The following is a 72,089-nucleotide window of genomic DNA, read 5'->3' on the forward strand; positions in this document are numbered from 1 at the left end:
CCATGTTTTAGGCGGCTGAATCGACTAGGAACGAATTTAGAATATGCAGTGTTTACAAATGAGTTTCAACATCGAATTACGATTCATTTGTATTAAAGCATAATCAAGGACTTTATCTATGCTGCTTGCATGGGTATACAGATAAAGTATTACGAAATCATTAAAAGTTAAATTATATTAAAATAAAGATTGTTTATTTCACTTGAGTCAATAAACTCCCCAGCCAACCGTTGGCTTACAGGGCATCTACTCTAACAATCTCCCACTTGCCCTAGAGCCAACTACCCATAAACTTTAATCCCATTGCTTCGCGATGCTACTCAAACAATGGTCCTGGCAAGGGCTATGTAAGTGGATCAGCAACATTATCTGCAGAGTGGACTCTTTCGAATGATGTCTACTCTTCCCACAATCTCCCGTATGATATGGAACTTCTTCAGTTCATGTTTGGATCGCTGATGAGACCTTGGTTCCTTAGCTTGCGCAATGGCACCAGTGTTGTCGCAGTACTACGGGACTGGATCAACTCCATTAGGAATAACGCCCAACACTTGGACAAAATTCCTCATCCAAACTGCCTCTTTGGCTGCATCAGATGCAACAATGTATTCAGCTTCAGTGGTGGAATCCGCAACAGTGTCTTGCTTGGAACCTTTCCAAGAGACAGCTGCACCATATCGCATGAATACAAAGCCAAAGGTCGATTTCGAATCATCTACGTCACATAGGAAGCTAGAATCAGTGTAGTCTTCCAATTTCAATTCTCCACCCCCATAAACCATGAACAAATTCTTAGTCTTTCTCAAGTACTTAAGAATATCTTTCGCGGCCTTCCAATGCATTGGACCAGGGTTCGCCTAATATCTGCTTGTAACACTCAGAGCGTAAGCAACATCAGGACGTGTCGATATCATACCATATATGATACTACCAATGGCAGATGCATATGGAATACGTGTCATCATCTCTATCTCTTCATCAGTATTGGGACACATAGCTTTAGATAGAGTAATACCATGACACATTGGTAAGTATTCTCTCTTGGACTCTTCCATAGAGAATCGTTTTATAATGGTATCGATATATGTGGCTTGGGTGAGCCCCAACATCCTTTTGATCTATCTCTATAGATTTGTATTCCTAATACATAGGATGCTTCACCCATGTCCTTCATTGAGAATCTACTGGCTAACCATACTTTAGTTGATTGCAATAATCCTACATCATTCCTAATGAGCAGGATATCATCAACATAAAGTACTAGGTATGTCACTGAACTCCCACTAATTTTCTTGTACACATATGGTTCCTCAAGATTCTTAGCAAAACCAAACTCTTTGATAGTGCTATCAAATCTGAGGTTCCAACTCCTTGATACCTGCTTGAGACCATATATTGATCTCTGAAGTTTGCATACATTATGCTCACTTCCTACTGATGTGTATCCCTCGGGTTGAGACATATAATTTTTTTTTTGATGTCTCCATTGAGGAATGCAGTCTTCACATCTATTTGCCATATCTCATAGTCATACCATGATACTATGGCTAGTAGTATTCTAATGGACTTAAACATTGCAACTGGTGAAGAAGTTTCCTCATAGTCAACTCCTTGTCTTTGAGTATAACCTTTTGCAACCAGCCTTGCTTTGAAGGTCGCTACCATCCCATTCGCCCCAAGCTTTCTTTTTTAGATCCATTTGCACCCTATAGGAACGATTCCCTCAGGTTGATCCACCAATGTCCAGACTTGGTTTGAATATATAGAGTCCATTTCTGACTGCATGGCTTCAAGCCATTTGGTTGAATCTGTGGGGACCCGGACGCTAATCAAGTTCTTAATCATAATTGGGACAAATTAATCAACTAAAACAGGGTCTAAATTTTTTTTTTTTTAAATGCGGAACGTAGTGAAATCAAACTCATATACATATCAGTATAAAATACAATACAAGTCCTGTACTGCATGCATTCAAATTAAACTAAGGTTTAACAACTAATGTCAAGTGTTCAACCCTATCTCTAATCCAAGTCCGGAGCCTCCACTCTAATCACGATCTCTCCTCATCTCCTAGACCCTGATCCTGTCCCACCTGTTGTCATGTACACATACAGACAAGACAACAGCCGGATAATTCCGGTGAGAATATAATCCCAGTATAAATCAATGAAACATGCAATCATATAAAACAATATAAAGCATGTAATCAGGTAACAGATATATGTATCAAAATCTGAAACATAATCAATATCAATCTGTCGACATGATTCGATAATTCAGACTAGACTCAATCCTAGTCTAGGGATCCCGGTTTCCAGATGTGGTGTTCCTATATCGAATTCCGTAATAGAAGGAACCGTATTCCTATTACTCGATATAACCAATATCCTGGTATTCCTATATCGAATTCCGTAATAGACGAATTCCCATTTCCTATTACTCGATATAACCAAACATCCGGTGTCCTGACCTATCCGTCATGGACTGCAGTTCTATCTTTAATATCCTATCTTGAGACATCGTGCAATGTGCCCGTGGCGATTCCACCACTATCAGGCACTTCTGTCACAAAATACATCGTCTAATACATGTCATCTAAAATCAAGAGAACAAGTATATTATTCAATCCATGCAAATATCAATGCAATAAAGTAAAGTATGTGATTAAGGGAAACTCAAGTCTAATCCGACTCAAGTCGATCTCCCAATACCACATTGACTTATACCTTTCTTTCGTCGGTTTCTGGCTCAGTCGATGTCCTGAACTCACAGCCTGTCTGGCAATGACAATATCAATAATCTCATGTCAATATACCGTTCAACTCAATAACAATCTGATGAATCTGGATTTAATTCAAATCAACGGTATAACGGTACAATTTCAATATCCCCGTCAATACCGATTCAACAGATAATAGTTACAATCCATAACCCATATCTGATACAATCTGTAATCCAATCACAATTCAAATCTGTCTGGTATAAATCAATATACCCTAAAAATTCATAACAATTCCATAATCAGTCCGTTTCTTAGTCTGACTTCGATTCTATAATGTCTCATATGTCAAGAACAACATATATGAGTTCCATTCAGTTCTGACAATATCATAATTCTAAAACATGTCAAAACGTAGTAAAACTTACGTCCAGTTGTAGCCTACGTTGCCAGGAACTCAATACCGAAGTCGGATTCAAAATCAGACGGACGGATTTCTCGCAAAAGGCGTAAGGATTTTCTCCTTTCTTCTTCAGACCTTTTCTCGATTTATGTTCTGATTTTCGAAGAACAATGCTATATATATATACATATATATATATATATATATATATATATATATATATATATATATATATATATAGACAACTCGCGCATGCATCACAGCAAGTGGCTCATTTTCCGCAAGACACGCAACACCGCGGGTGCGGTCGTTGCTGCACCGCGGGTGCGGTCCTGCACCGCGGGTGCGGTCCTGTTAGCACCGCGGGTGCGGTCACCCTACGATCTCGATGCACAATAGTTCCCGAAGCACAACCGCGGGTGCGGTGCTTCCTAGGCCGCGGGTGCGGTGTCCCCTCGGCCTCACCTTCACCATTTCATTTCTAATTCTTTTCTCAATGTCCCGATTAATCCTTTTGTAATCCTATCAATTATAAATCAAGTATTACAGATTACTGGGATTAAATTTCCGGGCATTACATTCCTCCCCCCCTAAGATACGATTTCGTCCTCGAAATCACAGGCAATCTATCATATCAGTAAGGAGTATATACAGAAATGTAATAGAACTTTACATCAGTGGAACAATGCTGGGAATTCCTGTCTCATATCTGATTCAGTCTCCTAAGTGGCTTCTTCAATGCCATGACGAGTCCATTGAACTTTCACAAGAGGAATCGTCTTTGTTCTGAGCTGTTTTTCTTTACGATCAATAATCCTGATCGGTTTCTCGACATAACTCAATGTCTCATCCAACTCAGTCTCGTCTGGCTGAATCACGTGAGAATCATCAGGGAGATATTTCCGCAGCATCGATACATGAAAAACATCATGTATCCCAGATAATGAAGGCGGTAATGCCAGTCGATAGGCACGATCTCCTACTTTTTCGAGAATCTCATATGGACCAACATATCTTGGAGACAATTTCCCTTTCTTGCCAAATCTGACAACTCCTCTGAAAGGTGAAATCTTCAGGAATACTCGGTCTCCAGCCTCAAATACCAACGGTCGTCGTCTGAGGTTGGCATATTTGGCTTGTCGGTCTTGAGCTGCCTTCATTTTCTTCTGGATCAACTTTATTTTCTCTGTCATATCTCTGATCATGTCAGGTCCAGTCTCAGGAACTTCAGAGATATCATCCCAATAAAGAGGAGATCTGCATTTCTTTCCGTACAACGCTTCAAAAGGTGCCATCTCAATACTCGTCTGATAGCTATTGTTGTACGAAAACTCACACAGTGGCAGTGCATCTTGCCAGCTAGTACTAAAATCGAGCACTACGGCTCTCAGCATATCCTCCAGTGTCTGGATAGTCCGCTCTGGCTGTCCATCGGTCTGTGGATGATATGCGGTACTCAGATGTAACTTCGTACCTAGGGCATGCTGTAAACTCTGCCAGAAGTGCGAAGTGAATCGAGGATCACGATCTGAAACAATCGACTTCGGCACTCCGTGCAATCTAATCACTTCTCGGACATAAACATCGGCCATCTGGTCATACCTGTAGGTCATTTTGTATGGAATAAAACAAGCAGATTTGGTCAATCGATCAATCACGACCCAAATCGCATCACAACCTCGGGAGGATCTTGGTAACTGCGTCACAAAATCCATGGAAATGTGATCCCATTTCCATTCAGGAATGGACAAACTCTGTAACAATCCTCCTGGTTTCTTCCTCTCAGCTTTCACCTGTTGGCAATTCAGACACTTGGAAACAAATTCAGTCACATCAGATTTCATCTGTTTCCACCAATACTGTGTCTTTAAATCATTATACATTTTCCTGCCACCAGGATGAATGCTAAAACGACTGTTGTGCGCTTCTGACAGTATTCGCTGTCTCAAATCTGAAACATTCGGCACAACAATACGATTATTCACATACAAGACATTGTCACGAACCTGATATTCCGATTGATGTCCAGTTCTGACCATCGCAATCGAATTCTGTACATTCTGATCAACTTTCTGAACTGTTTTAATTTTCAAAAGTAGCTCTGGTTCAACTCTAACAGCACACAATCTCAGAGGCTGACGATATGTCTCAAATATTAATCCAGACAAACAGCAGTCTTTAATCAAATTCGATACACCAATCGTCGATAAGGATAGTGCACATACCTTTCGACTCAGTGCATCAGCTGCTGCATTGGACTTCCCTGGATAATACTTGATTTCACAATCAAAGTCTTTCAGTAAATCCAGCCATCTCCGCTGTCTCATATTCAGCTCTGATTGCGAAAACAGATATTTCAAGCTCTTGTGATCAGAATATATTTCAAATTTCTCACCGTAGAGGTAATGTCGCCATATCTTCAATGCAAAGACTATGGCTGCCAATTCAAGATCATGAATTGGATAACGAGTTTCATGGGGTTTCAGCTGTCTCGAGGCATAAGCAATCACATGCCCCCGCTGCATCAAAACACACCCCAATCCTCGGTGAGATGCATCACAGTAAACAACAAAGTCACCAGTACCTGAAGGAATCGTTAACACAGGCGCACTGGTTAATCTCTTTTTCAATTCCAGAAAACTGGATTCACAGTCTTCTGACCAAACAAACGGAGCATTCTTCTGGGTTAACTGCGTAATCGGTTTGGCAATACTCGAAAAATCTTTAATGAATCGACGATAATATCCTGCCAAACCCATAAAACTACGAATCTCCGGCACAGATGTAGGTCTCGGCCAACTAATCACGGCTTCAACCTTACTGGGATCAACTGATATACCGTCTCCCGATATAATGTGACCCAAAAACACAATCTGTTTCAGCCAAAACTCGCATTTTGACAATTTAGCATATAATTTCTCCGCCCTCAAAATTCTCAACACAGTCCTCAGATGATTAGCATGCTCAATCATATTCTTTGAATAAATCAATATATCATCAATGAATAAGATAACAAAATCATCCAAGTATTTCTGAAAGACACGGTTCATCAATCCCATAAATACCGCCGGTGCATTCGTCAAACCAAAAGGCATGACAATAAACTCATAGTGTCCATACCTGGTTCTGAATGCTGTCTTTGAGATATCAGAGTCCCTGACTCTCAATTGATGGTATCCAGATTTTAGATCGATCTTGGAATATACAGATGAACCTTGCAATTGATCAAATAAATCATCAATACGAGGCAATGGATATTTATTCTTTACCGTTGCCTTGTTCAGTTGCCGGTAGTCGATACAAAGTCTCATCGACCCGTCTTTCTTTCTCACGAACAGTACTGGAGCACCCCAAGGAGATACACTCGGTCTGATATATCCCTTGGCCAGTAAATCCTCCAACTGTCCTTTCAGTTCTTTCAATTCGATCGGTGTCATCCTGTATGGAGCTCTCGAAATCGGAACTGTTCCTGGCATTAACTCAATGCTGAAGTCTATCTCTCGCATCGGAGGCAATCCAGGAATCTCCTCTGGAAAGACATCAGCAAACTCACACACAACTGGCAAGTCCGCCAATGATGGGCTCGTTTTCAGTAAGTCAACTGAATATACCAGGAATCCCTCCGCTCCCTTCTGCAATACTCGAGTCATATTCATTGCAGATATCAAAGGAATTCTGGCACGAGAACCCTTACCATAAAATTTCCACTCCTCAGCCAACTCAGGTCTGAATCGAACTATCTTGTGGAAACAATCAACTGTAGCTCGGTACTTGTTCAACATATCGATACCGACAATACAATCAAAATCAGATAAACCCAGCACAATACAGTCTAGCTCAATCGTATGTCCATCGTACTACAGTATACAAGTGAAGAACCTAAAGGGGGGGTGAATAGGTTCTTTTAGGCCCTTTAGCGTTTTTAAAACGAGTTTGCAAAAATTGCAAGCGGAAGACTTGAGGGACAATCACAACTAAAAAATGAATGCGTAAAGTAAGTGCGTAAAATAAATGCGTAGTAAAGTAAATGCGTAAAGTAAAGAGGGATAGAGATGTTTATGGAAGTTCGACGAAGAATCGTCTACGTCTCCCCTTCTCGATGAGGATCGAGGTATCACTATATCGACTTGGCTTTAGGAGCTCCAAGCTAGCTTTTACAACCACGCCTCGATGCGTCTACTTGGCCTTGAGGGCTCCAAGGATAGCCACGAACTTTACAACCCACTCGAGAGTATTACTTTCACTCTTTTTCTACAACTCTTTTGATATTACAACTCTTTTAATCAACGCACACAAAAGATAGTAGAAAGCTTTGTAAGAGACAAGAGAGAGTGGAGTGGGATGATTGAGAATGCATCCTCAAAGGCCTATTTATACTAGTCTTGGACGCCAAGGTTCGGATCTTCTGTTTATGCTTCGGAACGTCCGATGTGATTGAAATCAATTTGCGTAATTCTGGAATGACTTCGGATCTTCCGATCTTGACTTCGTAGGGTCCGAACATATGCTTCGGAGGGACCGATCAAACTACGTTTCTTCCGAACAGTTCTTTCAGACAGTGTATGAACAGCTTCGAAAGGTCCGAACTCAAGTTCGTACCGTCCGAACATTCCCGCGTTTCCGGAGATTTGAAATCTTCAACACTTCGTAGCGTCCGATTATGTCCTTCGTAGCGTCCGAAATCTACTCAATCAACAGTCAGATCAATTTGTCTCCGCATTGAAGTGATTTGATTGCTTGTGTTCGGAACGTCCGATCACGTCTTCGGAACGTCCGAACTGGCTCCTCGCAGCTTCCGAACAGCTTCTACTTTGCTTCTGATCGGCACCTTTTCGGAACGTCCGAACCAACTTCGGATCTTCCGAACTTAACTTTGTTCTTAATTTCCTGCATGCCTCAATATAAAACATTAGTACATTTTTAAGCCAAGTTTTGGTATCATCAAAACAAAAACTTTGGAATATGTTACAGCATTAAAAACATTAATCTCATCCTCGAGATTTGTATGCGTTTAAGGCGTAACAATCTCCCCCTTTTTTATGATCACAAAACTTGGTTAAAAATTGAGAAACAATAATCAACATAATCTAAATGTTATTAAATAACTCCCCCTTAATCAAATAACAAGTCTAAGAGGTTGAATTAAGGCGAATTTATTTAATAACCATTTAATAGCAATTTAATAACCATTTAATAGCAATTTTAACCAAATAAATTCTCCCCCTTTTTGCGATAATCAAAAAGACATAAGCATAAAGAGAGACAAATAAACAGGTAAAATATCCACTAATAAATAAGTCTTTTATACAATGATACATCAAGATAAAATAAACAAAAATAACAAAAACAAGCTAAGAATCCGCATCCCGCGACTCTCTATGGCTCCTCATCTCAGCCTCGATGGAATCAAGACGCGAGGAAGTCTCAGTATGATGGCGCTCTAAGGTAGACTCTAAAAGAGAAAAACGAGTGTCGAAACGAGTCTCCAATCGCTCGAGATACTCGAAAATCCGATCGTAGGGTCCAGAGGGAGCCGGCGGAGTGAAGCCATGAGGAAGGTCATCCATGGTCATCAAAGGAGTGCTAATAGGGTCGGGAACACGCTGATGGGATGTAGAGGGAATATCAAACGAAGGGGTAGGAGTGGTACCCGTAGTAGGGGGACCAGCGGGAAATCCTCTCGTCTGAACGTGAGGAGGAAGGAGACCGAAGGGAACATGAAAGTGTTCGGTCGGACGATAGGACGCAAAGATGCGATCCTTGTCGATGACCCAAGAGGATAAGACGGGATTCCAAGAGAGTCCCATATTAACAACAGTATCATGGTCGATAGTCTCGCGGGGAGAAATAGACACGGATTCTTCATCTGTAAAGTCAATGCCCAGATGGGCTAGAATCCGGTTAATGAACCGGCCAAACGGAAAAGAGACGCGAGTAGAAGAAGCCGCGTACTCCATGGCGTACATAAGAAAACGGGGAAGGTTAAAAGGACGCTGGGAGACTAAATAATAGAGAATGTACAGATCGAGATACTTGCAAGTGGAGAGGTCTCCACTGCGAGGAACAATGGAAGAAGTGATGAGCTTCAGAACAAGCTGAAGCTGAGGAGGAAGGTCCTTCGCATGAGGACGGTCATCGGCAGGAGTAGGCGGACGACCGAAGATGGTGGTCAAGGCAGTGAATCGATCAAAAGTAGGGTCATTCTCAGTCCAAGACTGAGAAAAGAACTCACTCGGTCCGTCTCGAGGAAGATCGAACCAAGTGGAGAGGTCGGCGGTATGAACCGACCCTGAACAATGGTAACAACACGAGTGTCATCACCACCAAGAACTAGGGAAAAGTTCGCATAGAACTGATGTATGAGAGAGGGGTAGATGAGATCGGGTACGGAAGGTAGAAAGAAGTTTCCCCAACGTTGAGACTCAATAAGAGTAATCAACGTAAAGGAATTCGCACGGAGGTATTCGGTGTGAAGGGTACGACCAGGCAGAATGTTACGGGTTTCGAATTCAGGTGGGATAGGACGAGGGTTGGGTGGTTGGGTAAGATCATGGTGAAAGGCACCGTGACGAGGGCGAACATTTCGGCCAGCTGCGTTACGGCGCGGAGGCATAGTGAGTAGTGAGTGTTTTGTGTGGGGAAAGAAAGAAGGAGTGAATGAGCAAATAAATCAGAGGATCCGAACGCCTATTTATAGGCCATGTTCGGACGGTCCGAACATGAGTTCGGAAGGTCCGGAATTTGAACGGAACGGTTATCTGGCAGGAAGTTCGGACGATCCGATTCACAATCGGACATTCCGATCCAAGACCGGAGGCTACGATGAGTAAACGGAGGATCCGAAGTCCTACAGGCAGGCATTGGGAAGGCGCGAACATTTAATGACATCGGAAGGAGGTTCGGACGATCCGATGTGTGTTCGGATGGTCCGAAGAGTGAATCGGAGGTTCTGGAACCTATGGTCAGGTTCGGATGATCTGAACACGTTCGGTGGATCCGAAGTGAAACGAAGCATCCGAAAAGGAACGGTGATTCCGAAGTAGCCAAGATGAGGAACACCTAAAATTTAAAATATTTAGCACATAAATGAATGTTGAGCCATAATTATGGATAAATACAATTAATTTGTATTATCCGACATTATAATGCTCACATTAATAATACTCCCCCTCAATTTAACAAATATGTACGAGAATATTCGACTAGTGTTTACAACTCAATCATGCCAAGTTCACCACGCAAACGAGTAAAAGTAGATTCATCTAGTGGTTTTGTAAAAATATCAGCAATTTGATTCTTGGTGTCAACATAGTGAAGTTCAACATCATTTTGCTCAATGTGATCACGAATAAAATGATGTCGAATGTCAATATGTTTTGTACGAGAATGTTGAACTGGATTCTTTGTTAGACATATGGTGCTTGTATTATCACAAAAGATTGGAATTTTTGAAAAAGTAACACCATAGTCGAGTAATTGATACTTCATCCAAAGAATTTGTGCACAACAACTACCGGCAGCCATATACTCGGCCTCGGTCGTTGAAAGTGCAACACAGTTTTGCTTTTTAGAAAACCAAGACACCAAGCAATTTCCCAAAAAGAAGCAAGTACCACTAGTGCTCTTTCTATCCACCTTATATCCTCCAAAGTCGGCATCACAGTAAGCTTTTAAATCGAAAAATGAGTTCTTAGAATACCATAATCCGAGATTTGGAGTATTTGAAAGATATTTGAAAATGTGTTTTAAGGCGAATAAGTGTGATTCCTTTGGACATGATTGAAATCGTGCACACAAGCAAACACTAAACATAATGTCAGGTCTACTAGCAGTCGCATAGAGTAGGGAGCCAATCATGCTACGAAATAACTTTTGGTCAACAGGTTTACCTCCCTCATCTTTGTCGAGTCTGACTGTCGTGCTCATAGGTGTGGATGAGGCTTTGGAAGACTCCATCCCAAACTTTTTGAGCATCTCCTTGATGTACTTCCCTTGGTTGACAAAGAAACCATCCTTGCATTGCTTGATTTGGAGACCAAGAAAGTAGTTGAGCTCGCCCATCATGCTCATCTCAAAGTGATCCTGCATAAGCTTAGAAAAATCTCTACAAAAGTGTTCATTAGTAGCACAAAAAATAATATCATCTACATATATTTGTACTATCAGCAAATCATTGTCTTTAGTCAAGGTAAACAAGGTAATATCAACTTTACCTCTACAAAAACCATTAGACAGCAAAAAGGTGGATAATTTCTCATACCAAGCTCTAGGAGCTTGTTTCAAACCATACAAAGCCTTATCAAGTTTATACACATAATCAGATAAGTGCACATCTTCAAAACCAATAGGTTGCTCAACATACAATTCTTCTTTCAAATCACCATTAAGAAAAGCACTTTTAACATCCATTTGAAACAATTTAAAGTCTCTAGAGCAAGCAAAAGCAAGTAGCATGCGAATGGATTCTATTCTAGCGACAGGGGCATAAGTCTCATCATAATCAATTCTCTCTTCTTGACTATATCCTTTAGCTACTAGCCTAGCTTTATTTCTAGTGATTGTACCATGCTCATCTAACTTGTTCCTAAATACCCATTTAGTTCCTATGACAGGTCTATCAATGGGTCTAGGTACAAGATTCCAAACTTTATTCCTTCTAAATTCATTTAATTCATCTTGCATAGCAATAATCCAAGACTCATCAAGTAAAGCTTCTTCTATGTTCTTAGGCTCTATGTGAGAAAGAAAAGCAAGATAATTGCACATATTAGAAGAGCGAGTAGATACTCCCTTCGATGGGCTACCAATGATGAGGTCCATGGGATGATCCTTGTGCGTAGTCCACTCCTTCGGAAGAGGTGCGTCCTCTTGATCTTTAGGAACATCATCTAGGCTTGTGGACTCCAACTTTTCGCCAAGGATATCTATATCATCATCATCAGAAACAACAGGTCTAGGCAAGCAAGGGTTAGTTTCATCAAATATGACATGAATAGATTCTTCAACTAGTAAAGTGCGTTTATTAAAGACTCTATATGCTTTGCTAGAAGTAGAGTAACCAAGAAAGATACCTTTGTCCGATTTAGCATCGAACTTACCCAGGTTGTCCTTACCATTGTTGTGGATGAAGCATTTTGATCCAAAAGCGCGGAAGTAAGAAATGTTAGGCTTTCTCCCTCTCCATAGTTCGTATGGAGTTTTCTTGAGAATTGGCCTTATTGATACGCGATTGATGATGTAACAAGCAGAACTCATTGCTTCAGCCCAAAAATATTTTGGTAGAGAATGCTCACATAGCATGGTCCTTGCAATCTCTACTAGGGTCCTATTCTTCCTCTCAACGACACCGTTCTGTTGAGGAGTTCTAGGACAAGAAAAGTTGTGACCAATGCCTTTGCTTTGACAAAAAATTGAAAAATTTTCATTTTGAAATTCCGTTCCGTGGTCACTACGGATTTGTTTGATCAAAAGATTTTTCTCATTTTCAACCTTTTTGACAAAAAATTTGAAATGATCAAAGGCATCACTTTTATGGGCTAAAAACAATGTCCAAGTGAAACGTGAAAAATCATCCACAATGACAAAAGCATAGGATTTACCTCCTAGACTGGTTGTCCTCGAGGGACCACATAAATCTAGATGAAGTAACTCAAGGGGCATAGAAGTGGATACAAAATTTTTATTTTTGAAGGATTCCTTTGTGTGTTTACCAAGTTGACAAGCATCACAAAAAGAATCTAATTTTAAATTCAGCTTTGGCATTCCGGAAACTATGTCAAGTTTTAAAAGTTTTTCTATGGTGCTCATCCCAACATGACCAAGTCGTCTATGCCAAAGAATGTTGTCATCAACATTTAATGTTACAAGGCTTTTTATTTTTGAAAAAGATGAAATCTTTAAATCGACCTTGTAAACATTTTCACTTCTATAACCTTTGAAACTAATGGTTTTGTCAGTTGTGAGTGATACAGTGCAATCGTGTGGTGTGAATTTGACTTCATAACCCCTATCGCACAATTGACTAATGCTTAGGAGGTTATGTTTAAGTCCTTTCACAAGAAGTACATCATCAATGATAGTAGAGTTAGATATACCTATTGAGCCGATGCCTTCTATGATCCCTTTGCTGTTGTCTCCAAAGGTCACCGATCCCTTTTCTTTTGGTCGAATGGATTGTAGCAGCTTCTTTTCTCCCGTCATGTGTCGAGAGCATCCACTGTCAAGATACCAAGTGCTCGATGACTTGTCTCCCCTTTGACCCTATAAGATTGAGATACAATTTGATAGTTGGTACCCGTTTCTTTGGGTCCTTTGAGGTTAGTAGTAGTTGGGGATTTGGGGATCCATTTCCAATAGCTATTCTTATTGTGTTGGTGTCTAAGTTTCTTGCATTTAGGTCTTATGTGGCCTATCTTACAACAGTAAGTGCATGTTGGTGGTGTTCTTAGTTTTGCCTTTGCGATAAGACTAGCGAAGTTGACTGATTTCTTTTCATATCCTAGACCTCCTTTGTCGAAGTTACACCTTTGCATGCTCAAGAGGTTTTCTAGTTTACCGCTACTCACATTGAACTTGTTGAAGGCTTTCTCTAAGTCTCTTAGGTTTGTCTTGAGCTTAGTGTTGTCATGCATCCTAGCTTCTAGTTCAGTTTTAAGTTGCTTATTCTCATTTCTAAGTGACTTAGCCTTATTGTACATACTAGTGTAAGCGGAGAGTAATTCATCGTAAGAGGGTACCTCGTCGTCATCCGAGTCGGTCAGATGATCTTCCTTTGCCATGAAGCATAGGGTAGACTCTTCTTCGTTGTCGCTGTCGCTCCACGTGGCTAGAAGGGCCTTCTTCTTGTCTTTGCCGGCCTTCTTCTTGGAGGGACACTCGTTTGCATAGTGATCTTTTTGTTGACAGTTGTAGCAGGTCACTTCCTTCTCAATCTTTTTGTCCTTCTTGTTGAAGTTGGAACTCCGCATGAATCTTTTGAACTTTCTAGTGACGAGTGCCATTTCTTCATCGTCGATATCTTCAAGTTGACTGGTCAAGGCGATCCCTTTCGCCTTTACTTTGTCGTCATCTTTCTTTGTCTCCTTCCGGGTAGATACTTCAAGTTCATGGGTCTTTAGGGTCCCATGAAGTTGATCAAGGTCGTAGGATGCCGCATCTCCCTTGTTGGATTCAATGATAGCCGTGCGCTTTGCATCCCATTCCGCCGGTAGTGCTCGAAGGGCTCTCCTCCACACTTGTTTAGTTGGGTAGTTCTCACCAAGTTGGGCAAGCTCATTGATGATTTGGGTGAGCCGCCGAAACATGGTGTCGATATCCTCCTTGGGTTCCATCTCAAAGGTCTCGTACTTGAGTTGGAGAAGGTCTATCTTCGTTTCTTTGACTTGATTGGTTCCCTCGTGGCAAATCTCCAATTTGTCCCAAATCTCTTTGGCGGAGGTGCAAGCCGAGATTCGGTTGTATTCATTCATATCTAGGGAACAATGAAGAATATTCATAGCTTTAGCATTTTGAGAGATAAGTTTCATATCGTCCTTGGTGAAGTCATCCATTCCCTTAGGAATTTCCTTATCATCCACCGTTTTCATGGGGATATAGGGACCTTTCACCGTTATTTTCCAAAGGTCGTAATCGACGGATTGGATGTATAGAGATATTTTATTCTTCCAATATCCGTAATTAGTACCATTGAAAAGAGGGGGACGATTTGTGGATTGTCCTTGGGCATACTCGCTTGCTAGATTGGCCATTTAAAAGATTTTGAAAAATCTGGCTCTGATACCACTTGAAGAACCTAAAGGGGGGGTGAATAGGTTCTTTTAGGCCCTTTAGCGTTTTTAAAACGAGTTTGCAAAAATTGCAAGCGGAAGACTTGAGGGACAATCACAAATAAAAAATGAATGCGTAAAGTAAGTGCGTAAAATAAATGCGTAGTAAAGTAAATGCGTAAAGTAAAGAGGGATAGAGATGTTTATGGAAGTTCGACGAAGAATCGTCTACGTCTCCCCTTCTCGATGAGGATCGAGGTATCACTATATCGACTTGGCTTTAGGAGCTCCAAGCTAGCTTTTACAACCACGCCTCGATGCGTATACTTGGCCTTGAGGGCTCCAAGGATAGCCACGAACTTTACAACCCACTCGAGAGTATTACTTTCACTCTTTTTCTACAACTCTTTTGATATTACAACTCTTTTAATCAACGCACACAAAAGATAGTAGAAAGCTTTGTAAGAGACAAGAGAGAGTGGAGTGGGATGATTGAGAATGCATCCTCAAAGGCCTATTTATACTAGTCTTGGACGCCAAGGTTCGGATCTTCTGTTTATGCTTCGGAACGTCCGATGTGATTGAAATCAATTTGCGTAATTCTGGAATGACTTCGGATCTTCCGATCTTGACTTCGTAGGGTCCGAACATATGCTTCGGAGGGACCGATCAAACTACGTTTCTTCCGAACAGTTCTTTCAGACAGTGTATGAACAGCTTCGGAAGGTCCGAACTCAAGTTCGTACCGTCCGAACATTCCCGCGTTTCCGGAGATTTGAAATCTTCAACACTTCGTAGCGTCCGATTATGTCCTTCGTAGCGTCCGAAATCTACTCAATCAACAGTCAGATCGATTTGTCTCCGCATTGAAGTGATTTGATTGCTTGTGTTCGGAACGTCCGATCACGTCTTCGGAACGTCCGAACTGGCTCCTCGCAGCTTCCGAACAGCTTCTACTTTGCTTCTGATCGGCACCTTTTCGGAACGTCCGAACCAACTTCAGATCTTCCGAACTTAACTTTGTTCTTAATTTCCTGCATGCCTCAATATAAAACATTAGTACATTTTTAAGCCAAGTTTTGGTATCATCAAAACAAAAACTTTGGGATATGTTACAGCATTAAAAACATTAATCTCATCCTCGAGATTTGTATGCGTTTAAGGCGTAACAACAAGGTTTCACAGATTTTACTGATATCAAACCTGTTCCTAACGGGGAAGAAACTGACACTACCGCAGACAATGACTCAACTGGTAATGCACGACTCAATGCAAACCTCTCAGAAATAAAAGTATGCGATGCACCAGTATCAATCAATACATATGCAGGATAACCAGAAATAAAACAGTTACCTGCCACAACATCATCAGGTGCATCATGTGCCTGCTCCTCGGTCAAAGCAAACAATCGGGCCTGCTGTCTAGGAGGCTGGCTCGCGGTCTGGCCCCCTCCTGGCCTCTGCTGTGACTGAGTAGGCGGTGCTGACTGAAAAGTATGAACGGCAGATGGTCGTCTACCTGCCTGAGCCACTAATCCCGATGACTCAGCTGCTTGTGATCCCAGGGCACTCCTCTGGGGACACACTCGAGCAAAGTGTCCTTGCTGTCCACAAATACGACAGCTGCCAACCACTCCTCGGCACTGATCTGTGGAATGCCTCCCTCCACAAGTACCACAGTACGGTCCTGTATAGCTCTGGCCCTGACTAATCTGTCTAGAGCCACTCGAACTGGACGAAGTAGTACCAGATTTCTTGAATTGCTTCCCTCTAGCCTTCAAGAAATCTCTCTTCCTGCTACTGCTGCTACCACCTTCAAATCCAGGAGGTGCTTGTTGTCCCTATACTGGAAGCACAAACGAAGCCTCTTTCTGCCTCATCAGGCCTGCCTCGGCTCCCTTGGCTCTGTTCAGGGCATCGGTGAAATTACTGGGCCTCCCGGTGTTCACCAAAGTAAAAATTTCAGGATTTAGGCCATTTATAAACTGGTCTGCAACGGCCTCATCACTCCCAGCCACATGAGGAGCAAATCGGAGCAATGTCGAAAACTTAGCCACATAGTCCTCAATGTTTAACTGGCCTTGTTTCAAGTTTGCAAATTCTGCTCCTTTGTCCTTCCTATAAGAAACTGGAAAGAACCGTAGATAAAATTCAGTCTTAAACACATTCCAAGTAATGGCCGTACCTCGTTGTTCCAATGCCCTTCTAGTCGTGATCCACCAGTGTTTAGCAACATCATGCAACTGGTGTATTATCAGTTTCACCCTCTTTTCCTCAGTGTACTCCAAAGATTCAAACAACGATTCAATATCGTCCAACCAACTTTCACATTCCACGGAGTTCTCCGTACCTTTCAAAGTCGGTGGATGAAATGACTGAAATCTTTTCAGCAATTTCTCCATTGCTGTAGGTGTCACATCCATGGGAGGATTCGAGGTACTCCCCTGTTCTGGCATTCTTCTCGGAGGCATATCTGAAATCAAAAGGATTAGCAATCACAACCCAAAGTTCTATTTCAGTCCTCCTCCGATCATCTTACCGCTGATCCAGAATCGGCTCTGATTCGTTCTCAATAATACATGTTTTCAAATCAAGTCAGATAAACATGCATTATAAAGCAGTAAATCATGCTAGCAATCAAAAGCAGGAAAGAAAATACATTCTACCCCGCTCACTAGCTCCTATCTCAATCTCAAGGATCTATCGCTCTGATACCACCTGTTGTGGGGATCCGGACGCTAATCAAGTTCTTAATCATAATTGGGACAAATTAATCAATTAAAACAGGGTCTAAATTTTTTTTTTTTTTAAATGCGGAACGTAGTGAAATCAAACTCATATACATATCAGTATAAAATACAATACAAGTCCTGTACTGCATGCATTCAAAATAAACTAAGGTTTAACAACTAATGTCAAGTGTTCAACCCTATCTCTAATCCAAGTCCGGAGCCTCCACTCTAATCACGATCTCTCCTCATCTCCTGGACCCTGATCCTGTCCCACCTGTTGTCAAGTACACATACAGACAAGACAACAGCCGGATAATTCCGGTGAGAATATAATCCCAGTATAAATCAATGAAACATGCAATCATATAAACAATATAAAGCATGTAATCAGGTAACAGATATATGTATCAAAATCTGAAACATAATCAATAGCAATCTGTCGACATAATTCTACAGTTCAGACTAGACTCAATCCTAGTCTAGGGATCCCGGTTTCCAAATGTGGTATTCCTATATCGAATTCCGTAATAGAAGGAACCGTATTCCTATTACTCGATATAACCAATATCCTGGTATTCCTATATCGAATTCCGTAATAGACGAATTCCCATTTCCTATTACTCGATATAACCAAACATCCGGTGTCCTGACCTATCCGTCATGGACTGCAGTTCTATCTTTAATATCCTATCTTGAGACATCGTGCAATGTGCTCGTGGCGATTCCACCACTATCAGGCACTTCTTTCACAAGATACATCGTCTAATACCTGTCATCTAAAATCAAGAGAACAAGTATATTATTCAATCCATGCAAATATCAATGCAATAAAGTAAAGTATGTGATTTAGGGAAACTCAAGTCTAATCCGACTCAAGTCGATCTCCCAATACCACATTGACTTATACCTTTCTTTCGTCGGTTTCTGGCTCTGTCGATGTCCTGAACTCACAGCCTGTCTGGCAATGACAATATCAATAATCTCATGTCAATATACCGTTCAACTCAATAACAATCTGATGAATCTGGATTTAATTCAAATCAACGGTATAACGGTACAATTTCAATATCCCCGTCAATACCGATTCAACAGATAATAGTTACAATCCATAACCCATATCTGATACAATCTGTAATCCAATCACAATTCAAATCTGTCTGGTATAAATCAATATACCCTAAAAATTCATAACAATTCCATAATCAGTCCGTTTCTTAGTCTGACTTCGATTCTATAATGTCTCATATGTCAAGAACAACATATATGAGTTCCATTCAGTTCTGACAATATCATAATTCTAAAACATGTCAAAACGTAGTAAAACTTACGTCCAGTTGTAGCCTACGTTGTCAGGAACTCAATACCGAACTCGGATTCAAAATCAGACGGACGGATTTCTCGCAAAAGGCGTAAGGATTTTCTCCTTTCTTCTTCAGACCTTTTCTCGATTTATGTTCTGATTTTCGAAGAACAATGCTATATATATATATATATATATATAGACAACTCGCGCATGCATCACAGCAAGTGGCTCATTTTCCGCAAGACACGCAACACCGCGGGTGCGGTCGTGTTAGCACCGCGGGTGCGGTCACCCTACGATCTCGATGCACAATATTTCCCGAAGCACAACCGCGGGTGCGGTGCTTCCTAGGCCGCGGGTGCAGTGTCCCCTCGGCCTCACCTTCACCATTTCATTTCTAATTCTTTTCTCAATGTCCCGATTAATCCTTTTGTAATCCTATCAATTATAAATCAAGTATTACAGATTACTGGGATTAAATTTCCGGGCATTACAGAATCAGTGTCAGATATTGCCCTTTTGAAATTCATTGGATCACATCCAACACAAGACTCATCATGGCCTTGTTCATGAATAAGCATATATCTTGCAGGTGGTCTAATAACCCTATCAGACCTTCTAGGAGCTTGTACTTCAACTACTGGTTGTCAGGGATTAGGTTCAACTACTATAGTTGAGGGAGTATCTTGAATTTCTTCAAGTTCTATCATCTTGCCTTTTCTATCTAATAAAAACTCCTTTTCCAAAAGGGTGGCATTTCTTGAAACAAACATTTTGCTTCATTTGGATGATAGAAATAATATCCAACAGAATTCTTTGGATATCCTACAAAGTAGCACAAAGTGGATCTACTATCCAATTTGTCTCCCACTGTCTGCTTCACGTAAGCAGGACATCTCCATATTCTCATGTAAGAATATTTGGGTGTTTTTCCCATCCATATCTCATATGGTGTTTTATCCACTGCCTTAGTATAGACATTATTCAACAACATTGTCGCGGTTTCAAGCGCAAAGCCCCAAAACAATGTAGGCAATTCAGTGAATCTCATCATTGATCGAACCATGTCCAACAAGGTTCGCCTACAATGTTCAGAAACACCATTCAATTGTGGTGTTGCTGGTGGAGTCCACTGTAAGAGAATCACATTCTCTTTTAGATAATCCAAAAAATCAGCACTTAAGTATTCTCGACTTCGATCATATCGAAATTCATTAATACTTCTTTCTAGCTAGTTTTTTTACTTCAGATCTGAATTCTTTGAACCTTTCAAATGCTTCAGATTTGTGTTTTATAAACATAAACATATCCATACCTCGAATGGTCATCAGTAAGGATAACGAAGTAGGATTGCCCATATTTTGTGCTAACACTTAGCGGGCCACAAACGTCTATGTGTATCAAATCCAGTAGACCATGCACACGTTCCACCTTTCCATCGAATGGAGTCTTTGTCATTTTTCCTTTTAGACAAGATTTACAAGTAGGTAGAGAATTTATGTCTGACAAGTCAAACATGCCTTCTCCCACTAGTTCGTGCATCCTTCTTTGAGAAATGTGACATAATCTAACGTGCCATGCTTGTGTGGGATTTGGATCATCTAACTTTCTATTGTTGTTGAAATCATGTTTACTTGGACATTCACTTATCATTTCCAGAACATTTCTGGCGCATATAATTTCTTATGTCCGAATTTCTTGCAGTGAAATAAATATGTTCTGACTTATCGGGCTTTGTAGGCCCTTTAAGTGTCCTTCAGAGTTTGCCTTTTATTGAGTTTGTTTTTCTTGTGAGGGCAGAACATTTCTTTCCCTTATCTTGTAGACCATTTTTCGTCTGACGAGAGGCCCATTAGAAAAACAACAATTACTTGTTTTATGGTGATCTCATAAGTTATAAGCGTATTGACTAGCTCTTCAAGGCTATCATTTATCTTATTCAAATTAAAGTTCACCATAACCCCGTCAAATGAGGAATAGAAAGACAACAAATTGATGTTATCTAGTAACTCGTTAAGAATCACATATTCCAGGCGCACCACATTCTCAATAAGCCCAGTCATATGTACACCACGCTCATGGGCCAAAGCCCCATCTTGCATGCTTGTAATCATGAGCTTTTAAAAGTGGTGTGCATCATCGTACGAGTTTCATGCACCATGCAACTCTTGCACATGCATTCGAATGTCAGCAGCATTCAATATTTCCTCAAACTGTCCCTACAGTTCATTTGACATAAAAGCGAGCATGTTACACTTTAGCTTGCATACTATGGTCCTACCATCTTGCATGCTTTGTCAGTTCAACAAGACTGACATTAGTGTGTATGCTATTTTCTCTGAACTCAGAACAATTTCCCAACCAGTCTTGAAAATTAGATTCGATTAGCTTGTTAATAATAAAAATTGATTACGTGACGAAATCGAAAATATACTGATACGGAAACAGAATAATGGTTGCTGATTACTTTAAAATAATTTTAAGATATAAAATATGGATTTTTATTTTATAAATCTCCCTCCCACTATTTTGACATTTCCACCACCCTCTGATGAAAAAGAGAAATCGTATTTCTTTAGTGGGCACGTAGAGTCCAATTAGCCAATTATAATCCCTAATAATATCAGCCAATTATAATTTCTAAAAGGTAGAATCCAATTGCATCCCTATGCAACCTCCGCGTGTTTTGCCTCACGTTTAATAAGGACCCAATAATATGACGTCGTTTATTTTCGCGTGTCAAACCAACCCATCAATGTTGAATTGTAGTAGACGGTCGCCATGAGTTCCCCCAATAATATGAGCCGAAGTCATGGGAGTTCCACTCAATTCACATCATATGTCCGGTGGAAGTCACAGCTTTCCGGCGTACAGGCCTCCCCAATAATATGAGCCAGACACTGTCCGCGGGTAGCGATCAACATGCAACCACGGTTGATGGAAGGCAAGGAAAAATTAGACTCTTTTAATTTTTACTTATTCGGTTTGATATAAATTTTGAATCATATTCAAAATGAGGGATTTTAATTTTAAAATTGTCTCATCAATTTAATTAAAAATCACGTGCCACGAGTTTGTATGTTTGCCGGATTCATGCAACTATATTATCTAATAATATACATACATGCATACTACTATATATCGCATATATATCATAATATGACATTCAACAATAAATAAGGATGATCGATCGCCAACACTATTAGATCCATGTGAGCCATACATTGTTCCAGGTCCAACCTAGGTGAATGCAGGTGTAGTATCCCGATACCTAATTTGAGTTAATTATTGGATTAATTATATTTCGGTGGGATCGGAAGGAACGAACCGGGTTCGGACCGTCCGAAGAGGGTTCGGACCGTCCGAAGAGGGTTCGGATCGTCCGAGACAGGTGGTTGGACGCGTGGAAGCCATGCAGAGTTCGGATCGTCCGATCAGGGTTCGGATCGTCCGAGACAGGTGGCTGGGCACGTGGAAGACATGCAATGTTCGGATCGTCCGAAGTGGATCGGATCGTCCGAAGTGTACCGGATCGGAGCGTCCGAAGTGGATCGGATCGTCCGATCGTTGTCTATAAATAGAGGCGCGAGGCTTCATTTCTAACTCGCCAATTTCGAGTGTTCCAGAGCGTTTTAGTCGTTTCTGATAGGTTTCTAGTCTTTTCCCGAGGTTCAGGCACTAGCGGGGAGCTACTGGTTTTGTAGCGGAGCTGTGCTCTAGTTGGGGAGCTAGCGGCATCAGTGGGCTGACTACGGACGCAGACTTATTCTAGGACTGATTGCTAGGATCTACTGGTTTGAGGTACGAAAGTACTATCCGAGATAGCAGGATTGAGTATGCTTTACTATGTGTTGCATGTTTATATGTTGCATTATTATCTGTCATATGATGCATGGTTTATTATGCGGCATTTGCATAATCATGTTGAGCCTGATTATCTTTGAGATAGCATGTTGAGAGGGTGCTCAGCCCTCGTTTGTTGTGGATGGTTGGACCCCGTTGGCCGACGGTGGTCAGGTCACCGGTATATCCACAGGTTTATTTTGGTATGGGAGCCACCTCCTGGTGCGACGGCGCAGAGTGCTACATACCTTGACGTCATTTACCTGAGCAGTATTTTCGATATACCCAGATCCTGGTATCCAGTACATTTTGCATACATGCATGTCATAGTCTTGTATACTCATGCTTTTGGTGCTGAGCGTTTTATGCTCACGTCCTCGGTTTATCTCTGTTTTGGACACCCTATTCGATGGGGCAGGTCTCAGGTTGGACGGTCCAGGAGGGAGTGGACAGGGAGCTGGCAGAGGTTGACCTGTAGTTGTTGGTATTTGTTCTTGGTATTTAGTTCGATCTGGTTGTTTAAGTATTTTGTACTTACAGATTCGATTGGGTTGTATTACTGTTTTTCCGCTGTTTACCTGATTCAGTTTTAAATGTTAATTTTGCATGCTTAAGTTCTGATTAGTAGGTGATTCTGGAACGAGTCACTACATTTATGGTATCAGAGCATGCATTAAGATTTTGGGATTTAGAACTGTTCTTTTGGGTTTAATCTCTGGTAACTTTTGTAGCTAAGAGATGTCTGGTTTTGACGACGATGCTAGTAGTCATGGCAGCGTTGGACGCTGGGGAGACCGCGACGATCGGGAACGTCGTCGAGAGCATCGAGAACGTCGTCAACACCGTCGTGATGAGCCTCGGAGTTTTAGTATGCATCGGTTCTTGCAGATGGGGCCGAAACCTCTTTCAGGCGGTGAGACCCCGGATGTTGCGGAGAACTGGCTTGAGAGGATGGAGAGCTGCTTCAAGACTTTTCAGTGCTCGGCGGAGCAGCAGATTGATACCCTTGATTTCTTGCTGGAGGGTGGTGCGCGCAAGTGGTGGAGGTCTACCTCTGCACCGATAGTTCAGCGACAGGGTCGAGTTCTTTGGGCCGATTTCCGAGCCGCTTTCATGCTGCTTTACTTTCCGCCAGCTCTTCTGCAGACCAAGGCGATTGAGTTGATCAATCTGAAGCAGGGAAGTTTGTCTGTTGATGAGTATCAGCAGAAGTTCTTTGAGTTGCTTCCATATGTTCCGCATGTCAGTGACAATGCTAGTGCCAAGTATAACCATTTTCTTCAGGGCCTCAATCAGGAGATTTATGATCGGGTTGTTGTCTGCGATGATCCGACATCGTATGAGGGCCTTGTGAATCGTTGTCGCCAGGCTGAGGGCAGTTTGCTGAGAGGTCGAGCCATGCAGTCTGCTCGTCCTACTAGTTCTTTGGGTCCCCGCGCCCAAGCATTTAAGAAGGCGGGATCTACTTCTTCTTCCTCTGGATCTGGAGGAATTCACCATTTTGGGAAGAAGAAGGGCCCGTGTCAGCATTGCGGGAAGGATCATCCGACGGAGCGTTGTCGCAAGGTTGCGGGTGCTTGTTACAAGTGCGGTGAGTTGGGCCACATGAAGAGAGATTGTCCACAGACGGGCGGAGGATCAGGATCTGGTTCTCAGGCTTCAGTTCATCAGAGGCCACAGCAGGGACAGTCTACTCAGGGTTCTAACCTCCGACCGCGTACTCAAGGGCAGGTCTTTGCTCTTAACCAGGATCAGGCGGCTGAGGAGAACGAGAGAGTTATCGCAGGTGTGTTTTTATTATGTGGATTACCTGCTTACGTTCTCATTGACACTGGTGCATCTCATTCATTCATATCTGCGAGATTTGCTAAGCGTCATGCATTACCCTTCACTTCTTTGGGCGTTGTGGTATCTGTTTCCACACCGATGGGTCATTCGGTGTTAGCTAAACGTCTAGTTTTGGGTTGTCCTCTAGAGTTTGAGGGTAATGTTTTAACTGCTAATTTGATGGTTCTTGCGATGGAGGATTTTGATTGCATTCTGGGAATAGATGTGCTGACTGTGTTTAGAGCTACTGTGGACTGTTATCAGAAGTTTGTGCAGTTTCGTCCAGTTGAGGGCGACAGTTGGTTTTTCTATGGAGAGGGAGCGCGACCCCCGATGCCTGTGGTTTCTGCTCTGAAAGCCTGTCGTGCTTTAGAGTCGGGCGGGGAAGGCTACCTTATCTATGCTATTGATTCGTCCGCAGGTAGTATCGGTGTCGGTGACATTCCAGTGGTTTGCGATTTTTCGGATGTTTTTCCCGAGGAGATTCCTGGTTTTCCTCCTGTTCGGGAAGTAGATTTCGGCATTGATTTAGTGCCAGGCACGGCACCAATCTCTAGAGCTCCTTATCGATTAGCTCCATCGGAGATGCAAGAATTGAAACAGCAGTTGCAGGATCTTCTTGACAAGGGGTATATTCGACCCAGTGTGTCCCCGTGGGGAGCACCAGTTCTTTTTGTCAAAAAGAAGGATGGTTCTATGCGGCTCTGCATAGATTATCGGCAGTTGAATCGTGCGACGATAAAGAATAAGTATCCGTTGCCACGGATTGATGATTTATTTGATCAACTGCAAGGTACCTCTGTGTATTCCAAGATTGATTTAAGGTCTGGTTATCATCAGCTTCGAGTTCATCAGGGAGATATATCGAAGACTGCATTCAGGACCCGGTATGGGCATTATGAGTTTCTGGTTATGCCTTTTGGGGTGACGAATGCACCAGCAGTTTTTATGGATCTGATGAATCGGGTATTTCGGGATTTCTTGGATAAGTTTGTTGTGGTGTTCATAGATGATATCTTAATCTATTCGCATGATCAGCAAGAACACCTACAACACTTGAGGATTATTTTACAGACACTTCGCGAGAATCAGCTTTATGTGAAGCTAAGTAAATGTGAGTTTTGGATTGACAGGGTTGTATTCCTTGGTCATGTCATTTCTAGCGAGGGAGTTTCAGTTGACCCGAGCAAGGTGGAAGCGGTATTGAACTGGTCGCGTCCGACGACAGTAGCCGAGATCCGCAGTTTTCTGGGATTGGCTGGGTATTATCGCCGTTTCATTGCCAACTTCTCTCAGATTGCTAAGCCACTCACTCAGCTCACTCGGAAAGATGTTTCATTTGAGTGGACATCAGAGTGCGAAGAGAGTTTCTGGGAACTTCGCAGACGTTTGACATCTGCGCCTGTTTTGGCTTTACCGTCTGGATCTGGTGGTTTCAGTGTTTACACCGATGCCTCTTTGCAGGGACTAGGGTGTGTTCTGATGCAGAATGAGCATGTGATTGCTTATGCGTCGAGGCAGTTGAAGCCTCATGAGGAAAACTATCCTGTTCATGATCTGGAATTAGCAGCGATCGTTTTTGCTTTGAAAATCTGGCGCCATTATCTGTATGGTGAGCGATTTGAGATCTTCACTGATCATAAGAGTTTGAAGTATCTGTTCACTCAGGCTGAGTTGAACATGCGTCAGCGTCGTTGGATGGATCTACTCAAAGATTACGATTGTGAGATCAAGTATCATCCAGGATCTGCGAATCTCACGGCCGATGCTCTTAGTCGCAAGGTGAGGTTATCTGCTCTTTAGACTTGTGCTGTATCTGGGATTATTCAGGATTTCTGTTCGATGGGATTCAATTGTAAGCATCGGAAGGGAACAGAGAGTATCCGTATAGCTACTATTTTGTCCGAGCCAGTTTTGTATTCTCGGATTAGAGATGCTCAGATGTCTGATTCTAAGATTCAGAAATTAGCTCGGTTGGCTGATAGAGATAATACTTCTGGATTCCACTATCAGTCCGAGGGTCTTTTGTGCTTATCTGGTCGTGTTGTTGTACCGGAAGATGACACTTTGAGGGAGGAGATTTTGTCCCAGGCTCATCGTAGCAAGTTGAGTGTTCATCCGGGGAGCAACAAGATGTATAAAGATTTGAGGACTCGATTTTGGTGGAAGGGTATGAAACGTAATGTTTATCAGTATGTCTCCAAGTGCCTAGTCTGTCAGCAGGTGAAGGCTGAGTATCGACGACCCGGAGGTTTGTTACAGAATCTTCCTATTCCGGAGTGGAAGTGGGAGCATATCACGATGGACTTCGTGACTCACTTGCCTATGTCTGTGGGGAATAGAGATGCTATCTGGGTGGTAGTGGATCGGCTTACTAAGTCTGCCCATTTTCTTCCGTATAACAGAGATTTCACTTTCGATCGGATGGCACGGTTGTACATTCAGGAGATTGTACGGTTTCATGGTGTGCCCGTGAGTATCGTTAGTGACAGAGATCCTCGATTTACATCTAGATTTTGGGGCAGCTTTCAGCAAACTTTGGGCACTACCTTGAGTTTGAGTACTGCATATCACCCAGAGACTGACGGTCAGTCAGAGAGGACTATTCGTACTCTTGAGGATATGTTGAGATCTTGTGTGATGGATTTCGGGCCAGCTTGGCAGGATCATCTGCCGCTGATAGAGTTTGCATACAACAACAGTTTTCATAGGAGTATTGGTATGTCTCCGTTTGAAGCATTGTATGGTCGACGTTGTCGTACTCCTCTGTTCTGGGAAGAAGTCGGAGAACGACAGGTCGAGGGTCCAGAATTGATTCAGCAGGCCATGGACAAAGTTCTTGTGATCAAACAGCGGATTAAAACTGCTCAGGATCGACAAGCGAGTTATGCGAACACCAAGCGCAGACCTCTTCATTTTGATGCAGGCGAGAAAGTGTTTCTCAAGGTATCACCTTTTCGGAGGATTCTGAGATTTGGACTCAAGGGTAAGCTATCTCCGAGATTCATTGGTCCTTTTGAGATCTTAGAATGTGTGGGAGATTTGGCCTACAGATTAGCTTTGCCACCGTATCTGTCTAGTGTTCACAATGTGTTTCATGTGTCCTTGCTGAGACGATACGTAGCGGATGAGTCTCATGTTTTGCATCCGACAGAAGTTCAGCTGAATCCGGATTTGTCTTTTGTGGAAAGACCGGTTTCGATCTTAGACCGGAAGGATAAGGTACTGCGGAATAAGACTATTCCTCTTGTCTTAGTGCAGTGGCAGCGCCGAGGTACTGAAGAAGCTACTTGGGAACTAGAGAGTCGCATGCGGTCAGAGCATCCAGAGTTGTTCTAGTTGTAGTATTTTCAGTAATGGTTGTAATTTCAGTTGTACTTTCAGTTGTAATTCATTCTTAAGTTGAATGTATTGTTGTTCAGAATTGTCATTCTTCAGACTCGATTTCGCGGACGAAATCCTTTTTAGGGGGGGAGAATGTAGTATCCCGATGCCTAATTTGAGTTAATTATTGGATTAATTATATTTCGGTGGGATCGGAAGGAACGAACCGGGTTCGGACCGTCCGAAGAGGGTTCGGACCGTCCGAAGAGGGTTCGGATCGTCCGAGACAGGTGGTTGGACGCATGGAAGCCATGCAGAGTTCGGATCGTCCGATCAGGGTTCGGATCGTCCGAGACAGGTGGCTGGGCACGTGGAAGACATGCAATGTTCGGATCGTCCGAAGTGGATCGGATCGTCCGAAGTGTACCGGATCGGAGCGTCCGAAGTGGATCGGATCGTCCGATCGTTGTCTATAAATAGAGGCGCGAGGCTTCATTTCTAACTCGCCAATTTCGAGTGTTCCAGAGCGTTTTAGTCGTTTCTGATAGGTTTCTAGTCTTTTCCCGAGGTTCAGGCACTAGCGGGGAGCTACTGGTTTTGTAGCGGAGCTGTGCTCTAGTTGGGGAGCTAGCGGCATCAGTGGGCTGACTACGGACGCAGACTTGATTCTAGGACTGATTGCTAGGATCTACTGGTTTGAGGTACGAAAGTACTATCCGAGATAGCAGGATTGAGTATGCTTTACTATGTGTTGCATGTTTATATGTTGCATTATTATCTGTCATATGATGCATGGTTTATTATGCGGCATTTGCATAATCATGTTGAGCCTGATTATCTTTGAGATAGCCTGTTGAGAGGGTGCTCAGCCCTCGTTTGTTGTGGATGGTTGGACCCCGTTGGCCGACGGTGGTCAGGTCACCGGTATATCCACAGGTTTATTTTGGTATGGGAGCCACCTCCTGGTGCGACGGCGCAGAGTGCTACATACCTTGACGTCATTTACCTGAGCAGTATTTTCGATATACCCAGATCCTGGTATCCAGTACATTTTGCATACATGCATGTCATAGTCTTGTATACTCATGCTTTCGGTGCTGAGCGTTTTATGCTCACGTCCTCGGTTTATCTCTGTTTTGGACACCCTATTCGATGGGGCAGGTCTCAGGTTGGACGGTCCAGGAGGGAGTGGACAGGGAGCTGGCAGAGGTTGACCTGTAGTTGTTGGTATTTGTTCTTGGTATTTAGTTCGATCTGGTTGTTTAAGTATTTTGTACTTACAGATTCGATTGGGTTGTATTACTGTTTTTCCGCTGTTTACCTGATTCAGTTTTAAATGTTAATTTTGCATGCTTAAGTTCTGATTAGTGGGTGATTCTGGAACGGGTCACTACAGCAGGGATGCAAATGCAACTATTACAAGAGCTTCCAATATTTTACATGTCTTCGTCTTGATCATCGGGCCCACCATCTTCCAGTCTTGATCTCCCACTATTTCTAATATTACATTTAAATAGCCATGGCACATAAGGGATACATCTCATGGGGTGGGAACGGGCCATAAACCAGACCCACTTTAATAATATCAAATATTAAAAAACGAATAAAACAGTAAAATATCCTAACATACACCTAACACATTGGTCAAGGCTCTCGATCATCCTTCATGCATTTAATATCAAATATTAACATCAATTTAATTAAACAATTTAATTAATTGATAAAACATATATCTAATAATTATATTACTAACCACCACAATTATTAAAGAATTTAATATATTAAATAAACTCATTTATTTAATTTCCAATTAAATCAATAATAATTGATTTCTTGTAAAAACTCATTTTTACCATAAATAATTAAAATCATATTCTAATTATTTATTTCACAAGAAAATTATTAATATTTCAAAAATTAATTTTCCAAAATAAAAATTGAACCAATTTTCAAAAATATCAATTTTACCCAAAACTTTGAAAAATCAAAAAATTGCACCCTAGGCCCAAACAATTCAAGCCCATCATCCAGAACCCTTCCCGAGACAATCCCGGGCAGCCGCCGCGCGGTGCGGCGGTACGCCGTGCGCGCGTCGCCGCCGCGCGCTGTGCGGACGCTCCGCACAGCGTGCGCACGCGCAGCCGCGCGCTGTGCGGACGATCCGCACAGCGCGCGCGCCCGCTGCCTGCGCGCACAGTGCACTGCCCGGAACAGTTCCGGGCAGCCCCGATTTTTTATTTTTTTTAATTTCTGGAAAAATAAATTTTATGGTGCATCAATTTTCTGAAAAATTTTCTTGTGTGGTTAGAATAAATTATTCAATATGATTTAAAACCATACGATTCAGAAAACCTGGCTCTGATACCACTGTTGGATCTCGGTTTTCTACACGCCTAAACGCAGCGGAAGTTTTAAAATTTTTATTTTATTTTGACAATCAAAATATATTTGTTTGGGCGCTCGTATGGTTTTAACAAAAACATTCATAGGGCGTTAGAGTTTTATACCTTTGGTGAATTAATCACTGGACATCAACCGATCCGGTATAACAGATCTGGCTCTTGATGAATCCCTACGAACTTTCTTCAAGAGACTCCTTTCGTTTCATCTAATTAGGTCCACGACTAGAACAATTGTTCCTCTTCTGATTTGCACTAGAAAAACTAGAAGAGATTTTACGTTGAGATCAAAAACGAGAGCGGCGGCACAAACCAAAATTCCTCTTGATATGGCCGAAAATATTTGAGGAGTTTTTCATTGAGATTCTCGAAAATCTCTTTTTCATGAATTGGAGGCTACCCTTTTTATTCTAGATAATTGCATGCCATTAGAATAAAAAATTCTGATTATCTTTCTAATCTATTATTTACTTAATTAATCCAATTAATTAAGTAAATTTAAGATTCTAAAATGCATGCCTTATCAAATGCAATCTCAATGCATATCTTATGGAGACTAGGTTTTTAGGTCTCCCATTTAAATAAAACATCTATGGTCTAATTACCATAATAAAATAATTGGACCCATTTAATTAACATTAATGAGCTAAATTAATTAATTGGACTAGTCCAACTAGTTTAATTAATCAAAGTCCATTAAACTTTAATCATTTAATATATTGGACTTGTACTCCTACAAGTCCATTAAATATATTACCCATCATATTTAATTTATTATTTAATAAACTCAACATTTGAGCTTTAATAAATTAAATACATTATAAATTCAACATTTGAATTTAATATTTAAATTATAAATTCAACTCCTTGAATTTTATCACCTCCAAAATGTAATATTTAATAAACCCAACTTTTGAGTTTAATAAATTAAATTATCAAATTTTATAAATTCAACTCCTTGAATTTATTCTCTCCAAATTTCATAAATTCAACTTCTTGAATTTACTATCTCATAAATTCAACTCCTTGAATTTATTTTCTCAAAATTTAATTATCATAAATTCAACTCTTTGAATTTATTCTCTCAACGGGAACAAACGATCCAGTGCTTGTGTGACCCTCAATGGTTCAGGGATACAGCCAGCCGTGGGTTCACAACTCTTTGTGATTCAGAATAACATTTATTATTATTCGGGCTTACCCTAGTTAGCCCCATTCTTTTCATCAACACCTTGATCAAGAATGTCAGAACTCATTTCTGATTGCATCCATCGGATCATGGTAAGAGCGTCTAGTATCATCGCCCCATGATCCCCTAGGTATCACTGATAGTGCCTGCAAGAACCAGTCGATTATGATTAACGTACAATACGGTCCCTTCATCTCATATATCCTGATCGAATCTGCAACCATTGGTTCATCGAGGGTTGCATATTTATTCGATAACTATGTGATAACTATAATAGTGGCATCGCGTGTACTATTTGGAGAACTCCTTCTCCAAGGTACATCTCGTACTCTGGCCAGAGATTCCATGCACTATTATTTCATTAGATCACATAGGATATCCACACCCGTAGGTGAGCGGTGAATCCCCGACTACAATGCACTGGCTCCTATATGTGTCGCAACTGTACCCAACCTCGCCACCTGATGACTCTCCTGGAGCCGGTAAACGAGTCAAAGCACAGCCCTAGCATATAGAGCCTCAGTGTTGTCCCGGGTCGTAAGGACTAATGGTGTACAAGCATAACCACGGACTTATCCTCTCGATGAATGATAACCACTTGGAAAGTCCGAGGGAGGGTTGTTCGGTATAATCATCATATGACTACCCATCTGTATGTTTGGACATCTCTATGCCCTTACCAAGAAACGCAGTACACAACATCACAGATGTTAGTCTCGAGCTCAAGCGACCTTTATCCATGTTTTAGGCGGCTGAATCGACTAGGAACGAATTTAGAATATGCAGTGTTTACAAATGAGTTTCAACATCGAATTACGATTCATTTGTATTAAATCATAATCAAGGACTTTATCTATGCTGCTTGCATGGGTATACAGATAAAGTATTACGAAACCATTAAAAGTTAAATTATATTAAAATAAAGATTGTTTATTTCACTTGAGTCAATAAACTCCCCAGCCAACCGTTGGCTTACAGGGCATCTACTCTAACATGTACGTGATTAGTCCTTACGATTTAAGATCACGTACAACACTGAGACTCTATATAATAAGATTGTGCTTTGACTCGTTTACCGACTTCGCGAGGGTCACAAGGTGACGAGGTTGGGTGCAATTGCAAAATGTGTAGGAGCCAGTGCATTGTAGTCGAGGATTCACCGCTCACCTACGGGTGTGGATATCCTATGTGATCTAACGAAATAGTAGGGCATGAAATCTCTAGCCAGAGTGTGAGATGTATATTAGGGAAAGAGTTCTCTAGTTTTACATACGATGACAGTACAAATATTTCATGATTTATCACATAGCTATCGAATTTAATATGCAATCCTCGATGAACCAATTTTTGTAGATTCGATCGGGATATATGATATGAAAGGACCGTATTAAACGTTAATCATAATCGACTGGTTCTTGGAGGCACTATCAGTTATACCTAGGGAATCATGGGACGATGTTACTAGACGCTCTTACTACGATTTGATGGGTTTAATCAGGAAATGATTTCTGACACATGATCATGTTGGTGCATGGAATTGGGCATATTATGATAAGCCTGAATAAAGGAAAATATCATGAATCTCAATGAGTTGTGAACCCACGGCTAGCTGTATTCCTGAACCATTGAATGTCACACAAGCACTGTATCATTTGTTCTCGTTGAGAGAATAAATTAAGGAGTTGAATTTATATAAAATAATGATATAGTAAATTCAAGGAGTTGAATTATGATAATTACATTTTGAGAAAATAAATTCAACTTGAATTTATGAGATACTAAATATAAGAAGTTGAATTTATGATATTTAAAATTTTGAGAGAATAAATTCAAAGTGTTGAATTTATAAAATTTGAGAATTTAAATTATTAAACTCAAAAGTTGGGTTTATTAAATATTAAATTAAATATAGTGGGAAGTATGTTTAATGTGTTTGTAGGAGAAAAAGTTCGACATATTAAATAATTAATGTTCTTAATTGACTTAAATATAATTAATTAAACTAGTTGGATCGAGTGGTTCAATTAATTAACAAAACCCATTAAGTTTAATTAAAGAACCTAAATCCAAAATTATGGAAACTAGGTTAAGGGTTTTGTATTAAGGTAATAAGATCATAACCCTAGCCTCCAAGCCACAAAAAAATTTTGAAATCACCTCTCCTCCTCTCAAATTTTCGGCCACCTTGAATAATTTCAAGGTTTTGAGCCGCCTCTCTATTTTTGCTCTCTAACATGAAAAATATATTCTACACTTTCTAGTGCAAGTTAGAAGAAGAACAAGTAATTCAGTTGTAGACCGGATTAGGAGATTGAAGAAAGTTCGTCGGGAATTCAACAATATCTATATCTGCTAATACGGAGTAGTTGGTACCGAGTGATTAAGTCACTAAAGGTAAATTATAAACTCCCTATGTATGTTCATTTAATTCAAACCATATGAGTGTCCAATATAATATTTTGAATGTCAAAATACAAAATATGAACTTTCGCTGCGTTTTGGACAAGAGAAAAACGATTACCCAACAGTTGTTCAGAGCTGGGTTCTCTATATTGTTTAGTTTAATTTCATGTTGAATATTTTATTTCAAACTACACAAGAAAATTTTCCAGAAAATTGATGCACCAAAAAATGTGATTTTAATTTTTTTTGTAAAAAAAAAAATAGACTGCCCGGAACTGTGTGCGCTCAGCGACCGCACGCGCTGTGCAGAACGTCCGCACAACGCGCTGCAGCTGTGCGAGCGCGGCATGCGGACGCACCTGTGCACCCAGGGCCCTCACAACTTGTTCCCACCTACCCGATATGATTGGGCAGCGCAAGTCATGGGCTTGAGTTGTTCGGGTTTAAGTTGCGATTTTCTGATTTTACAAAATTTTGAGTAAAATTAATATTTTATGGAAATTGTTCATTTTTTTCTTAAAATAAAATTTTGCGAAATTGATAATTTTCTTGTAAGGTAAATAATTAAAATGTAATTTTAATTATTTATGGTAAAAATACGTTTTTACAAGAAATAAATTATTATTGAATAAATTGAAAATTAAAAAAAATGTGTTTATTTAATTTATTAAAGAATTGTGGTGATTAGTAATAAAATTATTAGATGCATGATTTAATCAATTAATTAAATTTTTTTAACTAATTGATATTAATATGTGATATCGAATTTATGAAAGATGATCAAGAGCATTGACCAATGTGATAGGTGTATGTTAGAATATTTTAATTTTCTTAATTCATTTTGTTAATTTTATTAAAGTGACCCTGGTTTATGGCTCGTTCCCACCCCATGAGATGTATACCTTATGTGTCATTGCTATTTAGATGTAAATATTAGAAATAGTGGGAGATTAAGACTAGAAGATTGTGGGCCCGATTTACAAGATGAAGACATGTAAAATATTAGAAGCTCTTGTAATAAGTTACATTTGCATCCCTACATTCACCTAAGCTTTGGGTCTGGATCCATGGCTGACTCACATGGATCTAATAGTGTTGTGATCGATCATCCTTATTTATCATTGAATTTCATATTATGATATATATATATATATATATATATATATATATATATATATATATATATGATTTATAGTAGTATGCATGTATGTATATTATCTTTTATCTTTTACTATTTATTAAAGCTAAGCATCTTAGAATAACTACCTTGTGTCTTGGTCTGTTTTTTGAAGTACCTAAATTACCCTCACTTCATCTTTCCACGTTTTACACCCTCCAACCAAATAAGATTATCTTCAGAAAATAAACCTCCATTCCCTTTTTTCAATTTTCAAATCTAGGTTAAATCTCCTCTCCAAACTTCTATCACACAACGCATGTAAATCTCCTCTCCCAAACTTCTATCACACGACGGTAAGAACCTTTATCTTTTTTTTTTCTTAATTTTTCGTACGCATTGTTGTGCTTGAAGTGAAATGAAATCAATATTTCTTTAAAATTATTCCTTTTTTTCCTTCACCAGAAATCCCGGATCAAAAAGTACTTAAAATATCTTTTCTTAACTTTGAAATCCGAGTATTTTGATGAATTCGAGCTTCTTCTCTTTCGGTAATTGCGATTTTTCATTCGTGAAGGTAAAAGGGCATTCAGTTGCTTGTGGCAGTGGGGAGAATAATACTATTAAAATGATATTATTTGATGATTTATTTTTTTTGTAGAAATAAAGTGTAAAATTATAAATTTTGGTTATTTTTTTTAACAAGAACACCGATTATTTTGGTTGATTCGAATTTACGAAAAAATATGGGTTGCATTTGTAAATTTATTTAATGTGGTAATTTGTTGGTAATTGGATTCCCTCTAAATGGAAGCCGGGTTGAGAATTTTGGCATATTTTTCGGCTAGATTTTTGAAGGATTTTTCTCGGTGTCAATAAAAAATAACCCACACAACACGATTTATGGTGCGTCACGATTAATTCCACTTGATAGTCGTATGAGAAAATCTTACCAAAACCACGTTTTCTTATTTAGTTTGCTTCAATTGTTGATATGTTTCAATTCATTATTCCATCATTTATCAACACCATGTTAGATTCTTTTTCTTTCACTGCCAATAAACTTAATCTGTTTGCTGTTAATTTTAGTTTCAAATGCATTTTTATTTCATTTTCAAATTTAGTTTTTGCTGATTTGGGATTTTAAATAATCGTCAATTTGATTTGTAATTACTATTTCCAATTCAACCATTTCAATGTATGCTTAGTATTTGTTAACCTTTCAATTTCATAAATTAAGTTATGTTGATTACTTCCTATCTTATTGTACCGTTTTCTTTTGGATCGTTCTATTTATGTGATAATCGCCTATACAAACAAGTAAGCACTTATTTAACAACGCTATGTTTTGTTGTTTAATTCACATAGGCTCCTATTAGTTTTATATTCATTGTTGCATCTGTTAAAAGACACTGCATACAAAATTTTATCAAATCGTTTGAGTTGTTAACTTCTATATGATGTAAGCTTCTCATAAATCTAAATTGTGTGTTTCCTATCAAATCTATTAATTTATCCTAACGATATACAATTACTATTGTTAATTAATTATATTTATACCGAGTTGAAGAATCTCATTTCTGTCTTTTTCTCCCTTCCATCATTATTCCAGATCCCGTGTTACTTCATAGCATGGCCACAAAATGTAACAATGGCTTTTAATGTTAAAGTTTCACAATATTTACTAAGTTTATGAGTGATATCAGCACATGGAAGCAGGTTCCAACATGATAAAACAAAGAAAGAACATGCTTATTGGTCAGGCATTTACCATTTCAATCGCCTATGCAGGTATGCACCTATTTAACAATGTTTGTTTTGTTTTTTAACTCACGTCGGCAACTAATAGTTTTATATTCACTATTTAATTTGTTAACAGACATTACATACATAGTTTTATCAAACTATTCGGGTTTTGTTAACATTTTTATTTGCCTTGATTTGGTTTCTATCAATCCATATAATCCTTTAAAAATAATTTCTACATGACGTTGTTTCTCATCGATTTCATAGATTTATCTCATTTGCAGAGATTTTGTTAAGATTCGTTGATGCATTAGTGATTTTGCGCGATAATCTTTTCATTTTTATTTTATTTTGCCTTCATTGTCAAGGTTCATTGAGGAATTAGTGATTAGCTTAAAAAAAATTTCATTTTTCTTTTTATTTGCCTTGATTTGATTGATATCTAATCATACGATCATTCTTGAAAAATTGAAGAAAATCCTACATTTTCGAGTTTTGTCATCAGTTATTTCTGTATGAGTGCTTCTATGGATTTTTTGGTATCGAGTTTTAAGTTAGCATGAAACTATTGATTTGTTTTGCCTTTCTACAAATATGTGAAATTTTATTTTTGGTATACGATGAAGGTTGCAGTAACTACAACTCGAGGACTATGTTTTCTTCACGACTCTGAGTCGCCAATCATTTATTGTGATTCAAAACATCAAACATTTTGTTAGATTCAACATATTGTATTTAAATAAATTTATGATATAGGTAAGATCATATATATTCTATTTGTTGTTCTTTACTTCTTTTCTATCTAATTTTGATGATATAAATCGTGATTTTGATGTTTGTGTAGGAATTTCAAGCAAAGTTATCAGACTTTGGGTTGAAAAAATTGAGTCTATGTTTCAGACTTTTATATTCTTTCATTCACGTTGCTCCTCTTTTTTTCTCCTCATTTCCCTCATGTTCCTCTTCGGTAGTCTGAGTGCCCATATGTTTCGCTTCCACATGATTATAAAAAATAAAAATTTTAAGACACTATAATCAGATTCCATATGTTGCTCTCAATTTTCTATTATTTGTTGTTTATATGCATATCTTAATATGATTGTATGAATATTTTGAATGTTGATATTTCACAATCTAATTCAATAATTCAGATATCACGAGTTTTAAAATGCGTAGACGTGATGTTAAATATCTCATTTTCACTATATTTTTTATTCTCTTATCTTCAAGTATTGGATAGAATTAATGGATTAAGTTTTAGTTTTAAGAGTCTATTTAACAATTCGAATCTTGGTTGGATAAACGTTCAACATGTATGTGAAAGGTGTAAACTTAAATGTTATGCAAACTATCTTAAGATTAAAACTGAAGAACATTTCCAAATCATTTTTTTACCGTCTAATTGTCGTTTGAATTTGAGATTTTACCTTTACGGTGACATCATTATTCAAGATTCAAAATATGTTGGAAAAATATTATTTTTTAAATCTGAAAATTATAATTTATCTTTCTGTTGAGCATTATATATAAAATATTGTATCATTTAAAATATCAACACTTCCACCAAAGTCATTGCATTGTCATAAATGTGTGTTTTTTTCTAGCAATATGTGTCATGACAAATTAAATTTAATTAATACATTTGCATTTGTTTCATAATCAGTCAGTTATTGTTTGTTCTTATAATTAGTTATTTTATTGATATTTTCATCCTCTCGATTTGTCTAATTTTTTTTTTTACAATATCACGTTCCTCTTCGTAGAAAATCTTTTATATTCCAATGTTTAAAATTGTGATTGAATCATATGAAATTAATGGTTTGCTTTCCAATTAATAGAGTTGTAACTCGATTAATAAATTGAATAAATTGTCACTCCAGTCTTCATCTCTTTCAAATAATCCAAGATATTTTTGAATTATGTTCATCTAAGATGCAAATTTGGAAAAATTTAAGATTTTGCAAATGCGACAAGATTGATCGCTGGACAGATAACACAAAAACTAATAACTGCAATAACTTTCTCTTGCACTCATTCTATTTAAGGCATTTTTGTGTTTGGACAGGTAACATGTCATAAAAACTATTTCAATTTTGTGTACGATTTAATGTTATCAATAGTTATGCCGTTTCAATTGTGAGGCAAGATACACTTACTACTTTAAAACTTCTTCAATCTTTGCACAATGTCTTAGCATACTTATATAACTCATGTTACACTTAATATTCATGTACAACGCCTCACACACATCGTGTGTGCCTTGAAATACATCACATTTATTCTTTAGACTAAACATGGTTTCAAGAGTTTAAAGTATAATTACTATAATTTTCTGTCTTTATATTTTTATTTTTGAGCTAGGGTTTTTATGGCTTGAAGGCTTTGGATGTGACATGTTTTTAGTAATTTTTAGAACATTGCTTTGCTAATGCATGTTTTAAACATACAATTTTTACTTTAGAATAAACTTAGTTTCATGAGTTTAGCGTATTATTCGTGTAATTTTGTCTTTTTATTTTAATTTTATGATTTTTATATGGCTTGCAAGCGGGGGATTTTGACATGTTTTTGGTAAGTTCTATGACATTTATTTTCTAATACATATTTTAAATGTACAATTTTTAATTTTAAATATATATTCATGATACAAAAAATTACGGTGTCATGGTATTATAATATCATAAATGTTTAATATATTAGGCTCATATATTTATGACACACGCAACGCGTGTGCCTCGGTTGCTAGTTAAATAATATAGTTGCATGAGTCCGACAAATATACAAACTCATGTCATGCGATTTTAAATTAAAATGATGAGAAACTTTTAACATTAAAATCCCTCATTTTGAATAACATTCAAAATTTATATCAAACCACAAAATTAAAAATTAAAAGAGTTTAATTTATTTTTGCCTTCCATCGGCTGTGGTTGCATGTTGAACGCTACTCGCGGCCAATGTCTGTGATCTGTCCCACATCGGTTAGCAATAGTATCTCTTGGGTAAAATATATATGAATTCACAATCCTCCTCTCATGAGCTAGCTTTTGAGGTGGAGTTAGGTGGATTCATATCATATGGTATCAGAGCCATACTCTTGACTGGTCGTGTGGGTGCATGTTCCTGGAAGAGCCCTGGAGTACGGGTTAACGAAGGAGTTGGCACGAGGACGTGCAGTCTAAAGGGGTCGGGAATGATGTGTCTCACATCGGTTAGCGAGAGTTGTCTTGGGTAAAATATATATGAATTCACAATCATCCTCTCATGAGCTAGCTTTTGAGGTGGATTCATATCATTCTGGCTCATATTGTTGGGGAGGCCTGGACGCCGGAAAGCTACGAGTTCTATCGGACACATGATATGAATTGAGTGGAACTCCCATGACTTTGGCTCATATTATTGGGGGAACTCATGGCGACCGTCCAATACCATTCAATATTGATGGGTCGGTTTGACACGTGAAAATAAACAGCGTCATATTATTAGGTCCTTATCAAACGTGGGGCGAAACACGGAGAGGTTTCATGGGGATATTGATTCTACCTTTCAAAAATTGTGATTAGCTGATATTATTCGGTATTATAATTGTCTAATTGGGCTCTACGTACCCACTAAGGAAATGTGATTTCCCGTGAGAGAAAAAACTACAAAATAAAAATCCATATTTTATATCTTAAAATTATTTTAAAATAATCAGTAACCATTATTTTGTTTCATATCAATATATTTACGATTTCGTCACCTAATCCATAAATGTTATTAACAAGCTAACCGAATCTAATTTTCAAGACAGGCTGAAAAAATTGTTCTAAATTCGAAGAAAATGACATACACACTAATGTCAGTATTGCTGAACTGACAATGCATGCCAGATGGTGGGACCATAGTATGCAAGTTAAAGTGTAATATGCTCGCTTCTATGTCAAATGAAATGTAGAGAAAGTTTGAGGAAATGTTGAATGCTGCTGAAATTCAAATACACATGCAAGAGTTTCATGGTGCACGAAACTAGTACAATGATGCACACCAATTTCAAGGAGCTCATAAGTACACGCATGCAAGATGGGGCTCTGGCTCATGAGCGTGATGTACATATGATCAGGCTTATTGAGAAAGTGGTGGGCCTGAAATAAGTGATTCCTAATGAATTACTTCCAGACATCAATTTGTTGTCATTCTATTCCTCATTTGACGGGTTTATGGTTAACTTCAATTTGAATAAGATTGATGATAGCCTTAAAGAGCTAGTCAATATTCTTATGACTTATGAAGCCACCATAAAGCAGGAAAATGTTTTTTCCTAGTAGGACTTCTTGTCGGGAACGAAAAATGGCCCACAAAGTAGGGGAAAGAAATGTTCTGCCCTCACAAGAAAAACAAACCCAATAAGAGGCAAACTCTGAATGACACTTAAAGGGCCTACAAAACCCGATAAGTCAGAACATATTTGTTTCACTGCAAGAAGTCCGGAAATAAGAAATTATCTGGGCCAGAAATGTTCTGTAAATGATTAGTGAATGTTCAAGTAAACATGATTTCAACAATAAACAAAAAAAAGTTAGATGATCCAACTCCCGCACAAATATGACACGTTAGACAATGTCACATTTCCCAAAGAATGATTTACAAACTAGTGAGAGAAGGTATTTTTGACTTGTCAGACATAAATTCTCTGCTTACGTGTGGGTCATGTCTAAAAGGAAAAATTTCCAATGCTCTATTTTAAGGGAAATGTAGATTGTGCATATGGTCTACTGAATTTGATCCACACAGACATTTGTGGACAGCTAAGTGTTATCACAAAATATGAGAAATCCTACTTCATTACCTTTGCTGATGACTATTCGAGGTATGTGTATGTCTACTTGATGAGATACAAATCTGAAGCTTTTGAAAAATTCAAAGAATTCAGATCAGAAGTAGAAAAACAATTAGAAAGAAGTATTAAGACAGTTCGATCTGATCGAGGTGGAGAATACTTGAGTACTGAATTCTTGGATTATCTAAAAGAGAATGAGATTATCTCACAGTGGACTCCACCAGCAACACCACAATTGAATGGTGTTTCTGAACTTCATGTTGGAACATTCCATATTCACAATCTTGATTTTGATGTTAACAAAACTTGTTATTTTGTTTATGATGAATTTACCTAAGTGCACATAGAGATGAAACTGATCAGGTTTCGAACTGATCAGTTATCTAGCCAAAACTGAAACTGTCGAAACGCGAACTGAAAGCACCAACTGATTGACTGAATTGAACCAATCCAATTGAGTTATCAATGATCATTTCAATTGATTGTCCGTGTGTTAGTTAGTTTAGCAGAAGACCTTCAGAAGCCCGACCAGCTGATGAAGAGCCCAGCTGATCAGTTCAACTGGAGCAATGAAATCAGTTCAGCTAACGAACCAACTGATTTCATCGAACCAGTTCAACTGACTAGTTCAGAACATCAGTTAGGAAACTACCAGTTTGCAGAACACGACAAGCTTATCTAAAGTGGAATCCAGCTGCGCGCATTAAGGAAATATTTTGTCCAGTTAAAGGAGAATAATGGACATTGCACATAGCTTAAAGTCAAGGCGTTCCAGAATGACTGTCAAAAAAGAAAAAACAAATATCGAGGAATGAATTTAACTACAACTGACATATTTGATGAGTCTTGATGAACGGTCTCGTAACCTCTGTAAATACAGACCAAGACCATTAACACACAAAAAAGAGAGAATAGAGAAGAATACAAGTGTGTGAAGAAGAAGGGCACGCTCAACTAGTATCAGCTTACAAGAAGCAATCATCCCAGAATTAAAGGAACACTTCAAAGTGTCATCAGCTTAGTTTAGAAGCGCACTTCTCTCAGTTTGTGAGAATACTTTTTTATCGGTTCTCACACACATAGTCACACACCACCACTCACATATATACAGAGAAAAAAGCATATTGATAAGTTGAGTGAGTCTTGCAAAAAGACGTAAGACTGGTGTATGTAGTCTTTAGCACACACACGTAAAACATGTGTTGGATGGAAGGTGTTGCCTTCAGTCTAGGCTAGGAGTTCAGATTACGCAGTAGTATAAGTCCTAAACTAAATGGGTTTGTAAAAAGTATTGTATAAATCAAAGTCTTCTAATGGATCCTACCTGAGGAGCTAGAAGTGATGACGTAGGAGCAGTTGAAGTCTCCTAACATCCATAAACATATTTGTGTGCTTAACTGTTTAACTATCGTTTTCAAACTGATTTGATCAGTTCAGTTTTCACATAACTGAATAGATATATGCTAGAACTCATCCCCCTTATTTCAGTTATTCAGTTTACACAAGTTAAAAAGCTTTCAAATTAAACAGCTTTCTTAACAAATGATTATTTCGAGTATTTTCCGCTTGGTTTAAAACCAAACTCGATTTAATTTATCGGTATTTAAATTCTTAGAACACGAGCTATTGTTGTTCATTGAAAATATTGTGTTTTGAAGCACCTTCGCAGGTGTGAGAACCGATCCATCACGCCGTAATCGAACTATGATGGACTCACTGAATTGCCTACATTGTTTTGGGGCTTTGTGCTTGAAACTACGGCAATGTTGTTGAATAATGTTCATACGAAAGCAGTTGATAAAACACCATATGAGATATGGATGAGAAAAAATCTCAAATATTCATACTTAAGAATATGTGGATGTCTTGCTTACGTAAAGCAGACAGTGTAAGACAAATTGGACAGTCGATCCATTTTGTGCTACTTTGTAGGATATCCAAAGAATTTTGTTGGATATTATTTCTATCATCCCAATGAAGCAAAAGTGTTTATTTCAAGAAATGACACCTTCTTAGAGAAATAGTTTCTATTAGATAGAAAAGATGTGATGATAGAATTTGAAGAAATTTAAGATACTCCCTCAACTGTAGAAGTTGAACCTAATCCTAAACAGCTAGTAGTTGAAGTACACGCACCTAGAAGGTCTTATAGGATTGTTGGACCACCTGCTAGATATACGCTTCCTCATGAACAAGCTCATTCTGAGCCTTGTGTTGGATGTGATCCAATGAACTTTAAAGAAACAATATCTAATATTGATTCATCCAAATGACTTGAAGTCATGCAGTCTGAGAAGGACTCTATGTATTCAAATCAAGTCTGATATTAGTGGATACATCTGAGGGAATCGTTCCCATATGCAAATGGATCTACAAAAGAAGACTTGGGGCGGATGAGAAGGTATTGACCTTCAAAGCAAGACTAGTAGAAAAAGGTTATACTCAAAGTCAAGGAATTGACTATGTAAAACTTTTTCACCGGTAGCTATGTTCAAGTCAATTAAGAATACTACTAGCCATAACAACATGGTATGACTATGAGATATGGATGTAAAGATGACATTCCTCAATGGAGACATTAAAGAAGATATTTATATGTCTCAACCTGAGAGATACACATCAGTAGGAAGTGAGCATAAGTTATGCAAACTTCATATATCAATATATGATCTCAAGCAGGCGTCCAGAAGTTGGAACCTCATATTCGACAACATTATCAAGGAATTTGGTTTTTCCAAGAATCTTGAGGAACCATGTGTGAACAAGAAATTTAGTGGGAGTGCAGTGATAATCCTAAAACTTTATGTTGATGATATCATGTTCATTGAAAATGATGTAGGATTACTGCAATCAACTAAAGTTTGGTTAGCAAGTAAATTCTCCATGAAAGACATGGGTGAATCATCCTATGTATTGGTAATACAAATCCATATAAATAGATCAAAGAGGATGTTGGGGATCACCCAAGCGACTTATATCGATATCATTCTGGAGATATTCTCTATGGAAGAGTCCAAGAGAAGATACTTACCAATGTGTCATGGCGTTGCTCTATATAAAAAAATTTGCCCCAAGACTGATATAGAGATAGAGACGATGACACATATTCCATATGCGTCAGTCACTGGTAGTATCATGTATGGTATGACATCAACATGCCCTGATGTTTCTTACACTCTGAGTGTTACAAGCAGATATCAGGCGAACCCTGGTCCAATGCATTTGAAGGCCGTGAAAGATATTCTTAAGTACTTTAGGAGGACTAAGAATTTTTTCATGGTCTATGGGGGTGGAGAATTAAAATTGGAAGGTTACACTGATTCTAGCTTCCAAAGTGATGTAGATGATTCAAAATCGACATCTGGTTTTATATTCATTCTCAATGGTACGACTGTATCTTGGAAGATTTCTAAGAAAGACATCGTTGCGGATTCCACCACTGAAGCTGAAAATATTGATGCATCTGCTGCAACCAAAGAGGCAGTTTGGATGAGGAATTTCGTCTAAAAATTGTGTGTGATTCCTAATAGAGTTGATCCAGTCCCGGTGTACTGCGACAACACTGGTGTCGTTGCACAAGCAAAGGAACAAAGGTCTAATCAGTGATCCAAAAATATACTGAGGAAATTCCACATCATTCGGGAGATTGTGGGAAAAGGGGATATATCAGTCGAAAGAGTTGACTTTTCAGATAACATTGCTGATTCACTTCCAAAGCCCTTGCCAGGACCATTTTTTGATAAGCATTGCAAAGTAATGTGATTAAATTTTATGGATAGTTGGCTTTAGGGCAAGTGGGAGATTGTTAGTGTAGATGTCCTGCAAGCCAACGGTTGGCTAGGGAATTTATTTACTCAAGTGTAATAAACAATCTTTATTTTAAGATTATTTATCTTTTTATGGTTTCATTTTACTTTATCTGTATACACATATAATCAGCATAGATAAAGCCCTTGATTATACTATAATACAAATGAATCGTAATTCGATCTTGAAACTCATTTGTAAACACTGTATATTCTAAATTTGTTTCTAGTCCATTCAGCCGCCTAAAAAAAGATAAATGCTTCTTGAGTTTGAAACTAGCATATGTGATGTTGTGTACCGTGTTTCATGGTAAGGGCATAGAGATGTCCGATAATGCAGATGGGTAATCATACGATGATTGTACCGATCAACCCTCCCTCGAACTTTCCAAATGGTTATCATTCATCGAGAGGAAAAGTAAGTGGTTGTGATTGTAAATGATTAGTCCTTACGACCCGGGACAACACTGAAGCTCTTCATATTAAGATTGTTCTTTGACTCGTTTACCGAATTTGAGAGGGTCACAAGGAGGCGAGGTTGGGTGCAATTGCTGAAATGGGTAGAATCCAGTGCATTGTAGTCGGGGATTCACCGTTCATCTACGGGTGTGGATATCTTATGTGATCTAACGAAATACAAATGCATGAAATCTCTAGTCATAGTGTGAGATGTATATTAGGGAAAGAGTTATCTAGTTGTACATACTATGACACTATGAATATTTCATGATTGTATCACATAGCTATCGAATTTAATATGCAACCCTCGATGAATCAATGGTTGTAGATTCGATCGGGATATATGAGATGAAGGGACCGTACTATACGTTAATCATAACCGACTGGTCTTTGCAGGCACTATCAGTAATACCTAGGAAATCATAGGACGATGCTACTAGACGTTCTTACCATGATTCGATGGGTTTAATCAGAAATGGTTTCTGACATTCTCATGATCAAATGTTGGTGTATGGAATGAGCCAAATTAGGGTAATCCCGAATAGAGGAAAATATCCTAAATCACAATGAGTTGTGAACTCACACATAGCTGTATCCCTGAACCATTGAGGATCACATCAGAACTGAATCATTTGTTCTCGTTGAGAGAAAAAATTCAAGGAATTGAATTTATATAAAATAATGATATAGTAAATTCAAGAAGTTTAATTTATGATAATTACATTTTCAGAAAATAAATTCAAGGAATTGAATTTATGAGGTTGTAAATTCAAAAAGTTGAATTTATGATATTTAAAATTTTGAGGGAATAAATTCAAGGTGTTGAATTTATAAAATTTGAGAATTTAAATTATTAAACTCAAAAGGTGGGTTTATTAAATATTAAATTAAATATAGTGAGAAGTATGTTTAATGAGCTTGTAGGAGTACAAGTCCAAAATACTAAATAATTAAAGTTCTTAATGGACTTTAATATATTTAATTAAACTAGTTGGACTAGTCCAATTAATTAACAAAATCCATTAAGTTTAATTAAAGAACCTAAATCCAAAACTATGGAAACTAGGTTAAGGGTTTTGTATCAAGGTAATAAGATCATAACCCTAGCCTCGAAGCCACAAAAAATTTTCGAAAATCACCTCTCCTCCTCTCTCAAATTTTTGACCACCTTGAATAATTTCAAGGTTTTGAGCCGCCTCTCAATTTTTGCTCTCCAACGTGAAAAATATCTTTTAGACTTTCTAATGCAAGTTAGAAGAGGAACGACCAGATTAGGAGATTGAATAAAGAACATTTTGAAAAAAGTTCGTCGGAAATTAAACAAGAGCTATATCCGTTAATACCAGAGTAGCTGATGTCGAGTGATTTAGTCACTAAAGGTAAGTTATAAACTCCCTATATACGTTCTTTTAATTTAAACCATATGAGTGTCCAAGATAGTATTTTGAATGTCAAAATAAATTTTTTAAAATTTCAATGCGTTTTGGACACGAGAAAAACGATTACCCAACATCTTAAATATATAAACTTCATTTATTTATTTTTATCTCCAAATACAAGTGACATTTGTTTTCTTATTTTTACTAATATACTTATGTTAATTATGTTTTAAAATAAACTAAATAAAAATATAATTTTATTAATTAAATTTTGAAAAACGTAAAACTATTTTTTAATAAAATAAATAAAATTAAAATGAGAAATTTGTTTATAACTTTTTTTCTTCAATGATGATGAAAAACAAAAAAATCTATATATTTGAGACTAAAAAAGTATGTTATACTTCATTAATGAAGTTTTGTTGAATGAAACCTTAGTTATGTTCAAAAATGTGTTTAAAGATGTGAATAAAGATTTTAAAATATTCAGACAAGTTTTTCAAACTTAATTAGTGTATGCAGATCAAGTGAATTTTCCAATCAAACTGAGTATATAGAACAACTAACACGGTACATAAACAATTCAATATACAAAGCGAATAAGACATACACATATACAGTCAGATCATATAAGTAAGTGACTGAAAGTAAGTATATATGAGAATTTGTTTTTAAAAGTTCAAACAATAAGCTTCTATGTCTCATCCTCTTCCGTTTCCATAAAGATTTCACCATAAGATTTGATTGATATAACTTTTGTACAAACTTACTTCAGCTCAATTCATCAACTTTATCGAGCTGAAACTCTTATTAACTATTCAAACAATTAGTCTGTTCAGAAATATATTTTTTGTAAGTATGATGATTCTGACACTACATTAAAGTTTGCATAATCAGAAGATAAATGAAGATAGAAGTGCCTAAATGCAAATTAAATTGAGATAAGATTTGATTGATGGTAGCTGTTAGAATAAATATAATCATATCCATAGGTGAATGAATAAAAATATTTGAAACCAGTGTTCTAAAAAACCAGCTTAAGCTCCGTTTAAATGTGTTTAAGCTTGGAGCTCGACAAAAACGCTCCGCTTCGGAGAAAAGCGGGAAAAAGGTCAAACTCACGGTCAAACTACAGTTTGACCGAATTAAGCGTAATTAAGGCTTTAATTAAACGTTCTTAAATACAAGTAATAGCATCTGTTTATTTTTATTTTTTTTATTATGAAAGTATATTTTTATTTTAAAATTATAAATTAAATTTATAATTTAGATGTTTATTTTTTTATTTTAATTATGATTAAGAGTGTATGACAATGATTTGACAAATATTTATCATTTTTTAATGCGTTCTAGTTACAAAAACAAATAAAAATTGTAATTTTGAGATTTTTATGCTTTTATAAATATGAGAATTAATACATCAAACTTAAATTTATCATATTTATGTATTATTTTATCTATTTATTGGTTTGAGATAATTAAAATTACATTAAATATATAAAAACGTTTTTTCATGCTTAAGTCCGTCATAATCTCACTTAAGTTTGAAAAGCTTGGAGCTCGCGTTTCGAGACGCTTCACGCTCACATATTAAGATATTTATTGCTCTGATTTCCTAGTCTGTTTTCTTATTTTTTTTAAATAACATAAATTAAATAAAAGTAACAAATCCGATCGAGAGTTGCAGCCTTACGGTACTTTTTTCGTAAGGTCTACTTTTTATTATAAGACTTAACTTCATTGTATTTAATTTCCATTGACTACACCTTTTTATTTTCCACAGAAAGTTGAACTCGATAAAATATTTTTATATCAACCTAGTAATTTTTTCCCCTCAAAAAGTAATTTTTACGCTTTTCTATATTAAAATAAAACCCATAAAAGGCATTATTTTTCCCCAAATTTTCCTTTGTCAACTTTATTTAAAATGAATCAAGATTTGACATATTAATTAATTAAAAAGTATATGTTTCAAATGTTTAGATGTATAAGTGATTTTCATAAAAAAATTGTTCATAAATTAACTAATTTCATATGTTAAAGTGAAAACAATGAAACTAAAATTTTAATGTTAGTTATTCTTTTAAAAATTAAACAAAATAAAGTTATGTAAGACCGAGTTCCGTTTTACCTAAAGCTATAACTGATAAATATTTGTACAACTCAAATATTTTAAATTGTACAAAAATTTAAACACCACATTTTGAACCCTATAATTTTCCTCCCAATGATGACATTTTTTTTTTTGCGATCAATACAATGAGAATCAAACTCATGACAGTGACTCTGATATCAATTATAAGCTCGAACTCTTGTAATTTTACCAAAAGTTATACTCTTGATAATAGTACAAATCAAATATCTTACATCATACAGAAACTTAAACATTTTGTTTCGATTGCCCAATTTGACTAAGAGAATTATCGAACGCAACAGTTAAAAAATGTTAACACAAACCCTGGTAATTATGCCATGTGGGTTTTGATTAGTTTTTTTTCTAAGATTGTTCTCATATTAAAAAATAATTATTTATAATATCGGATGTGGTTGAAGAAGCTATTATATTTTTACGATAATTTCAGTTTTTGACTTTTGTAGTATTACAATTTATATGACTTCAATAAATATTAAAATATATATATCTATATTCTTACAAATTTACAGTAAATATTGTGCAATACAATAAAAATAGGAACCCTTCTGATTACTTGTTAATGTTCGTTGGGGTAGGCTAAAAAATGAGCATTACATTCAAAATAAGAATGTTTAAATAAATATAAGAATATAACATAAATATTAAAAACTACATAAATTTGAAGCTATGTAAGGCGAAAAAAATAATTATAAATAATATCATCGGAAGAAATTGTCCAATTACATATGTGTAGATACAATATATCATATATACACACACATAAATTGCATGTTTCATATACTGAAAATACATAATTAATGAGAATCCAATGTAAAACTATTTAGCTTTAAGTATTCCTTATTTATTTATTTTAAGAGTGAGTCTCATGTGAGACCGTCTCACGGGTCATAATCCGTGAGACGGGTCAACCCTACCCATATTCACAATAAAAAGTAATACTCTTAGCATAAAAAGTAATACTTTTTCATGGGTGACCCAAATAAGAGATCCGTCTCACAACTACGACCCGTGAGACCGTCTCACATAAGTTTTTGCCTTATTTTAAATATAATATTAATGATTGTAATTATAAATATTTATGTATCCTTCTTTTAATATAAGAATGATTAAAATTTATAATTAAAAAATTATATGATAAATATTTTTAAAAATATTGTGTTTTATCAAATTTTTTATGAAATTTTTTTTGTTGACTGACATAATAAATTATATGATTTCTTCATATATATATATATATATATATATATATATATATATATATATATATATATATATATAATTTTTCTCCCATTCCAAGCCTTACTGAAAATGGCAGAAATTGAAATCATGACTAGACTATATTAAAAAAAATTTGTTTAAACTTATCGATCGATCATCTCACTTAAAAAAAAAATATAAGATCTGTCAATGTATTTTTATTTTATAATAAAATAATCAATTAATCATTTTATACAAATACATATAAAGTAAAACCCTCAATGTAACATTCAATCACCCATTAAGAAATCATATCGAGTTGCAGACTTTTCCGTGCTTTGCATGGAAATAGTGTACATCCGTAGTGCCTTAAATTTTAAGCCTATGGTGAGATTCCTTGTTTGTCTTTTTGTTTTTTTAAAGAATAATAATAATCTGTCACTCTTAGATATATAATTTTTTTTGTTATCTCCAAACACAAGTTTTATTTGTTTTCTTATTTTTACTAATATCGTTGTGTTAATTAGTTTTAGACAAAACTATTTTAAAATAAAATAAAATAAATAAAAATTATATTCTTATTAATTAAATCTTAAAAAAATATAAAACTATTTTTTGAATAAACTAAATAAAAGTAAAATGAGAAGTTTGTTTATAAACTTTTTTCTTAAATGATTGTGAGAAAACAAACAAGTCTATATATTTGTGACTAAGAAAGTATGTTCTACTTCATTTATGACGTTTGTTGAATGAAACCTTAGTTTGTTGAATGTTCGGGCTTCTTACAGTGAAATAAATATATTCTGACTTATCGTGCTTTGGAGACCCTTTAAGTGTTTTTCAGAGTTTGCCTTTTATCGGGTTTGTTTTTCTTGTGAGGGGCAGAACATTTCTTTCCCTTACCTTATGAGCCATTTTTCGTCTTGACGAGAGGTCCGTTAGAAAAACAACATTTTCTTGTTTATGGTGATCTCATAAGTTATAAGCGTATGGACTAACTCTTCAAGGCTATCATGTATCTTATACAAATTGAAGTTCACCATAGCCCTGTCAAATGAGGAAGCGAAAAACAACAAATTGATGTCATCAAGTAACTCGTTAAGAATAACATATTACAGGCTCATCACATTCTCAATAAGCCCAGTCATATGTACATCATGCTCATGGGCCAACACCCCATGTTACATGCGTATAGTCATGAGCTACTTGAAAGTGGTATGCATCATTTTATGAGTTTCACGTACCATGCAACTCTTGCACCTGCATTCGAATGTTAGCAGCATTCATCATTTCCTCAAACTGTCTTTACAGTTCATTTGACATAAAAGCGAGCATGTTACAATTTACCTAGCATACTATGGTCCTACCATATTGCATGCTTTGTAGGTTCAGCAGGATTAGCATTAGTGTGTATGTCATTTTCTCCGAATTCAGAACAATTTTCTCAACACTATTATCTAATTATCTAATAATATACATACATGCATACTACTATATATCACATATATATCATAATATGACATTCAACAATAAACAATGATGATCGATCACCAACACTATTAGATCCATGTGAGGCAAATATGGATCCAGGTCCAAAATCTAGGTGAATGCAGGGATGCAAATGCAACTTATTACAAAAGCTTCCAATATTTTATATATCTTCATCTTGTGCATCGAGCCCACCATTTTTCAGTCTTGATCTTCCACTATTTCTAATAATTACATTTAAATAGTCATGGCACATAAGGGATACATCTCATGGGGTGGGAACGAACCATAAACCAGGCTCATTTTAATAATATCAAATATTAAGAAAATGAATGAAACAGTAAAATATCATAACATACACCTAACACATTGGTCAAGGCTCTCGATCATCCTCCATGCATTTAATATCATATATTAACATCAATTAATTAAATAAATTTAATTAATTGATTAAATCATGCATCTAATAATATTATCACTAACCATCACAATTATTGAAGAATTAATAAATTAAATAAATACTATTATTAAATTTCCAATTAATTAAACAATAATTGATTTCTTGTAAAACATATTTTTACCATAAATAATTAAAATCATATTCTAATTATTTACTTTGCAAGAAAATTATAAATTTAGTAAAATTTGATTTTAATGAAAAATTGAACAATTTTCATAAAATATCAATTTTATCCAAATTTTTGTACAATCAGAAAATCGCACCCTAGGCCCGAACAATTCAAGCCCACGACCCAACAGGCCGCGCGCGCAGCGTGCAGACGTTCCGCACGCTGTGCGCGCGTAGCCGCCGCGCGCTGTGTGGACGTTCCGCACAGAGCGTGCGGCTGCTGCACGCATCGTGCGCACACGCTTCGCGCACCTTGTGCGCACTCTACATACGTGGAACTCTGCACGCCTGCCCGGAACAGTTCCAGGCAGTCCAAATTTTTATTTTTATTTTTTAAAAAAAAATCTGATGAAATTAAAATTTTTGTGGTGCATCAATTTTCTGAAAAATTTAGTTGTATGGTTAAAAATATTATTCAACATGATTTAAATCATAAGATAAAGAGAACTTGGCTCTGATACCACTATTGTATCTCGGTTTTCTCGTGCTCAAAACGCAGCGGAAGTTTTAAAATTTTATTTTGATGTTCAAAATATTTTTTGGACACTCGTATGATTTTAATAACTAAACATACAAAGGATGTTTAGTAATATACCTTTAGTGAATAAATTCACTCGACTCCAACTATTCTGGTATTGTCGGATATAGCTCTTGTTGAATTTTCATACGAACTTTCTTCGATTTTCGAATCAGGTCCACGACTGGAATATTTATTCCTCTTCTAAATTGTACTAGAAAAATAAAAAAAATATTTTTCATAGAGATAGAACACAAAAAATCGGCACAACTCTTAAACTTAGAGTGGCCAAATTTTTCTTGTTTTTCAGAAGGGATTTCGAGAGCTTCTTTGAAAAAGAATGGGAAGAGCCGAAAGCTAGTCCATCTTGCCTCAAAGCTTTTTGGGATGCATTTTAAAAAAAATAAGAATAAAAATCCTTATAATTATTTTATAATCCTTTCTTTACTTAATTAATATAATTAATTAAGTTAATTAAAAGATTCCAAAAACTCTATCCCCTAGTCAATCTCGAATGCATGCCTCTTTGTTAGAATAAAAAAAATTCTAATTATATTTCTAATATTTCTTTTTACTTAATTAATCCAATTAATTAAGTTAACTAAAAGATTCTAAATTCATGCCATATTAAATGCAATCTCGAATATTAATACATATATTTTGAGAATATCATACATTAATATTATTTTGCTTTGTGAGCAAGTTTTAAATTATGGTATCATGAATATTTTCATATTACATAAATCAATACATATTTAATAAAAATTTAATGGGCTATATTTTAATTTATTAAAATATAATTTAATTATTAAAGCTCATTTGAACTTTAATAAATTAGCACGATGGACTTATACTATTACAAGTCCATTATCCATGGTTCCGTTACATTAATCTCATGATAATCCCGATCGACGATCCAACATCATCGATGTGACGATTTCAACTTATTGTTATTATGATGCACACTTTAATTTCGAGATAATCAATGTCCAAATAAGGTATGTGCACTCTCTTTGACTATTTTAGCAGTCATACTCTCAAAATTTCTATAAGCTTTTATAAACTTTATTTATAAGCTTATCGATTGATCATATCAAAATTATTTCTTATAAATTCAACTCATTGAATTTATTATCTCAACGAGAACAAGTAAACCAGTGCTTGTGTGACCCTCAATGGTTCATGGATACAGCTAGCCGTGAGTTCACAACTCTTTGTGATTCAGGACATAATCTTTTATTCGGGCTTACCCTAATTTGCCCCATTCTATGTATCAACAATTGATAATGAGAATGTCAGAAATCATATTTCTGATTAAACTCATCGAATCATGGTAAGAGCGTCTAGTAGCATCGCCCCATGATTCCCTAGGTATCACTGATAGTGCCTGCAAGAACCAGTTGGTTATGATTTACGTACAGTACGGTCTCTTCATCTCATATATCCCGATCGAATCTGCAACCATTGGTTTATCGAGGGTTGCATATTAATTCGATAACTGTTGGGTGCAATAATTGTCCTTGCTTGGTAGAGCGATCGAAACATGGTGCTTGTGTTGCTGTGCGGTTTAAAAGATTTGAGTTGCACCATTACCACTAGCTATAGCTTTTGGTAAAGCGGTAAGCACTCGGTTCTACAATTGGTATCAGAGCCAAGGTCATGGGTTCGATTCCCATTTATTGCAAAGAGTGCAATTATTGGGAGGGAGATTGTTGGGTGCAATAATTGTCCTTGCTTGGTAGAGCGATCGAACCATGGTGCTTGTGTTGCTGTGCGATTTAAAAGATTTGAGTTGCACCATTACCACTAGCTATAGCTTTTGGTAAAGCGGTAAGCACTCGGTCCTACAATAACTATGTGACACATCTTTGCGAATAAATAGTGGCATCACATGTACAATTGGAGAACTCATTCTATAACGTACATCTCATACTCTGACCAGAGATTCCATGCACTCTTATTTCATCAGATCACATACAATATCCACACCCATAGGCGAGCAGTGAATTCCCGACTACAATGTACTGGCTCCTACATGTGTCGTAACTGTACCCAATCTCGCCACCTGATGACTCTCCTGGAATCGGTAAACGAGTCAAAGCACAGCCCTAGCATATAGAGCCTCAGTGTTGTCCCAGGTCATAAGGACTAATGGTGTACAATCATAACCACATACTTATCCTCTCGATGAATGATAACCACTTGGAAAGTCCGATGGAGAGTAGTTCGGTATAATTATCATATGACTATCCATCTGCATGTTTGGACATCTCTATGCCCTTACCAAGAAACGCGGTACACAACATCACAGATGCTACTCTCGAGGTCAAGCGACCTTTATCCATGTTTTATGCGGCTGAATCGACTAGAAACAAATTTATATTATACACTGTTTTGAAATGAGTTTCAACATCGAGTTACGATTCATTTGTATTTAAGTATAATCAAGGACTTTATCTATGCTGATTTCATGGGTATACAGATAAAGTAAAACAAGACCATAAAAAGTTAAATTATATTAAAATAAAGATTGTTTATTACATTTGAATAAATAAATTACCTAATCAACCGTCGATTTGCATGACATCTGCTCTAACAATAACTTCACTCATTTAATCGGAATCTCTTTAGGGGATTGACTAACCTTAACCTACTTGACTCAGCATTTCAATGCAAAATAAGAGACTAATACATTACTTGAAGTAACATTGAAGGCATTACCCACATGGTAGTGTGAACGAATCCATGTAACGACCGTTGATCTTTGGTATATAATTAAATTAAACTTGCATTCTCATATTTATCTGTATTGCATAAAAGGAACGACGAAATGAAGCGCTGAATTTCATTTTCTTAAAAGAAAGATGAAAATTAAGCTTACTATTCCACATATCTCTTTATCATTATTATAATTTTGATAATATATTTTGCTACATTTTAGTTACACAATCTCAAATTACGAAATAATAAATAGTAATTGAAAACGAATTTAATTTTAAATCTTAAGAACATTTTATTTCGTAATTCGAGTAGTAACGTTGCCAAAAAGTATTTGTTGTTATTTTGTTTAAAAAAGAAAAACTTTAAAAGAATGATAAATCATTAGCCAAAATTAGACATCGTGCCGCCTCCCCCCCCCCCCCCCCCGCGTCAACGCGATGAAACATTCGCATCGTCTTCCCCGCCTAAACCCAACTTCACCACGCCGACCACCGCAAGCCAACGACCCGAGACGCCAGAAAACAGCAGAACTAAGTGAGCAAGACAAGTCCGGTCTGCCTTATATATGACTCCAGAAGAATCCAAATGGGAAAAATGAAGAATATTTATATATACTTAACCATATATATTACACGTGAATTTGACAAACAGAATCATAAAAGAAGAGCGTCATCATGGCTCGATCGAATTGTAGAAACAGAAATGTAAAGTAAAGCTTGATGAGCCAAACAAGAAGAAGTTAATTCCTCTAGCTAGCTCTTCAGCTGCCTCATCTATTATTCAACTCAACAGACAACACACTCATACGAGAATGAAAAAACTTACACACATTTAAACACGAACGTATGCTCCACAAAAACACAACAAGAATGTGGCAATCTACGTGAAAACGCCACAGATCCTGGGGGGACTTCTATGTCAGTCCCATTTCAAGAAGCGAACGCAGCGCCCAAAAGCGTAGTTCAGCAACCGAAGGATCCACGCAAAGATTTGGCGCTTCACTTTGCCTCGGATCGGGACTGGACCAACGAATGCCCGCTTTGATTTAGAAGTGCTGGGATTGGCTGTAAACAATGACGCCATGATCTTCAAAGAGTCTGAACTGAAACTATCGCTGAATCTGGCCATTTTACATATGAATTGCTGGTTCTTGAGTTCGATCTTCGACGTGCGTATCTCGTATCTCTGCGCGTGAGGTTATGGTGGCGATGCCCAGCATTTGCAAACAAAGCGGACTCCTTATAGGAGTAATCCCGAGAATAATCGACTTTTCGCTTAACCAGAAGATATATCATATCGTCCGTTGGATCAATAAAGCATGGGGTGGGGATTTAACCAATCATGCGGTGACAATTGGTGGAGAAAGGTTAGGCATACTTTCAAAATCACCTCACTCAAATGTCAATTTTGGCAAATTTTTAGAAAAAAAAAAAAAAAAATCTACGGGTCAATTTTGTGAAACAAATATTTAATATAGATCACTCACGAAAAATTATTATTTTTTATGTCAAATATATTAATTTTTATTGTAAAATTGATTCGTCTCACGAATAAAAATCCGTGAGACCTTCTTATTAAAGACCTACTCATTTTTAGAATAAGCTTGGGGAAAATTTTGATATATTTTTTGGTTTTATTTTCAAAAACATAATTAATTTTTATTGTATATTTCTCCTCGAAAAAATATTTTAAATAATGTAATTTTGAATCATAACATAGATAAATAATATTGTAATTTGTGGGTTAGTTAAATTTAATAATCAAGTAAGATATCGCTAAGCATAATGGATATTTTCACGTCCTAGTTTCATCAAATATTTTGCCCAAATTCTATGTTAATTGAGATATATATCATTATATCTATTATCCATGTTTTTCATATTATTTTAACACACATAGGATTTTATTATTATTATTATTATTATTTGGCAGCATGAATCAGAGTTGACATGATTTTAAAATTTTCGTATCTAAATCATTGAGGGTCAGATTCTATAACCTATTTCATTTAATATCAGTTCAACAGAATTATATATTTATATCCTTTTAATAATATAAAAAAAAAATCGTCGTACTATATATTTTAAAATGTTTTTATTTAATAATTAATTGAGTAAGTCTCTTGTGAGATGATCTCACGAATCTTTATCTGTGAGACGGATCAACTCTATCGATATTCACAATAAAAAGTAATACTCTTAGCATAAAAAATAATATTTTTTCATAGATGACACAAATAAAATATCAGTCTCACAAAATACGATCCGTGATACCGTCTCACATAAACACAACATTTTCTTTCATTGACTATTAAATTTATTTCGATCACTAACTAAGCCCATCCGTAAAAGTAACCAAATAATATTTATTAAACATTATAGGGGTGTTCATCGGTCGGTTCGGTTCGGTTTTCGGTTTTTTATTTCGGTTTTTCGGTTTTCGGTTTTACAAATATATAATCCGATATCCGAACCATTTTTCTTCGGTTTGGTTCGATTTTTTACCGAAATAGTTCGGTTATTTCGATCGGTTATTCGGTTTTGATACAATTATTTAAATTAACAATATAAATATATTATAAAATATAATATGTTATCTTTTTAAATGATTTCTTAATAAAATATTTAAATATAAAGTACAAATGAATTACATAAACAATAATCAACTAAGTATTATTCAAAATAATTCTTCATTCACTAATATCATCTCAATAAATAATATAAAATAAAATAACATTATTATTAATTTAATTAAATTTCGGTTTTTTCGGTCGGTTCGGTTTTGACATTTATAATCCGAAACCGAACCAAATTAATTTCGGTTTTAACATTTATATCCGAATTATAAAATTCGGTTTTCGGTTCGGTTTAGTTTTCGGTTTTTTCGGTTTGGATTTTCGGTTTTTTCGGTTTTATCCGAAGTTTGAACACCCCTATTAAACAATTCTTAGAATTTATTTATTTAAACAATATATTTCCAAGAAGATTCACCGAACTATTCCGTGCGAGAAGGAATAATTGTTAGAAAGTGGACCGAACTCTACGACATTTATCCTAATTCTTGCAGCCAATAATTGGCCCCACTTATCTATAAATATCGGAAATATTAAAGTAGATATCTACCAAACTTTTTTTAATATACTAATATTTTGAGATTTGATTTATATTCGAAATGATTGAATATGGAAAAAAATATTATTTTAATTAGATGTTATATTCAATATATTTATTTTATTAAGAAAAAAATAATTTTTGTTATGTACATATATTTGTCATTTTAATATGTTATATTGTCAAATTTCAATCATAAAACTATAATTTTGTATACAATGTCAAGTCAGTACTCCTGATAAAAAATAAATTAAATTGTCAAACATTTGAAAGATACAAGTCACGACTTAATTTTGATAACATAGAAGACCAAACTTACGAATATACATGAAAAAAATTAAAAAATCTCCTCTTTTCAAATTTAAATCCAATTATCCAGTTTTTTAGTTATACACTATTCGCATTGTTAAAAAAATGGCTACTGAAAATAATTTCCTTAAAGCATCAATAATCAATTGAAATTTGGAAAAGAATTGTGCTAATATTTATTTTATCTTCTTTAGTTATTGCCATTTTGAAACGGAAGTTTGCATTTTTATATGCATTTATATATATATATATATATATATATATATATATATATATATATATATATATATATATATATATATATATATATATATATATATATATATATATATATATATTCTTGTTTAATCTCACTTTCTGGGAAGGTTCCAAGTTCAAATTAATTAAAATAATTAAATTCTTATATAAAAGCTTTGTGTACGAGTTCATTCTTCTTTAATCTCATTTTCCACGAAGGTTCTGAAGCTTAAACTTTTATGAAATTTAAGGAAATTTATATTATTATTATTTATTTAAAATTAAAAATAATAATTGAAACAACCATCAAGTGTTTCTGATATAGAAATCTAATTGAAAGTCGTATAATTTTATAAGAAAATAAACGCTTTTAATTCTCCCAAGAGACGCTAAATAATGCATGCATTCAACGAAGCCCGAGCTACTTTGAATTTGTACCAAATCTAATTATCAAGGCATGAAATCCACTGTACAAAACTATTTTGATTTTTAAAATCTCTATTTAAAAACACATAGTTTATATTTACACTTCATTTTGTGTTATTTATATTTCACTTTATATATAAAGTATGTGTCAAATGTATTCATAAATAAAGTGCAAATAAGAAAAAATAAAATATAAATATCAATTCCCCTAAAAATATTCTATTATACTATAATATATATATTTTAAAATATATTATACACCATTAAAAAATTAAGTGTAAATAATAAGCAATCACAAAATATTAGATCATATATATCGTAAAAATGAATATTCACAAAAAAAATTCAAGGACCCATAAAATGTCCGATATATGATGAATCCCAAAACAATTTTTTCCAAAAATATTAAAAAAGAGTAAAGTCTTGATTTCTCGTATCTTTTTCATGATAAAAGTCAACTCGATATATAATTAAAATAAAAAAAACAATATTTTTAAGATAAAAAGTAATATTATTTCATGGATTTAATTGAGTTATAAATTTATTTCATAAAATTATCCCGACCTTATCACTTAGTTATTGTTATTATTATTATTAAAATGTAATTAAAGAGTAAAAGATAGATACATATAATATGATATAAATTGTACAAAAGCAGCGTGCCAGTATAGTCTAACTTATGTCTCGCTTAAAGTAGACAAAATCAGTTCGTTAAGTTGGTCGGTTGGGCGACACAAATATTTAGCAAAAATTATTTTATAATATTATCTAACATGTCAATTTTATAATAAATATTATCTAATCATTTCAAATAATTAAAAATAATATTTTTTCACTACATATATGGACCAAGACGATCTATCTCGCGGATATATATCTGTAAGAGACCGTTTGACAGAGACATACTCATAGTATTTTTTGTATGCTTATTAAATAAAATAAATAATAATATTTAATGGAAAATGTCATTAGTATATTTATGATTTATAAATATTATTTAGTTTTTTTAAAAAAAAATCATTAATTTAGATGATAATTTATTTGCGGGAAAATACAATAAAATAAATCAATTAATTGTGATTGAGGAATCCACCTCTAAAATTTTGTCGAGCAGGTCTTTCATGAGACGGTCTCACATATCTTTATTCGTGAGATGGATCAATCATGTCCACATTTACAATAAAAAATAATATATTTGACATAAAAAGTAATACTTTTACGTGGATGACTCATATAAAATATTTTTTTCACAAAATTGACCCGTAAGACAATCTCACAAAAGTTTTTGTGAATTTTGTCAATAATAATAAGACGTTAAAACAAATTTTAGAATTTAGAGAATGAACCGGAGAAGGATAACTTATTTTCCGAATCTATTGTTTTAAAATAATACGTATTTATTTATTTATTTATTTTATTCTCAACAAGTCAATGACTTGCATGAGTCAATCAAAAATTATTCTTTTTAAAAGGCATGTTGGCATTTACTTCCTTTACGTCGAAACAAAGTAATTTCTCGTGTATAATATTTTCCCTCCTCATCTATTTTCGTTCCTGACTTAAATTAATTCTAAGAAAATTTTTGTCACGATCTTCCAGGATCTCGAAATCTTGTTCCGTCAACTTTTATTTCAAGATAAAAAAAATATTTTTAAATTTTGTTATAATTATGATTGTACGATTTCTTATTTATTTTTATCATTTTGAAATCATAGTTTTTAACAATTATTCTCTCAGTTTTTATTATATTATTATTATTTGTAACTACGTGAAAATACAAGGGTGTTTTTTTATATATAACGTGTTAAATTTATAGTCTGTTGTAATAAAATTGAAATGATTTTATTTATTATGTTTAAAATTTTCATTAATAATATATTACTTATTAATTTATTTATTATAGAATGTATTTTTATTTTACTAAGATAATAGTTATCAATTTATTTTAATTTTATTATTCTGAAAATTAAAAAGTACATATATTAAATTTTAAAAAAATAAATTATTACTTGTTTTTATTAATGTTATTATTATTAATTTATTTTAAAATTTTAGCATTATTATTTTTTATTTTTGAAAGTGTAATTATTATATTTATACAAATTAAATCAAATTTATAGTATAAATTAATATATATTTTTGTTTCTCATTAGTTAATTTTTATAAATGAAATACATGATGAAATTTAATACTAGACCAATAGATGATAGTGTTTTAAATAAACATAAAACTCATATATCAAGTACCTAGACAAGGGTCTGTTCAAACAAATGTCTATGATCGCTTTCGACGTCTGAATCCTCATTAATTCATGGGAAGCACCGATCCGACAGTAGCAGAAGAATGAATTAAGTCATTGGAGTCCATCTTCTCCTAGCTTCATATGAAAGATACTGACAAAGCAACTTGTGCCATCTTTTTGTTAACAAAACATGCAAGGATATGGTGGGAAAGTGCAAGGGTGGTATTGTAATGCCCGAGGAATTAATTATCGTAATCTGAAATGATTATGGATTATGAATTGATATAATTATATACGGGCTATTACGAGAACAGATTGGGCAAAATATAGGAATTACACAACTTGTGGACAGAGAGTATGGCGCCCGAGCGGTAGTTTTTGACCGCCCGAGCGCCAGTGTTTAATAAAAATAGGCCGCGGGCAGAAGATGTGGCGCCCGGGCGGTAATTTTTGACCGCCCGAGCGCCAAGGATAAAACGAGATGGCAGAGTCTTCCGCGCCCGGGCGGTAAGTTTTAACCGCCCGAGCGCCGAGCCCGCGCCCGAGCGGTAAATTGCCACCGCCCGAGTGCGAGACGTGGTTTATGAAAGATTATGCCACATATCTTATGATTGCATGAATATATATACATATGCCTTCGCTTATTCTTCAGAAAAATAAGAAAGAAGAACGAAGCAGCTTCCGGGGGAAAAGGTTATCTGATAGTAAGATTTGAATTGCGAGGAATCCGTCCGTTCGATTTTAAATCCGACTTCAGTACTGTGTTACTATAGACGTAGTGTAGTGACCCGTTCCAGAATCACCTACTAATCAGAACTTAAGCATGCAATTAACTTAATAAAACTGAATCAGATAAACAGCGGAAAAACAACATATACAGCCCGATCGAATCAGTAAGTACGAATACTAAAACAACCAAATCAAACTAAATCCCAAGAATAAAATACCAGCAACTACAGGTCAACCCCTGCTAGCTCCCTGTCCTCTCCCTCCTGGACCGTCCAACCTGAGACCTGCCCCATCGAATAGGGTGTCCAAAACAGAGATAAACCGAGGACGTGAGCATAAAACGCTCAGTACCGAAAGCATGAGTATACAAGACTATGACATGCATGTATGCAAAATGTACTGGATACCAGGGTCTGGGTATAACGAAAAACTGCTCAGGCAAATGACGTCAAGGTATGTAGCACTCTGCGCCGTCGCACCAGGAGGTGGCTCCCATACCATAAACCTGTGGATATACCGGTATCCTGACCACCGTCGGCCAACGGGGTCCAACCATCCACAACAACCGAGGGCTGAGCACCCTCTGAACAGGCTATCTCAAAAGATAAACAGGCCCAACATGATTATGCAAATGCCGCATAATAAACCATGCATCATATGTCAGATAATAATGCAACACATAAACATGCAACACATAGTAAAGCATACTCAACCAGGATATCTCGGATAGTACTTCCGTACCTCAAACCAGTAGATCCTAGTAATCAGCCCTAGAATCAAGCCTACAACCCAAGTGATACCATATCACTAAACCACATCTAAAAGCCTTAACTAGACTAATAGATACTCCCAAATCTCAAGGGAACCCAGAACCATACCTGCGTCCGTAGTCAGCCCACTGATGCCGCTAGCTCCCAACTAGAGCACAGCTCCGCTACAAAGCCAGTAGCTCCCTGCTAGTGCCCGAACCTCGGGAAAAGCTAGAAACCCATCAGAAACGACTAAAACGCTCTGGAACTCTCGGAATTGGTAATTGAAAAGTGAAGCCTCGCGCCTCTATTTATAGACGACGATCGGACGATCCGATCCACTTCGGAAGATCCGATCCTGTGCACTTCGGACGATCCGATCCACTTCGGACGTTCCGAACTCTGCATGTCTTCCACGTGTCCAGCCACCTGTCTTCGGACGATCCGAACCTCTTCGGACGATCCGAACCCTGACACGGTCTACTGTTGACAAGACTCGGTCTGACACCGAACCGAACGGTCCATCCGAACCCACTTCGGACGATCCGAACCTCTTCGGACGGTCCGATCCTGGTTCGTTCCTTCCGAACTCGCAGAATATAATTAATCCAATAATTACTCAATTTAGGCATCGGGATACTACATTCTCCCCCTCTAAAAAGGATTTCGTCCGCGAAATCGAGTCTGAAGAATAACAATTCTGAACAATCAATACATTCATCTCAAGAATGAATTACAAATTGAAAGCCCAACTGAAATTACAATCATAACTGAAAATGCTACAACTAGAACAACTCAGGATGCTCTGACCGCATGCGACTCTCTAGTTCCCAAGTAGCTTCTTCAGTACCTCGGCGCTGCCACTGCACTAAGACAAGAGGAATAGTCTTATTCCGCAGTACCTTATCCTTCCGGTCTAAGATCGAAACCGGTCTTTCTACAAAAGACAAATCCGGATTCAACTGAACTTCTGTCGGATGCAAAACATGGGACTCATCCGCTACGTATCGTCTCAACAAGGACACATGAAACACATTGTGAACACTAGACAGATACGGTGGCAAGGCTAATCTGTAGGCCAAATCTCCCACACATTCCAAGATCTCAAAAGGACCAATGAATCTCGGAGATAGCTTACCCTTGAGTCCAAATCTCAGAATCCTCCGAAAAGGTGATACCTTGAGAAACACTTCCTCGCCTGCATCAAAATGAAGAGGCCTGCGCTTGGTGTTCGCATAACTCGCTTGTCGATCCTGAGCAGTCTTAATCCGCTGCTTGATCACAAGAACTTTATCCTTGGCCTGCTGAATCAATTCTGGACCCTCGACCTGTCGTTCTCCGACTTCCTCCCAGAACAGAGGAGTACGACAACGTCGACCATACAACGCTTCAAACGGAGACATACCAATACTCCTATGAAAGCTGTTGTTGTATGCAAACTCTATCAGTGGCAAATGATCCTGCCAAGCTGGCCCGAAATCCATCACACAAGACCTCAACATATCCTCAAGCGTACGAATAGTCCTCTCTGACTGTCCGTCAGTCTCTGGGTGATACGCAGTACTCAAACTCAAAGTAGTGCCCAAAGCTTGCTGAAAGCTACCCCAAAATCTAGACGTAAATCGAGGATCTCTGTCACTAACGATACTCACAGGCACACCATGAAACTGTACAATCTCCTGAATGTACAACCGTGCCATCCGATCGAAAGTGAAATCTCTGTTATACGGAAGAAAATGGGCAGACTTGGTAAGCCGATCTACTACAACCCAGATAGCATCTCTATTCCCCACAGACATAGGCAAGTGAGTCACGAAGTCCATCGTGATATGCTCCCACTTCCACTCCGGAATAGGAAGATTCTGCAACAAACCTCCAGGTCGTCGATACTCAGCCTTTACCTGCTGACAGACCAGGCACTTGGAGACATACTGATAAACATTGCGTTTCATACCTTTCCACCAAAATCGAGTCCTTAAATCTTTATACATCTTGTTGCTCCCCGGATGAACACTCAACTTGCTACGATGAGCCTGGGACAAAATCTCCTCCCTCAAAGTGTCATCCTCCGGTACAACAACACGACCAGATAAGCACAAAAGATCCTGAGACTGATAGTGGAAACCAGAAGTATTATCTTCATCAGCCAACCGAGCTAATTTCTGAACCTTAGAATCAGACATCTGAGCATCTCTAATCCGAGAGTACAACACTGGTTCAGACAAAATAGTAGCCACACGGATACTCTCTGATCCCTTCCGATGCTTATAATTGAATCCCATCGAACAGAAATCCTGAATAATCCCAGATACAGCACAAGTCTGAAGAGCAGACAATCTCACCTTGCGACTAAGAGCATCAGCCGTGAGATTCGCAGATCCTGGATGATACTTGATCTCACAATCATAATCCTTGAGTAGATCCATCCAGCGACGCTGACGCATGTTCAACTCTGCCTGAGTGAACAGATACTTCAAACTCTTATGATCGGTGAAAATATCAAATCGCTCACCATACAGATAATGGCGCCAGATTTTCAAAGCAAAAACGATCGCTGCTAATTCCAGATCATGAACAGGATAGTTCTCCTCATGAGGCTTCAACTGTCTCGACGCATAAGCAATCACATGCTCATTCTGCATCAGAACACACCCTAGACCCTGCAAAGAGGCGTCGGTGTAAACACTAAAACCACCAGATCCAGCCGGTAAGGCCAAAACAGGCGCAGATGTCAACCGTCTGCGAAGCTCCAAGAAACTCTCTTCGCACTCTGATGTCCACTCAAATGAAACATCTTTCCGAGTGAGCTGAGTAAGTGGTTTAGCAATCTGAGAGAAGTTGACAATGAAGCGGCGATAATACCCAGCCAATCCCAGAAAACTGCGGATCTCGGCTACTGTCGTCGGACGCGACCAGTTCAATACCGCCTCCACCTTGCTCGGGTCAACTGAAACTCCCTCGCTAGAAATAACATGACCAAGGAATACAACCCTGTCAATCCAAAACTCGCATTTACTCAACTTCGCATAAAGCTGATTCTCGCGAAGTATCTGTAAAATAATTCTCAAGTGTTGTACGTGTTCTCGCTGATCACGCGAATAGATTAAGATATCATCTATGAACACCACAACAAATTTATCCAAGAAGTCTCGAAATACCCGATTCATCAGATCCATAAAAACTGCTGGTGCATTCGTCACCCCAAAAGGCATAACCAGAAACTCATAATGCCCATACCGGGTCCTGAATGCAGTCTTTGATATATCTCCCTGATGAACTCGAAGTTGATGATAACCAGACCTTAAATCGATCTTGGAATACACAGAGGTACCTTGCAGTTGATCAAATAAATCATCAATCCGTGGCAACGGATACTTATTCTTTATCGTAGCACGATTCAACTGCCGATAATCTATGCAGAGCCGCATAGAACCATCCTTCTTTTTGACAAAAAGAACTGGTGCTCCCCACGGGGACACACTGGGTCGAATATACCCCTTGTCAAGAAGATCCTGCAACTGCTGTTTCAATTCTTGCATCTCTGATGGAGCTAAACGATAAGGAGCTCTGGAGATTGGTGCCGTGCCTGGCACTAAATCAATGCTGAAATCCACTTCCCGAACTGGAGGAAAACCAGGAATCTCCTCGGGAAAAACATCCGGAAAATCGCAAACCACTGGAATGTCACTGACCCCGACACTGTCTGCGGACGAATCAATAGCATAGATAAGGTAGCCTTCCCCGCCCGACTCTAAGGCACGACAGGCTTTCAGAGCAGAAACCACAGGCATCGGGGGTCGCGCTCCCTCTCCATAGAAAAACCAACTGTCGCCCTCCACTGGACGAAACTGCACGAACTTCTGGTAACAGTCCACAGTAGCTCTATACACAGTCAGCACATCTATTCCCAGAATGCAATCAAAATCCTCCATCGCAAGAATCATCAAATTAGCAGTTAAGATATTACCCTCAAACTCTAGAGGACAACCCATCACTAGACGTTTAGCTAACACCGAATGACCCATCGGTGTGGAAACAGATACCACAATGTCCAAAGAAGTGAAAGGTAAAGCATGACGCTTAGCAAACCTCGCAGATATAAATGAATGCGATGCACCAGTATCAATGAGAACGTAAGCAGGTAATCCACATAAATTACAAATACCTGCAATAACTCTCTCGTTCTCCTCAGCAGCCTGATCCTGGTTAAGAGCAAAGACCTGCCCTTGAGTACGCGGTCGGAGGTTAGAGCCCTGAGTAGACTGTCCCTGCTGTGGCCTCTGATGAACTGAAGCCTGAGAACCAGATCCTGATCCTCCACCCATCTGTGGACAATCTCTCTTCATGTGGCCCATCTCACCGCACCTGAAACAAGCACCCGCAACTCTGCGACAACGCTCTGTCGGATGGTCCTTCCCGCAATGCTGACACGGGCCCTTCTTCTTCCCAAAATGGTGAACTCCTCCAGATCCAGAGGAAGAAGAAGTAGATCCAGCCTTCTTAAATGATTGGGCACGGGGACCCAAAGAACTAGTAGGACGAGCAGACTGCATGGCTCGACCCCTCAGCAAACTGCCCTCTGCCTGGCGACAACGGTTCACAAGGCCCTCATACGACGTCGGATCATCACAGACCACGACCCGATCATAAATCTCCTGATTGAGGCCCTGAAGAAAATGATTATACTTGGCCACCGCATTGTCACTGACGTGCGGAACATATGGGAGCAACTCAAAGAACTTCTGCTGATACTCATCAACAGACAAACTCCCCTGCTTCAGATTGATCAACTCAATCGCCTTGGTCTGCAGAAGAGCTGGCGGAAAGTAAAGCAGCATGAAAGCAGCTCGGAAATCGGCCCAAAGAACTCGGCCCTGTCGCTGAACTATCGGTGCAGAGGTAGACCTCCACCACTTACGTGCACCGCCCTCCAGCAAGAAATCAAGGGTATCCATCTGCTGCTCCGCCGAGCACTGGAAAGACTTGAAACAGCTCTCCATCCTCTCAAGCCAGTTCTCCGCAACATCCGGAGTCTCGCCGCCCGAAAGAGGTTTCGGCCCCATCTGCAAGAACCTATGCATACTGAAACTCCGAGGCTCATCTCGTCGGTGTGGACGACGTTCCCGATGCTCTCGACGACGCTCCCGATCGTCGCGGTCTCCCCAGCGTCCCACGCTGCCATGACTACTAGCATCGTCGTCAAAACCAGACATCTCTACAAAAAGTCACCAGAGATTAAACCCAAAAGAACAGTTCTAAATCCCAAAATCTTAATGCATGCTCTGATACCATAAATGTAGTGACCCGTTCCAGAATCACCTACTAATCAGAACTTAAGCATGCAATTAACTTAATAAAACTGAATCAGATAAACAGCGGAAAAACAACATATACAGCCCGATCGAATCAGTAAGTACGAATACTAAAACAACCAAATCAAACTAAATCCCAAGAATAAAATACCAGCAACTACAGGTCAACCCCTGCTAGCTCCCTGTCCTCTCCCTCCTGGACCGTCCAACCTGAGACCTGCCCCATCGAATAGGGTGTCCAAAACAGAGATAAACCGAGGACGTGAGCATAAAACGCTCAGTACCGAAAGCATGAGTATACAAGACTATGACATGCATGTATGCAAAATGTACTGGATACCAGGGTCTGGGTATAACGAAAAACTGCTCAGGCAAATGACGTCAAGGTATGTAGCACTCTGCGCCGTCGCACCAGGAGGTGGCTCCCATACCATAAACCTGTGGATATACCGGTATCCTGACCACCGTCGGCCAACGGGGTCCAACCATCCACAACAACCGAGGGCTGAGCACCCTCTGAACAGGCTATCTCAAAAGATAAACAGGCCCAACATGATTATGCAAATGCCGCATAATAAACCATGCATCATATGTCAGATAATAATGCAACACATAAACATGCAACACATAGTAAAGCATACTCAACCAGGATATCTCGGATAGTACTTCCGTACCTCAAACCAGTAGATCCTAGTAATCAGCCCTAGAATCAAGCCTACAACCCAAGTGATACCATATCACTAAACCACATCTAAAAGCCTTAACTAGACTAATAGATACTCCCAAATCTCAAGGGAACCCAGAACCATACCTGCGTCCGTAGTCAGCCCACTGATGCCGCTAGCTCCCAACTAGAGCACAGCTCCGCTACAAAGCCAGTAGCTCCCTGCTAGTGCCCGAACCTCGGGAAAAGCTAGAAACCCATCAGAAACGACTAAAACGCTCTGGAACTCTCGGAATTGGTAATTGAAAAGTGAAGCCTCGCGCCTCTATTTATAGACGACGATCGGACGATCCGATCCACTTCGGAAGATCCGATCCTGTGCACTTCGGACGATCCGATCCACTTCGGACGTTCCGAACTCTGCATGTCTTCCACGTGTCCAGCCACCTGTCTTCGGACGATCCGAACCTCTTCGGACGATCCGAACCCTGACACGGTCTACTGTTGACAAGACTCGGTCTGACACCGAACCGAACGGTCCATCCGAACCCACTTCGGACGATCCGAACCTCTTCGGACGGTCCGATCCTGGTTCGTTCCTTCCGAACTCGCAGAATATAATTAATCCAATAATTACTCAATTTAGGCATCGGGATACTACACGTAGGCTACAACTGGACGTAAGTTTTGCTACGTTTTGACATGTTCTGGAATTATGATATTGTCAGAATTGAATATGATTCATATATGATGTTCTTGTCATGTTAGACATCATAGAATCGAAGTCAGATTAGAAAACGGATTGTTTATGTAATTGTTATGATTTTTGGAGTCGATTTGACTGAGAACTCATATCAGATATGTATGTTTATTGAGATTATGACTGGTATTGACATTAATTATGAGTTCTGGTATTATATCTGTGATGTTTGGACTGACGGGGTCATCGAGACTGTATTGCTATACCGTCGAAACATCAGTTAATTGATATTGATCAGATTCGGTATTGATTTAGATTGGATTGTGATACCGTATGTCGATTGACATTGATCAGATTATGTGTTTTGATTTGAGTATTGATCAGAACAGGTATTGAATTGAGTTGTATATTGATATTATATCTGTTCGGTATTGTTATTACCAGATTGGGAATGGACCGAGATAGAGTCGGGACTTCTTCTTCTTCTGAGCGAGAAGATAAAGGTATAAATTAATGTTGAGTTGGGATTGCACAACTCGAGTAAGGTTTGGCTCGAGTTTCCCTAAATCACATACTTGATTTTATTGCATTGACATTTGCAATGAATTGATTGATATACTTGTTCTCTTGAAATATAGATAACAGGTGTTAGACGAGTAGTCTTATGACAGAAGTGCCTGATAGTGGTGGGATCACCACGGGCACATTGCACGATGTCATGAGATATTGTATTGGCGGAAGTGCCATAGTCTGTCACTGGATAATTGGCTATCGATGTGGATAGGATTATAGCTCGTTCTATTACTGGTGATCAGTACTGTATCGATGTGGATAGAATTATAACTTCTTCTATTACTATTGATCGATGTTATATCGATGTGGATAGAAACGGAGTTTCTTCTATTACTGGTAATCGATACTATACTGATGTGGATATAAACATAGCTTCTGCTATTACTAGTGATCGATACTATATCGACGTGGATAGAACTGGAGTCTTTTCTATTACTGTTGGTCGATATGAAATGCCAATGTCTGGAAACCGGGATCCCTAGGCTAGGATTGAGTCTAGTCTAAAATGTAGATTCACTGGACTGAGTGACAGTTATATCATATTGTATTGATTAATACTGATTAATGCTCCTGAATATGGTACATGTCTATTTATGTTCCTGATAGTGGTACATGTTGAGAATAGGATTTATTCTTGATATTGATTTATGTTCCGGATTAGGGTACATGTCTAGAATATGATTTATTCTTATCATTGATTCATGTCATGACTTTGATATGGGATATGACTTGCTATTATATGCTTTTATATTGTTTATATGATAGCATGTATACATGATTTATACTGGGATATTTATATCTCACCGGAGTTATCCGGCTGTTGTCTTGTTTGTATGTGTGCATGGCAACAGGTGGGATAGAAGCGGGGTCAGGACGAGAACGAGGCTGGACTAGATAACGTGGAGATCCGGGCTTTGAAGCAACGTAGGATTCAGCACGGACTTGTAGTTGAACCTAGTCGGATTATTGTAGATCATACAATAGTTGTATGTGATATTTAATATGTAATTTGAATTTAATTACATTATGTCTCCGCTGTGTAATTTAGAAAAAAATTTTAGACCCTGTTTATTATACTTGATTAGTTATTCCTAAAGACG

At 37.5% G+C, this 72,089-nt stretch overlaps 1 long non-coding RNA gene across 2 annotated transcripts; it reads left to right on the plus strand.

Annotated features, from left to right (window-relative positions):
• The first annotated feature begins 35,263 nt into the window (after window positions 1-35,263).
• On the plus strand, window positions 35,264-38,179 carry LOC140818349 (uncharacterized). 2 transcript variants are annotated; one of them, XR_012114960.1, is made up of 4 exons: window positions 35,264-35,379; window positions 36,636-36,814; window positions 37,396-37,525; window positions 37,614-38,179. It is a non-coding gene; the product is annotated as an uncharacterized lncRNA (long non-coding RNA). The 2 variants fall into 2 exon arrangements; XR_012114959.1 differs by having other exon boundaries at window positions 37,396-38,179.
• Window positions 38,180-72,089: the final 33,910 nt, after the last annotated feature.

The sequence above is a fragment of the Primulina eburnea genome, chromosome 17, assembly GCF_022965805.1.
Source record: "Primulina eburnea isolate SZY01 chromosome 17, ASM2296580v1, whole genome shotgun sequence".
In the NCBI taxonomy this organism is placed as follows: Eukaryota; Viridiplantae; Streptophyta; class Magnoliopsida; order Lamiales; family Gesneriaceae; genus Primulina; species Primulina eburnea.